This window comes from Lagenorhynchus albirostris, chromosome 13 (genome assembly GCF_949774975.1).
Source record: "Lagenorhynchus albirostris chromosome 13, mLagAlb1.1, whole genome shotgun sequence".
Lineage (NCBI taxonomy): Eukaryota > Metazoa > Chordata > Mammalia > Artiodactyla > Delphinidae > Lagenorhynchus > Lagenorhynchus albirostris.
The window spans coordinates 27,048,196-27,109,600 of NC_083107.1; the positions used below are offsets into that span (position 1 = coordinate 27,048,196).

A 61,405-nucleotide genomic window follows, 5' to 3' on the forward strand; every position below is an offset into this window, starting at 1 on the left:
TCAGTAGGGTGACAATTTAATGAATTATGGAACATTGCTACAATGGAACACTATGGAATAGTTTAAATCAAGAAGAGATGGGGACTTGGCAGTCCAGTGGTTAAGACTTCGGCTTCCAATGCAAGGGGTACGGATTCGATCCCTGGTCGGGGAGCTAAGATCCCACATGCCTCATGGCCAAAACACCAAAGCATAAAGCAGAAGCAATATTGTAACAAATTCAATAAAGACTTTAAAAATGGTCCACATCAAAAAAAATCTTAAAAAAAAATAGAAGAGATGGATCTACCAGCAATTCCACTCCTGGGAATATGTCTGAAGAAAACAAAATTTGAAAAGATATATGCACCCCAGTGTTCATAGCAGCATTATTTACAATAGCCAAGACATGGAAACAACCTAGGTGTCTATCAACTGATGAATGGTTAATGAGATGTGAGATAATATATATATGGAATATTACTCAGCCATAAAAAAAGAATTAAATTTTGCCATTTGCAACAAAATGGATGGACATAAGTCAGAAAGAGAAAGACAAATACTCTTATGTTATCATTTATATATGGAATCTAAAAAATAAAACAGACAAGTGAATATAACAAAACAGAAACAGACTCACAGGTATAGAGAACAAACTAGTGGTTACCAGTGGGGAGAGGGGAGGGGAGAGGGGCAAGATAGGGGTATGGGATTAAGAGGTACAAATTACTATGTACAAAATAAGCTACAAAGATATGTCATTTAGCACAGGGAATATAGCCAATATTTTACAATAACTTTAAACGGAGTATAATCTATAAAAATTTTGAGTCACTATGTTGTACACCTGAAACTTACATAATATTGTAAATCAACTATACCTCAATAAAAAAAGAGATGGATTTATGCATAATGACTGGAAAATCTCTTATGCATGTTGTTAATGAAAAAGCAATGTGGCATTATCCAATTTATATACTAGAAAAAGTCCAAGTCAATCTATATGGAGGTAAATAACTTAAAAAAGCCCTTGCAGAAGCCACAGCAGTCTGTTAATAAAAATTACCTCTGGGGCAAGAAGAGGCAGGGGTGGAGGCTAAGGCTGAATTTTACTCTTTATCTATATCAGTATGGTTTTGATTTCTTTTTTCTTTTGGAATAATAGAACGTACTTACATAGTATTTGTGTAAATTCCCTTTTAAAAAGGAAGTTTTCTGCTGTGTCAATTGCCTCAGAGAGGCCAAGGAAGGACTGCAAAGTATCTACTGAATTTGGCAACTTGGAGGCTACTGGTAACTTCAGGATGAGCTGTGGGTGAGGTGGACTCCAGACGGCAGGGGTGGTGGGTGGGTGGGGTGGGGAGGCAGGAAGCACATCTGTGAAAGAGTGAGACAGGCAAGGAAGCCACCATATAGGAGCAGAGTAAGTAAAGGTTCTAATAGGTTCTAATAGGATGGAGCCTGAGAGGAAAGACAGCAGGCCGAACAGGAGTGAGGGGCAAGGTGTCGTCCTAAACAGGCAAACAAGGAACCAGAAACTGGAAGTCTGAAGGATTAGAAACAGGCTGGGAAGGGTAGATGGCTCAGGATGATTTGTTGTGGAAGCTGTGAATATTATTCAAGGATGTTACTGGCTCGTTTCTCTGAGTGTATGTGCTTATGTGTGATGGTCGGGGACTGATGGTGTTGGTGCCTGATCAAAGGACCCTTTCAGAGCAGGATTGGGTTTTTGGTTTTTTTTTTTTGGCTGTGCTGCGTGGCATGCAGACTCTTGGTTCTCAGACCAGTGATGGAACCCATGCCCCCTGCAGTGGAAGCACAGAGTCCTAACCATTGGACTTCCAGGGAATTCCTTCCTAGCAGGATTGTTGAAGTTGGGTGGTAGACCTTGTTTGGGGCAGGTGCAGTGGAAGTTTGAGGGGTCAGGTTGAGAGTGATGCTCCTTGGAGCATCCAATAGGAGGGAATGAGGAAGGAAAGCACCTAATACTATACCTGGCACATAGTAGATACTCAGTGAATACTGGTTGTCAAGGGATAGAAGCCTCAATAAGATTGAAGAGCAAGCATTGAGAGACTAAGGGTACAAGAGTTGGAGGGGTAGCAGGTTGGTGTCAGAAAGTGGGATATTGAGAGGCTAGGGTTTCAACAGTGGTTTGGTGTTGGCCATGACAATATTTTAGCTATGGCTTGATGGAATGGGGTGGAAGATAAGGTCTTTTGAAGAAATCACAGGATAGTGAGGGTTTTTGAATGCTGGGAGATCTTAAAATTTGGAGTGCCCTCCTTTGCCTACCAGGGTCTCAGATGTCCAGGCTGTGGTCTCCGATCTCCCTACTCACTGGTCTTTGATTGTACATTCTCTGCCTGTGCCTTCACTCAGCCTCTTCAGTTAACTTCCTGGCTGAGTGGGAACCTGCCTGAGCCCCTGGGTACCCCAAGCAATGACAACAGCCCAGTTGTGCTCTTCCATATGCCTCAGGATCTGCTGTCACCTGACTCATGGATCTTCAGCCTGTGCAGGAGCTTGTCCTCAAGTCCTGAGCATGCTGTGAGTATGTGAACACATCTATTTGCCCACTCAGAGAGAAAAGGAACATCACAGTTAGAAAGATTATGTATTTTACAATTGTTCAGACGCTATTGATTTCCAAAACTTTTTTATAAGCACCATTTTTTCTACCCCTCACATTATCCCAGGAAGTTAAACTAATATAGGAAATGTGAGCAGAGGGAGTCTGGTGGTGGGGACAGGGCATGGCACATGACCATGGAGACATAACAGGCCAGGTTCTGAGCCTTAGATTTGCTGAACCAGACACTTGAATTTTGTGAGGTCCCCAAAGTGAGCATTCTCACCAGGACTGATTCACACTGGCCAAATTGATAAGGGATTAATGTACAAACCAGATTTAGAATTTTACTTACAGTAAGGAGTATATTTTTCAAAATATACTCCTGTATCTATACAAAATGCCTCCTCTATTTATATTCCTTCCCCAGAGGATTGCATCCAGACTCATGGCTTGAAAAACCACCTATGCCCTGATGACTCAAATATGTATCTCTAGCCCCAGTCTCTCCCCTTACTTGTCTATCCAACTGTCTAGTTTACCTCTCCTTCGAATTGACTAATAGACATCTCATGGCTGCCCCAGTTCCTGCCAAGATGGGAATTCACTTGAGCAGCTGGCTCCCTCCCTGAGCTGAACACAGGAGGAATTATAGAGAGAAATATGAAATCCTGGAAATAGCAACAAAGAAGAAACCACTGGGGAGCTAAACAGCTACTTAGAATTGGACTGTGTGTTTGTGGTTGTGTGTGTGTGTGTGTGGGTGGAGGGTAGTTACAGTCCAAGGCAAGGGTAGCTGTAACCATAAGGATAAAAGAAAAGTGATTGACTTTTTAAAATTCATTTTTTGCTTTTTTTCCATTATAGTTTATTACAAGATATTGAATCTAGTTCCCTGTGCTATACAGTAAATCCTTGTTTTTAATTTTATTTATGGTAATGTGCGGTTTAATCCCATACTCCCAATTTATCCCTCTCCCCCTTCCCCTTTGGTAACCATAAGTTTGTTTTCTTTCTTTTTAATCTTTTCTTTATTAATTTTTATTGGCGTATAGTTGCTTTACAATGTTGTGTTAGTTTCTGCTGTACAGCAAAGTGAATCAGCTATACGTATACATATATCTCCTCTTTTTTGGATTTCCTTCCCATCTGGGTCACCACAGAGCACTGGGTAGAGCTCCCTGTGCTACACAGTAGGATCTCATTAGTTATCTATTTTACACACAGTGCTGTATCTATGTCAATCCCAATCTCCCAATTCATCCCACCCCCCATAAGTTTGTTTTCTATGTTTGTGAGTCTGTTTCTGTTTTGTAAATAAGTCCATTTGTACTATTTTTTAGATTCCACATATAAGTGGTATGATATTTGTCTTTGTCTGACTTACTTCATTTAATATGATAATCTCTAGGTCCATCCATGTTGCTGCAAATGGCATTATTTCACTCTTTTCCATTGTGTGTGTGTGTATATCTATATCTATATCTATATCTATCTATCTATCTATCTATCTATCACATCTTCTTTACCCATTCATCTGTTGATGGACACTAAGTTTGCTTCCATGTCTCGGCCATTGTAAATAGTGCCGTTATGAACATTGGGGCGCATGTATCTTTTCAAATTAGAGCTTTTGTCTTTTCTGGATATATGCCTAGGAGTGGGATTGCTGGATCATATGGTAACTCTATTCTTAGTTTTTAAAGGAACCTCCATACTGTTTTTCACAGTGGCTGCACCAATTTACATTTCCACCAACAGTGTAGGAGGGCTCCCTTTTCTCCACACCCCCTCCAGCATTTATTATTTGTAGACTTTTTGATGATGCCATTCTGACTGGTGTGAGGTAATACCTCATTGTAGTTTTATGTGCATTTCTCTAATAATTAGTGATGTTGAGCATATGAGTTTTGGCCATCTGTATGTCTTCTTTGGAGAAATGTCTGTTTAGATCTTCTGCCCATTTTTTGATTGGGTTGTTTGGTTTTTTGTTACTGAGTTGTATGAGCTATTTGTATATTTTGGAAATAAAGCCCTTGTTGGTCACATCATTTGCAAATATTTTCTCCTGGTCCGTAGGTTGTCTTTTCATTTTGTTTATGGTTTCCTTTGCTGTGAAAAAGCTTATAAGTTTGATTAGGTCCCATTTGTTTATTTTTGCCTTTATTTCTATTGCCCTGGGAGACTGACCTAAGAAAACATTGCTATGATTTATGTCAGAGAATGTTTTGCCTATGTTCTCTTCTAGGAGTTTTATGGTGTCATGTCTTATATTTAAGTTTTTAAGCCATTCTGAGTTTATTTTTGTATATGGTGTGAGGGAGTGTCCTAACTTCATTGATTTACATGTGGCTGTCCAGCTTTTCCAACACCACTTGCTGAAGAGACTGTCTTTTCTCCATTGTATATTCTTGCCTCCTTTGTCGAAGATTAATTGACCATAGGTGTGGAAAAGTGATTGACTTTTTGCTCTTGCCTCTCCCACACCTTTGCATTGGACGGTCATTGCTTGTCCTTCGCTGCAGAACTGCAGATGCAGTGGCTCAGACCGCTGGTCAGGGTGTCTCTGGGGATGAATTCAGGGCAGCATAAAGCCCTGCCAGTGTCAAGAGTTGATAAACTGGGGGAACAACTGTTTTTGAGTAATCCCTCACTCCTCCACCCTTTGTCCTCCAAACCCCCAGGCTGGCCTTTCCAATCAGTAGAGGCAGCTTCCTTTCAACACAGGGTGGAAAGTGAAAGCAAGAACCCAAGGAGTTTTGGGGCCAAATGCCAACAAGCAGGAGTGATGACCTGTGACTGCGTGATGCCTGGGGTACTCCACTCGAGATCTGAGTCCCTGTCCTCTCCTTGAACTTAACAGGCTAGCAGACACTGAGTGGCCTTCTGTCCTTCCCCCAAAGTCAGTGTAGGACAGAGCAGCCAATACCCCCAGGGAATATGGGCTAACAAGCCAAAATGTTGAGATACTCAAAGAGTAAAATTAAACCAAAAGAAAAATAAAATCACAACATGTAAGATCAGAAACAGCAGGACAGAAGCAGAAATATTCATTAGTACAGATGGGCCAAGAATTTCAAATCAGTTCTATAAATACACAGAAGAGATATTAGCAGTGTAAAACAAAAACAAGAAGAAATTTGAAAGAATCAAAGGAAAAAGATAATAATTGAAATAAAGAAAACAATAATTGAGATATATAACAGATAAAAATAGATTAATTAGTCAGAATATCATATTGAGATGTGAGTCCAAGAAGGACTCATTGAAGAATGAGGAGATAAAAAATAAAAGTTAAGAAATAAGGAGGAAAGAAGTAGAATGCCCACATCCACATAACAAGAATTCAGAAGGAGAAAATGAAACTGAAAAGAAGAATATATTTGAAGAACAATAGATCTACATTCTTCAGATTTAAAAAGGATGAATGACCTCAGATTGAAAGGGCCATAGAGTGGAAAATAAAAGAGAGAAGGGAAAGCCCACATGAGATAATGGATGTCAAAATGTAAAAATGCCAAAGAGAAAATTCTAACAGTGTTAAATTGATATTAGACCTCTCAGTCACAGCATTGGGCACAGAAGACAATGGAGTAATATTTGTTAAGTACTAAAAGAAAATAACTTTGAACCTATAATTTTATATCCAGCCAGCTTGTCTTTCAAATGTGAAAAGACTTAAAAAAAAAGTCTCAGGAAAGGGAACCCTCCTGCACTGTTGGTGGGAATGTAAATTGGTGTAGCCACTATGGAAAACAGTATGGAGGGTACTTAAAAAACCAAAAATAAAGCTACCATATGATCCAGGAATCCCACTCCTGTGCATATATCTAGGAAAAAAGAAAACTCTAATTTGAAAAGACACATGCTCCCTAATGTTCATAGCAGCACTGTTTACAACAACCAAGACATGGAAACAAACCCAGTACCCATCAACAGACAATTGGCTTAAAAAGATGTGGTATACAACATACAATGGCATATTACTAAGCCATAAGAAAGAATGAAGTATTGCCATTTGCAGCAACATGGATGGACCTAGAGAATATTATACTTAGTGAAGTAAGTCAGACAGAGAAAGATAAATATATTATACCACTTACATGTGGAATCTAAAAAAATAATACAAATGAATCTATATATAAAACAGAAACAGACTCACAGACATAGAAAACAAACTTATGGTTACCAAAGGGGAGAAGGAGGGTAGGACAAATTAGGAGTACGGAATTAACAGATACAAACTACTATACATAAAATAGGTAAGCAACAAGGATTTACTGTATAGCACAGGGAATTATATTCAATAACTTGTAATAACCTATAATGGAATATAACCTGAAAAAACCCCCTGAATCACTATGCAGTATGCCTGAAACTAACACAATATTATAAATCAACTATACTTCAAAAAGAAATTCTCAGGCAACAAGGCTTCAAAATGCTTGCTGTACTAAGAGCCACATTAAAAAATGTCTCTAGGGGGGACTTCCCTGGTGGCGCAGTGGCTGAGAATCCGCCTGACAATGCAGGAGACACGGGTTCGATCCCTGGTCTGGGAAGACCCACATGCTGCAGAGCAACTAAGACCCATGTGCTACAACTGCTGAGCCTGCACTCTGGAGCCTGCAAACCACAACTACTGAAGCCTGTGTGCCTGGAGCCCGTGCTCCGCAACAGGAGAAGCCACTGCAATAAGCCCACGCACCACAACAAAGAGTAGCCTCCGCTCACCACAACTAGAGAAAGCCCGCACACAACAACGAAGACCCAATGCAGCCAAAACTAAATAAATAAATAAGCATCTGCCTGCCAGTACAGGGCACGTGGGTTTGATCCCTGGGCCAGGAAGATCCCACATGCGTGGGGCAACTAAGCCTGTGTGTCACAACTACTGAGCCCACATGCCGCAACTACTGAAGCCCATGGGCTCTGGGGCCCTCGTACAGCAACTACTGAGCCCGCATGCTGCAAATACTGAAGCCCGCACACCTAGAGCCTGCGCTCTGCAACAAGATAAGCCACTGCAATGAGAAGCCTGCACATTGCAGCGAAGAGTAACCCCTGCTAGCCGCAACTACAGAAAAGCCCGCACACAGCAACAAAGACTCAGCACAGCCAAAAAAATAAAAGCTCAGCTCCAGAACATTTCACTGGTGAATTCTATTAGATAATTAAAGATGATACAATATTATCTTTCACAAATTCTTTCATAAAGCCGAGGAGAAAGGAACACTCCTCAACTCATTCTATGAAAACAGACCAATATCTCTTATGAACATACTTGCAAAAATCCTTAACACAACATTATCAAGTAAAATCCAGCAACATATAAATAGTTAGTGCAAGGTTGGTTTAACATCTGAAAATCAATGAAGGTAAATCACCATATTAATAAAATAAATGACAAAAACCGTAATGTCATTTTAGTAGATGTGGAAAAAACATTTGACAAAATCCACCATCCATTAATGATAAAAGCTCTTAAGCTAGGAATAAAAGGGGACTTTCTCAACGTGATAAAGTGTATCTAACTAAAATCTACAGTCAATATATATATACTTAATTAATTTTTTGGCTGTGCTGGGTCTTCGCTGCTGCGCACGGGCTTTCTCTAGTTGTGGCGAGTGGGGGCTGCTCTTCATCATGGTGCGCGGGCTTCTCATTGTGGTGGCTTCTCACGTTGTGGAGCACGGGCTCTAGGCGCGTGGGCTTCAGTACTTGTAGTACACAGGCTCAGTAGTTGTGGCTTGTGCGCTCTAGAGCACAGGCTCAGTAGTTGTGGCGCATGGGCTTAGCTGCTCCACAGCACGTGGGATCTTCCCGGACCAGGGCTCAAATCCATGTCCCCCGCATTGACAGGCGGATTCTTAACCACTGAGCCACCAAGGAAGTCCCTATAGTCAATATTAAATGTCGTGGTAAAAGACTGAATGTTTCCCTATAAATTCAGGAACAAGGCAAGGATATTTGCTGTTGCCATTTTTTTTTCTTTTTTTTTTTTTTTGAGGCTGCACCGGGTGGCCTGTGGGATCTTAGTTCCCCAACCAGAGATTGAACCCATGCCCCCTGCAGTGGAAGCACAGAGTCCCAACCACTGGACCTCTAGGGAATTCCCTGTTGCCACTTTTAATCAACATTGTGCTGGAGGTTTTAGTTAGTGTGATAAGGCCAAAAAGTAAAAAATAAAAATGAAGCAATTCACATTGGAAAAGAAGCAAAACTGTCTTTATTCAAAAATGACATGATCCTGCTTATAGAAAATGCTAAGAAATTCACAAAAAAACTACTATTGTTAAGATGATTATACTGCCCCAATTCATCTACAGATTCAAGGCAATCCCTATCAAAATCCCAGCTGTGTTTTTTGCAGAAATTGACAAGCTAATTCTAAAATTAATATGGAAATGCAAAAGATCTAGAATAGCCAAAACAATCTTGAAAGGAAAAAGTTTGGAGGACTCACAATTTCTGATTTCAAAACTTACTACAGAATTACAGTAATCAACACAACATCGTACTGGCATTAAGATGGACATATAGACCAATGAAATAGAATTGAGAGTCCAGAAATTAGCCCTCACACATAAGGTCAATTTAGTTTTGGCAAAGTTTCCAAGGCAATTCAATGGGAAAAAGATATTCTATACAAGTGTTGGCAAGGACGTGGAGAAACTGGATTCCACATACATTCGTGACGGGAGTGTAAAGTGGTGCAGCCACTTTGGAAAACAGTTTGGCAGTTCCTTAAAAAATTAAAAATAAGCTTACAAATGAAAACATATGTCCACACAAAGCATTGTACATGAATATTCGTAGCAGCAATACTCACAATAGCCAAAACTAGGAAATAATCCAAATGTCCATTAACAGCTCAATGGATAAACATAATGTGATTTATTCACGCAATGGAACACTACTCAGTGATAAAAAGGAGTAACTACTGATTACTGACACACACTATGACAGAGATGAACCTCAAAAACATTATACTAAGTGAAAGCCAGACACAAATGACTGTATATGATATGATCCCATTAACACGAAGTATACAGAAAAGGTAAATCTATACAGATAGAAGTAGATTAGTGGATGCCTGGGCCGGATTTAGGGGTGGGGATTGACTGCAAAAAATCTGGATTGTTGTAATAGTTGCATAACTCTGTAAATCTACTAAACATAATTGAATTATGTATGTACTTATATAATTACAATGGGTGGATTTTAGAGCCTATACATTGAACCTCAGTAAAGCTGTTAAAAAAAAGTATCATAGGTTTAGGGCCCAGAGTATTGGGATAATTTAGGGACATTTTATTATTGTAGCTGGGGGAAAATCTGAGATAGGTTCAAATCTGAGGGCTATATTCAACTATATACCTGTGATAAGCTGAATAATGGCCCCAAAGATATTCAGATACTAATCCCTGATACTTGTGAATATAATTTTATACATATAGCAAAAGGGACTCTGAAGATGTGACTAAGTTAAGGATCTTGAAGTGGGAAGATTATTCTGGATTATCCACGTATGTGGGCCCTACATGTAATCACAAGTACCCTTATAAGAAGGAAGCAGGGGTTGATTTGACTACAGAAGTAAGAGATGCGAAGATGGAAACAAGAGGCTGGAGGAAGGGGTCAGGAGCTAAGGAATGCAGGCATTGCCAAAACCTCTGAAATGCAAGGAAGTAGATTCTCCCCTAGAGCCTCCAGAAGGAACACAGTCCTGCTGATGCCTTGATTTTAGACCAGTAAAACTGATTGCAGATATCTGGACCCTAGAACAGCAAGGGAATACATTTGTGCTGTTTTAAGTCACAAAGTTTGTGGTAATTTATTGTACTGGCTACAGGCAACTAATAAAATATCCAACCTCAAATGTATTTGATTTATATTTTATAAATTTTGAAATTGCTGCAAACACTAAAAACTTTAAAATTTCATATTATAATCTGAATTTTTTTTTAATTGGAAAATTAGGCAGCACAATTCCCCATCAATATGGCAGAACTTACTCAAAACTTACCCGTTTCCTGCATCCCATCCCCACCCAAGAACACCATCAGTGTACCTCCCAATGTCTGGATTCATCTGTCTGAATTATAGCTTGTGCACAGCCTCACAAAACAGCCTCAAAAATGTGCTTTGGCACTGCCAGTGGGGGCCCCTCAGGGTCTCCATATTGAAGAGGAGATTCGCCCTGGAGTACTTCTGGCTGCCTTCCTGGCTCTCCTCCCAATTTCCTGTGGGTAACTGTTTTGACTAGTACATACCCACACCCTTGCCCAAAACTCTGGAGACTGCCTGGTCTGAATCATATTTGTTGAAAATAAACATTTTCCTAATCCACAAATAGTTTTGCATTGCCCTTAGTAGAAAATCCCAAATCCTTAAAGTGGCCCACAGGCTCCTGCCTTTCCCTCCTGCCATCCCACTCCATACTCAGGCCACACCAGCCTTTTCTTAATGTCATAAATGTTCCCAGCAATTCCCTACCTTGGGCCTTTGCACAAGCCCTTTCCTTTTTATGCAAACTGTTCTGGGATTCCTTTCTGCCTCTCATTTCTGCCTTCCTTTCTTGGGTCTCACCTAAGGCAATTTCCTCAGGGAAACCTTCCCTGACCAACCAAAATGAAGTCTAGCTATATTCCCTATACTATAGACTCCTACATATAAGCCCCCATAATACAGCCTCCCACATCCTATGCCATCCCTTCCCAGTGCTTACTGAAGTTTTCAGTTTTGTATTTTTGTGGTTAAGTATTTAATAACTGTTCCCTCGCGAGAGTTCCTCCCTCCGTGAAGACAGCTTCTTGAGAGGCTGTCTGACCCTCATTTGTTGAATCAATACATGAATGAAACGGAACCATTTACAAAGACACTTTTCCCCTCCATCCTCGGCAATATAAAATATGCAGAGAGTCTTACTGTTTTAAACCTTTTTTATTTTAAAATAGGATGTTGGATATATCTTTATAATTTGCCTAACTAAAAGGCCTAGGGCTTAAGTGTTTTTCTAAAAATAAATGAGAAGTTAGTCACCAAAGCTGAAGTCCAGCAGTATAAAGAAACTCTGGCACTTGGAGACCACAGCTCATCCTGGATGGGACTGAAGGTCTGAGTAACCCTCAGACTCTCAGCACAGGGCCAGTGAGACTATGGCTCCCCTTTCCTCAGCAGCCTGCAGCGCTCATGGCCTTTTCTCTGACATGCTGTGACTTCATCTCTATTAATGGATATTTAGGCTCCATCCCAAGTGGTTTGCTGTTTTAAAGCAGAAATGAACACCCTTTTACAATGTTCTTTGTGCATTTATGTGAGGATTTCCACAGTGTAAATTCCTTGAAATAGACTTGCCAGATTATAGGGATAACTTGTTTTAAATTATTGATAGATATTGCTGAATTGGTCTCTAAAAAGGCTTTGCCAGTTTATACTCACCCCAAGTGTATCCTTTTGCCCCCCACACTGGGTATCACTTTGTATTCATTTACAATTTTAAGCTACCAGTGAGGTTAAACTTTTTTGCATATGTTAAACTGTCCTTTGTATTTCCCTTGTGAACTGTTTATTCAAATTCTCTGAGCAGTTGAGATGCAACCCCAAATATAAAAGTAAACTCCTATATTTTATTCTATTACTTGAGTGGGGTTTTTAATGTGTAGATCTTTATCTGACATTTTTTTTATGAGCTGGAATTCTACCTTTGTATTTAATATTTATGACTTTTTTTTACAAGTGGGAAGTAAAGTTGTCCTTTTCTTACATATTTGAGATATCATCTTTATCATAGATTAAATCCTATCCACATGTAAGGCTATTTCCGGACTTTCTATTCTGTTCCTTGTGTGGCCTTGCATTCATGGCCATATCCACCTCCTCTGCAAGGGCATATGTGACAAACCCGAAGCCTCTGGAGCGCTTGGTGCTTGGATCCCTCATTACCACACAAACTGTGAGCGCTTCCCATCGCTCAGAATGGCTCCTCAGAATGTCATCGGTTGTTTCAAAGCTCAAACCTCCGATGAAGAGCTTCCGCAGCTGTTCGGGCTCTTTGGGAGACCCTGACTTAGACATGACAGCAGTGGAGGGGGGAGACATCAACGATGCTCACTTGGCGGCATCCATGGGCAGAAAGCCGTCAAGTTATTTTAAAACCCACTGACTTCCAATTCTTTTACTTTCAAACTCCTTGAGCATTTTTATTTTAGGCATATCTTTTATTGATAGCATATATTTTCATTAAGTTTTTAAAAACTGTATCTGAAAGTATTTTCTTTCAGCTGGCAAGTCTCTCCCATTCAATTATTGTTATGCAGATAGATTTAGTTGTGTCATCTTTTATAGATTCAGATTGCTTTTTAATACCCCTTCGTTTTCCCTCATTTTGCTTTCTGGTCTGTGTTTTCTTTGTTGTTTCTCTCCAACCCCAACAATTTGAAAAATGTATAATTTTTAGAAATTAATCTTTATCTTTTTACTTATAAATAAATATCCTTAAGCCTGTGTAACTCCAAAGTCACTCCCCTTAGAAACCTAGATACCAACAGAACAAGACAAAAATTAGAGATACTGATGATCTAAACAATACAATTAATAAATTTGATCTATTAGGTATAATAGAACCCTACACCCAACAGAGAACTCACACTCTTTTTGAGCGCCAGAAGAACATTTAAACTGGCCGTGAAAGAAGCTGTAATAAATTTCATAGAATCAATATCATACAGACCATGTCATCTGCCCCTAATGCACTAAAATTAGAATAACAAAAGTCGTGCTTAAAAACATATGCCTCTTGCATTTTGCTGGTTCTGCTGTCCCCTCTGATCTCTTCTGCCTGCCCCTCCCTCATGGATTGCTAGGTGGCTGTGGGAAACTTGAAATTCTTCTCACTCTACACAGCGATTCAGGTTCTCTAGCCTCTCCTTGAAAACTCAAACCAATGTAGCATTGCCCCTGTGGACAGCAATGAGAGCCTGTGGTAAGGAGATTCTGCACAGCTAGGGAGGCCAGGCAAGGCTGGACTGCATGAGAGATGCTGAAATGATATCAACAGAGGAGTAGGAGTTACCTTGGCAAAGAGGAGGAAAGAGTGTGCCAGGGAGAGGAAATAGCAGGTGCAAAGCCCCTGTGGCAGGAAGGAGCAAGGTAAAATACAAGAGATGGAAAGGAGGCCGGCTTGACTAGGCTACTATGAGTCAGGGAGAGGCTGTACAGGTAGGTTGGCACAAGGTCATTTGGGCCTCACTGGCCAGGCTGAGGCTGGCTGCCCTTACTCTAAGAGCAATGAGAAACCATTATGATTGTTTTTGTTTTTAATTTGTTATTGTTAAATATAACACAAATTCAGAAAATCATATAAAGCAAGTGTATCATTTAATGAATTACTGTCAAGTAAACATCACAGGTGGGAGGCAACTAAGGAGACATGATGACCAAATGCAATGTGTGGGATCCTGGATTGGATCTTGGAAAAGAAAAAATGATGTTAATGGAAAAACTGGTGAAATCGGAATAAAGTCTGTAGTCTAGTTAATGATATTGTACCAAATGTTGGTTTCTTAGTTTGGATGAATGTACCTGTAAAATGTTAACATTAATGGAAGCTGGGTTAAGGATAAATGGGAACTCTCTGTACTAGTTTTGGAGCTTTTCTGTAAACCTAAAATTATCCCCAAAGTTAAAAAAAAAATTAAGTTGACAAATACCAAAAACATCCTCAAATCCAGAAAATAATGTAATTTTAAAAAGCTAACCACCTCACATACTTTTGTAATACTTTTCTCCTGCTGTTTTTTGGTTTCATTTGACCATGTCTTCACATAACAATGATTTTGTAATATTTTCTAAAGATAGAATAAAAGTCTTTTCTCCTTCAGACTGTGCTACAAAGCTACAGTAATCAAAAGAGTATGGTACTGGCACGAAAGCAGAGATGTAGATCAATGGAACAAAATAGAGAGTCCAGAAATAAATTCATGCACTTACGGTCAGTTAATCTACAACAAAGGAGGCAAGAATATACAATGGAGAAAAGAGAGTCTCTTCAATAAATTGTGCTGGGAAAACGGGACAGCTACATGTAAAAGAATGAAATTAGAACATTTTCTCACACCACATATAAAAATAAACTCAAAAGGGATTGAAGATCTAAATGTAAGGTCAGAAACCATAAAACTCCTAGAAGAAAACATGGACAGAACACTATTTGACATAAATTGTAGCAATATTTTCTTTTTGGCTCTGTCTCCTAAGATAAAAGAAATAAAAGCAAAAAATAAATGGGACCTAATTAAGCTTAAAATCTTTTGCACAGCAAAGGAAACCATCCACAAAACAAAAAGACAACTTACTGAATGGGAGAAAATATTTACAAATGATATGACTGATAAGGGGTTAATATCCAAAATACATAGGCAGATCATACAACTCAACATCAAAAACAAACAAACAAACAACCCAATTAAAAAATAAGCAGAAGACCTGAACAGACATTTTTCCAGCGAAGAAATACAGATGGCCAACAGCCACATGAAAAAATGCACAACATTGTTAATCATCAGGGAACTGCAAATCAAAACCACAATGAGATATCACCTCACACCTCTCAGAACGGCTATCATCAAAAAGACCACAAGTAACAAATGTTGGTAAGGATGTGGAGCAAAGAGAACCCTCATGCACTAAATGTACAAGTGAAAAGGTAAGTTGGTGCAGCCACTGTGGAAAATGGTACGGAAGTTCCTCAAAAAACTAAAAACAGAACTACCATATGATTCAGCAATTCCACTCTTTGGTATATATGTGAAGAAAATGAAAACATTAATTTGAAAAGACATATGAACTCCCAGTGTTCACACAGCATGTTTACAATGGCCAAGATATGGAAGCAACCTAAGTGTCCAACAATATACATACAGTGGGTGCTTGCTTCGGCAGCACATATACTAAAATTGGAACGATACAGAGATTAGCATGGCCCCTGCACAAGGATGACACGCAAATTCGTGAAGCGTTTCATAATTTTTAGACATTTCTCCAAAGAAGATATACAGATTGCCAATAAACACATGAAAGAATGCTCAACATCATTAATCATTAGAGAAATGCAAATCAAAACTACAACGAGATATCATCTCACACCAGTCAGAATGGCCATCATCAAAAAATCTACAAACAATAAATGCTGGAGAGGGTGTGGAGAAAAGGGAACCCTCTTGCACTGTTGGTGGGAATGTAAATTGATACAGCCACTATGGAGAACAGTATGGAGGTTCCTTAAAAAACTAAAAATAGAACTACCATACGACCCAGCAATCCCACTACTGGGCATATGCCCTGAGAAAACCATAATTAAAAAAGAGTCATGTACCACAATGCTCATTGTAGCTCTACTTACAATAGCCAGGACATGGAAGCAACCTAAGTGTCCATCGACAGATGAATGGATAAAGAAGATGTGGCACATATATACAATGGAATATTACTCGGCCATAAAAAGGAACGAAACTGAGTTATTTGTAGTGAGGTGGATGGACCTAGAGACCGTCATACAAAGTGAAGTAAGTCAGAAAGAGAAAAACAAATACCGTATGCTAATACATATATATGGAATCTAAAAAAAAAAAAATGGTCAGAAGAACATAGGAGCAAGACGGGAATAATGATGCAGACCTACTAGAGAATGGACTTGAGGATACGGGGAAGGGAAAGGGTAAGCTGGGACAAAGTGAGAGAGTGACATGGACATATATACACTACCAAACGTAAAATAGATAGCTAGTGGGAAGCAGCCGCATAGCACGGGGAGATCAGCTCGGTGCTTTGTGACCACCTAGAGAGGTGGGATAGGGAGGGTGGGAGGGAGGGAGATGCAAAAGGGAAGAGATATGGGGACATATGTATATGTATAACTGATTCACTTTGTTATAAAGCAGAAACTGACACACCATTGTAAAGCAATTATACTCTAATAAAGATGTTAAATATATATATATACACAATGGAATACTACTCAGTTCTAAAAAAGAATGAAATTTTGCCATTTGCAACAACATGGATAGACTTGGAGGATCTTATGCTTAGTGAAATAAGTCAGACAGAGAGAGACAAATACTGTATGTTATCACTTATATGTGGAATCTAAAACATACAGCAAACGAGTGAATATAACAAAAAAGAAACAGACTCACAGATATAGAGATCAAACTAGTGGTTATAAGAGGAGAGGGAAGGGGTAGGTGCAAGATAGGAGTAGGGGATTAAGAGGTACAAACTACTATGTATAAAATAAATAAGCTAAGAGGATAGATTGTACAGCATAAGGAATATAGCCAATATTTTATAATAACTATAAAAGGAGTATAAACTTTAAAAATTGTGAATCACTATGTTGTACACCTGAAACTTATATAATCTTATAAATCAACTATATCTCAATAAAAATAAATAAACGAATTAATTTTTAAAAGGTCTTTTCTTCAAAATAACAGGTAAAACTAAAACCTAGTGTTTAAGGATCGCACTTGGGGGATGTGTTAGGGATGTACACGGCTCAGGTCCCCTCAAGGAAGGACATGTCTCATAAATTTCCTCCCACCTCTGATGGTTATCATGACCTCGACACTTTTGAAGGGTCCTACTCAGGTATTCTGAAGGATGCCCCTCAACTTGGATTTGTCTGTTGTCTTTCTCTTGTTTAGAAAGCAGCTATGAGTTTTTAGAAAGGCACAGAGGTGAAATGCCCTTATAGCGTTGGGAACATGCTAATCAATATGATTTATCACCAGGGGTGTTGATCTAGATCACTTGATTAAGGTGGTGTTTGCCAGGTTTTGTCACTGTAAAATTTCCATTTTTCATACTCTATTCTTTGAAGGTGAGTCTCTGAGTCCAGTCACACACAAGGAGAGGGGAATTAAGTTCCACTTCTTGGAGGGGGCAGTATCTATTAGAATTCTTCTGTAAGGAAGAATTTTCTCTTCTCCTCATTTACTTATTTATTCATTCAATCATTTATTGATATAACTTTAGACTCATGGATATTTATTTTATTTTATGGGTTATAATCCAATACTATTGTGATATATTGTATTACTCAAATTGTTCCAGCTCTGGCCACTGGGAGTTCTTTCATGTTGGTGTCTGTGCTCTTTTGACACTACCCTTCTACTTCCCCTGCTTTTCTTCCTGAGGATTTCCTTGTTTTCTGGCTTTACAAAATCATACAAGCTCATCTTGTATTTTCCCTGCCCTAGTCCTAGAATCAGCCATTTCTCCAAAGAAATCTCCAGGGAAAGTCTGAGGATTGAAAAGAGAAGAGGGCTGAGAAATAAACCAATGTTAAGAAATGGGGGAGGAAGAGAAGCCCCTGAAGGAGACCTAGAAGTAGTGAGTGGAGGAAGAGGCAGGAATAAACGCGTAGAAGAGCCCAGGGACTTCCCTGGTGGTCCAGCGGTTAAGACTCCCTCCGTGCTCCCAATGCAGGGGGCCTGGGTTCGATCCCTGGTCAGGGAACTAGATCCCACATGCTGCAACTAAGAGCCCGCATGCCACAACTAAAAGATCCCGCATGCTGCAACTAAAGATCCCGCATGCTGCAACTAAGACCCGGCACAGCCAAATAAATAAAAATAAATTTAAAAAAAACAAAAAAGAGCAGGCCCAGAGGCAGAGAGTGGGGTTGAGGGAGTTTGGAGAAGGGAGTGATTAATGCCAAAGAGAGGTCAAGCAAGATAAAGCCTGAAGGAGGGGCCTGGAGTTTTGCAATCACAGATGGGGTAGGAGCTTGGAGAGCCTGGCTGCTGTGGTTTGGGGTGTGAATGAGGAAGAAGGGGATAAAGACGAGGAGGGTAAATCATCTTCAGGAAACCTGAAGGAAAGGAGGACATCGTACAGACTGATAGAGAGGGGGAGTTGTTGTTTTCTCTGTTTTTATTGGGAGAGACGAACATATTTATATGATGAGATGAAGAAACCAGTGGAGAAGAAACATAGAAATGAAGGAGGAGATGAAAGCTTAGGCTGCCCCAAGGCACAGAGAGGAAAATGGAGCACACAGGAAAACCTCTTTCTCTGAGATAGGAAAAATGCAGGTGGTCATAGGTTTGTAGGTTTGAGGTAGGAATCTGGGAATGAATATTCATGCACACTTCTTTTTTTTTTTCCGTACGCCGGCCTCTCACTGTTGTGGCCTCTCCCGTTGCGGAGCACAGGCTCCGGACGCGCAGGCTCAGCGTCCATGGCTCACGGGCCCAGCCGCCCCGCGGCGTGTGGGATCTTCCCGGACCGGGGCACGAACCCGTGTCCCCTGCATCGGCAGGCGGACTCTCAACCACTGTGCCACCAGGGAAGCCCTTTGCACACTTTTTATGTAAGACGCATTTTTCATTTCTCTTAGGCATATTTCTAGGAGTGAAATTGCTGGGTCATATGGTAGCTCCTATGTTTAACGATTTGAGTAACTGCCTAAATGTTTTCCAAAGCAGCTGTACCATTTTATATTCCCACCAGCAATGTATGAGGGTTCCAGGGTCTCCACATCCTGACGACACTTGTTATTATCTGTCTAGAGGGAGTGAAGTGGTACTTCATTGTGGTTTTGATTTGTATCTCCTTAATGAATAATGTTTTTGATACCTTTTCATGTATGTATTGGCTATTTGTATATCTTCTTTAGGGAAGTATCTATTCAAATCATTTGCCCATTTTTTAATTGGGTTGTCTTTATTGTTGAATTATGAGTTCTTTAAATATTCTGGATACTAGCCTCTTATCACATATATGATTTAAAAATCTTTTCTCTCATCCCATAGGTTGTCTTTTTACTTTCTTGATGGTGTCTTTTGAAGGACAGGAGTTTTTAATTTTCATGAAGTCTAGTTTATCTATTTTTTTCTTTGGTTGTTTGTGCTTCTGGTGTTGTATCTAAGAAGTCTTTGCCTAACCCAAGGTCATGAATATTTACTTCTGCATTTTCTTCAAAAAGCTTTATAGTTTTAGTGTTTATATTTAGGCCTATGATCTATTTTGAGTTAACTTTTGTGTATGGTGTAGCAAAGGGGTTCAACTTAATTCTTTTGCATGCAAATATTCAGCTGTCCTAACACCATTTGTTGAAAAGACCATTCTTTCCCTATGGAATGGTCTTGGCACCTTTATTGAAAAATCAGTCAGCCGTAAATACAAGGGTTTATTTCTGGAATCTCAATTCTATTCCACTGATCTATGTCTATCCTTATGCCAGTACCTCATTGTCTTGATTTGTAGTAAGTTTTGAAATCGGGAAGTGTGAATCCTCCAACTTTGCTTTTCGTTTCCAAGACTTGTTTGGCTATTCTGGGTCCCTTGCATTTCCATATGATTTCCTGGATCAGCTTGTCAATTTCTGCAAAAACAGCAGCTGGGATATTGATGGGGAATGTGTTGAATCTGCAGGCCAATTTGGGGTGTATTGGCATCGTAACAGGATTAAGTCTTCCAATTCATGAAAGTGAGATATCTTTCCATTTAATTAAGTCTTTGTTAATTTCTTTCAATGATGTTTTGTAGTTTTCTTTTGTTATACTTCTTTTGTTATATTCTATTTATTTCTAAGTACTTTATTCTTTTTTATACTTTTATAAATGGAATTGTTTTAATTTTTCATTGCTAGTGTTTAGAAATACAATTGATTTTAATACATTGATCTTGTATCCTGTAACCTTCCTGTACCCATTTATTAGTTCTAATAATTTCTTAGTGGATTCCTTAGGATTTTCTATTTACAAGGTCATGTAATCTGCAAAGAGATAGTTTTACTCTTCCTTTCCAATCTGGATAGTTTTATTTTGTTTTCTTGCCTAAGTGCACTAGCTAGAACCTCCAGCACAATGTTAAATAGAAGTCGAGAGTATGGCTGTTGTTTGTAAAGATGTCAATTTTTCTCAAAACAATTTCTCTCACAATTCCAAAAAGCATTAGAGCTCATGTGGATGAATACACAGGTGAGAGTAGCTATAAAAATCTCTGAAGAAAAAGAAATAAGTAAAGATTTTCTCTTCTGCTGTATAAAGCATTTAAAAGGCAACAATAATTAAAACAGAATAGCACTGACAAAAAGATATAAATCTCAGTGGACTAGAGTACAAAGTTCAGACTCTCTCTATAGTATGTATATAAAAACTTACATGAGAAAATCAGTGGCAAAGGGATAGGGTTTTTCAATAAGTATTGGGAAACTTGGATAGCTGCTGGGGAGAGAAGGTTAGATTTTCACCTCAAATCATTCACCAAAATAGTTTCTAGAAGAATTTAAAGAGAATGAAAGAACAAAGAAAAAGCCAAACTATTTAAAAACTAGAAAAACTATGAATGGATATTTATTGGACCTGTGAGTGTGGAAGAACCTAAGCTTGAAACAATGGAAGAAATTCAACGACTTGACTACTTAACTTATGTCAAAACATATTTGCAATAAATATAAAAGACAAAGTGTTATTATTAACATAGAAAGGGTTAATATAAGTGAATAAGTTAAGGTTTCAAAGAAAATGGGCATAGAAAATAGACAATTCAGAAAATAGACAACTCACTAAAAGAGGAAATATAAATGACTAATAACTGAAAAAATGTTCAATCTCATTAGCAATCGAAGAAATGCAAATCAAACAATAAGGAGGTACAACCTTTTGCTTTGAGCAAAGATTTCTAAGATGATATTACTCATCACTGCTTACAGTATGTTGAGATAGCTCTCATGCTAACATTATGAAGTGATTTCCCATTATTAGGCCCATTTTATAACGTGGAAACTGAGACTCTGGGGTTCAGTAATTTGCCCAATCTCATACTGCTAGTAAGTCGTGGCACGAGGATTTGAACCTGGGCTGTGTGACTCTATTACAGTGAAGGGCCTAGAAAACAGATGTGGGAGGGAGGGCGAAGGACAGGAGGAAACGTAGCTTGAAGAGTCAGGCAAATATATTTGAAGTGCCTGTCTGGAAGGGTTATGATATTGCAGAGGGAAGCAATGAGTGGAAATTACACAAAGGACCACTCTTTCAAAGCAAGAACTGTCCCTAACGGACTAGAGAGGCCCAGGGAGGCGGTGAACACATCCAGCCCTGGGGAGGAAGAGGAAGTAGGAGGGTCCTCTCTGTAACCCTCACATCAAACTGCAGTGGGTGGGGATGGGTGGTCTCATCTTCCAGAGGAGAAAACACCTCTAGGTAACCAAGACCTCAGTGTCTTCAGAGTTTCTGCTCTTTTCTCAACTGCAGACAGCTAGCAGAGCCCGCCCTTTCTCCTAGGGCCAAGTGACCTGCAGGGGAGCCCTTCCTGGCCTCACTGCCCTCTTGCAACTGCAATCTCAGGTCAGCAGGAAGCCTGACCTTGCCAAACTATGAGGGCCAGGGCAGGAAGAAGGAGAGCGGGAGTAGCCCATCTGAGTTCTCTTTTGCCCGTTCCTGGAGCCTTGCTACTCCATGGGGGAGGCAGAGGGAGGCGGGAGGGAAGAGGCAGTCTGGTCATGTTGAAGAGCTAAGAAACAGATGAAACAGAACCATTAAAGGACAGTGACAAATATGTTAGCTGTGGTTTGGTAAAGATATCTTCATTTGCAAAGCCCCTGGGGAATCCATTCTCAGGGGCTTCATCCTGACTATAATCTTGGGTAAGTCTGTTAACCTTTTTTGTACCTCAATTTCTTCATCTGTAAAATGGGTATGACAACATTTCCCGCTTTATTGACTTCAGATGATGTAGTGCTTAGGTGACCAACAAGCTAGTGTGAGGGCAAATTACCAGAGGCAGTAGAGTCACTCAGACCTGAGTTCAAGTCCACTATCTGCAATTTTCCAGTTAGAAACTTGGGGAAAATCACCCAAACTTTAGCTGCTTTAGCTTCCTCATCCGTGAAGCTGAGAGTAGCAACAGCACCTGCCTTAAATGGTTGTCTTCAGGGGTAAATGAGATAGTACACATAAAGTAGATGCCAGGACCAGGATTCCACAGCCCACAGGTTTAACCATTACAGTACAGTTGCCTCACAACCATAATGCATATAAAACAACAACATATAGTGTAAAGACTGGAAAGCAATACAACAAATTGTTAACAGTGTTTATTTCTGAACAGTGATATTCTAATCTATTTTCATTTCCTTCTTTATATTTTTCTATATTTTCCAAATAACTTATAATCAGAAAAAAAACTATATATGAATTTCAGATGCTTTGAGATCATTTGTGATGGTTTCCACTGTGTTAAAATCTTTGACAATATTTTCTCATGTCATCTTCTCAGCAACTGTTTCAAGTAGGAATCATCATCCCCATTTTCTAGATCAGGAAAGAAGGCTGAGAGGTTAGAGAGCTGACTTAATCTTCAGGTCTTATTGCTGCTAAGTGGCAGAGAGCCAAGATCCTTAGGCAGATCTGGCTGTCTCCAAAGCTAGGTGCTGTCCACAGGGATGCTGGGCTATGGGGCTCAGTGTGGAGAAATCCTCCACCCCATTTTGATCACAGTTAAGGTGGAAGGTTGTTAGGATTGAGCCTTGGTGCATATGCTCCCATGAGTCTCGGGTGCCCGGTGTACAACCATATTCCTGGTAGGGGACATGGCCCGGAAAGTGGGATTTTGGCATCCTCCTTTCACAGCATAAAAAAGTCAAGAGGTACTGTGGAGAGTCTCCCCAAGAAGAAATAAAGGTTTCCACTGTCAAGGTATCCAATAGAGGAACTAAAAAAAAAAAAAAAAGCATAACTACATAGGATTGAGGGAGGGAAGTGGGTGTGAGCTACATCATTATCTATCATAGGAGGAAGACAATAGATAATGGCCAGTCCTGAAAACTCTAGATATAGTTATGTAAGCATTTTATGTAGAAATATGGAGGTAACTACCAGGCCTGAAAACACAAATGGCTTTAAGTGGTTATCCCTGGAATGAGGGGTGGAAAGGGAATTTTTTGCTTTTCATCATAAGCGTTTCTGTCCCATTTGATTTTTTTACTTTATTTTGTTTTTAGCTGTGTGTTACATGTCTTTTTAAAAATACTATTTTTAATACAGGCTCTGAAAGTTAAAAAGAAAAGTACAGACTTTGGGGTCATCTGTGTGGATTCACATCCCACCTCTGCCAGTTACGGATCTTGGGCAGGTTAACCTCCCTAAGCTGCAACTTTACCTTCCTGAAAATAAGGATAAAAACCATACTTACCCCACAGGGTTGTTTTGGGGATAAAATGAGGTAATGCATGTAAAGCACACGGACCAGCATTGACCGAAATTCAGCATCTGTAATTATTAACCATTGTTATCATTATTAATAAACCAAGCGTGCAAGTAATACCCAGGGCTTTGCACATAGTAGGCACTTAATGGGTGTCAGTAATTGTTTAAAACCTCCACCAGAGCCTATAATTTCCCCCAACTCGTGACGCATAAGCCCCAGCGGTCCGAGGGAACACTTAAATACTGATGTGGTTACTCATTTGTTCATCACTCTGTTCTCCGCCGCAGTGTCCGCAGAGGGCGAGCCCTGCTCCCTGGACTCCCGCGCCAGGTTCTGGCTGCACACGTGATTCCTCCCGCGCGCGGAGGAGGGAGACAGCGGCAGCTCACCCGCTTTCAGGTCACTGATGCGGGGCCATCACGTGGCGCAGCGTGAATCACTTCTGGTTTCACGCAGGCATCTTCCCGGGCAGGGGCGGGCTGGAGGAGAGGGAGTGCCGCTCGAGACTGGGGAGCGGCCCTGGTCCGCATCGCTCCCACTGGCCAGCGCCAAGGGGATGGCCATGCCGGGAGGGACGGGGCGGGGCAGTTTTACGGCGACAGCTTTCCGGAGCAGGGACGTCTTGAAGGACGACTTGGGATTGGCCGGGAGACGCGGAGCGGGCATTTCATACCCGGCCGAGGGTGCCGCGCTGCCTGCAGGCGAGGCGGGGTTTCCTGGGGACCAACGCGGGAGCCCCCCCCTACCCCCGCGGAGGCCTTGCGCCCCGCCCACGGTCCTCGGGGCGCTCAGCGACCCTCCAGCTCCAGGCTGGTCTGCAGCAGACGGGGCGAGGGCGTGCGGGCCACCATCCCCAAGCTCTGCCGCACCTCGGCGCGGGTACGGGTTAGGTCGCGAGTCGCGGGACGCCGGCCGCTAGGCGGGGCGGGAGGCGGGGCGCTGACGTCGCGGCGCGGCCGGCAGCCGGGAGGCGGGGAGGCAGCGGCCGGATCGGCCCAGCCCAGCCCGCAGCTGCGGCGGCCGAGCCTGTGGGCGGCGGCGGCGCTCCGAGCCGGATCCTGACCGCCCTCCGCCGCTGCCCAGTTTCTCACTTGGTCCGGGTGTCCACGCCTGGTTCGGCCAGCCCTCATCCGTCGCCGCTTCCCCCGCCATGGCCCTGGTACGGGGCGCCGAGACGGCGGCTGGGCCCTCCCGCTGGCTACCCACGCACGTCCAGGTGACTGTGCTGCGGGCCCGCGGGCTGCGGGGCAAGAGCTCGGGCGCGGGCAGCACCAGCGACGCGTATACGGTGATCCAGGTGGGCCGTGAGAAGTACAGCACGTCGGTGGTAGAGAAGACGCTGGGATGCCCCGAGTGGCGCGAAGAGTGCTCCTTCGAGCTGCCGCCCGGCGCCCTGGACGGCCTGCTACGGGCGCAGGAGACCGACGCGGGCCCGGCGCCCTGGGCCGCGGGCTCCGCCGCCGCCTGCCAGCTAGTGCTTACCACCATGCACCGCTCGCTCATCGGCGTCGACAAGTTCCTGGGCCAGGCCGTGGTGGCGCTGGACGAGGTCTTCGGCGCAGGCCGCGCCCAGCACACACAGTGAGTGAGGGGCGCGCGGGAGCGGAAACGGTTAAGGGCCTCTTGGGGCGTGGCTGGGGAGACGCAGGACCCCGAACCTCGGCCTGGGCGGTGCGACCTTTTGCCTAGCGCTCAAGGGCATAAACCGACAAGTTGGTTCTTCGCATAACGGAATCTCCTTCCGATCCCCAGATGTGCGCTGGGCTGTGCTTGGCCGCTGGTGTGTCCTTGGAAGGCCGGGGGGAGGTGAGAATGGTGGCCTATTGTTAGGAGTAGATTGTCAAGTAAAGTTAGGAGTGGGATCCAGAGGCTCTTGGACTGTGGGAAACTCAAGAAGGAAAATCTTGTGGCCATTCCCAGGGCCTCCGGGCGTGTTTCACTTTCCTCGAAGGGGAGGGAACTGCCTTCGGGCGCCTGTTCCACACCAGGCCCGCAGGGGAATGGGAAGGCCCTGCCTCGCCCTGTGGGGGAAAGAAGGTGCAGTGTTGTCCTCGAGGAGGGCAGAGGATGAACGGAGACGCCCCACCAAATCTAGAGGCTGCAGAGGGCATCTGCTTCTTGCCTGGTACTGGGATGCCCTCTGTTGCTTAGAGACGCCCCCGATTCTTCCCTTCTGTGTCTCTGGTCTGAGAACAGGAGACCCTTTCAGTAAAGGAAGGAAACGCTTTAATCAGGCTTCAAGCATCTTGACTGAGGTGGAGGCAGCACGTGCTTAATGGACAGCAGGAGACAATCTCCCAGTCAGTTAAACCTAGAAGGGCCAGAGGGTTTACCAGTGGGTTTTAAAAAATCATTTATTTTGGCAGCGTTTAACTTTCCCTGTGTTAAGATCAAGGCTTCAGGCTTGGAGCCTCATTTCCTGTTTTGGGCTTGGGCAGGATCCGGAAGCCTGTCCGCAGGGCTAACAACCTGCCCTGGGTCACTCAAGTGTTTAACTGGGGTGACGCCACCCCTAGGCCCATGGGCCCTGGATGGGGAGGGTAAGGGGTTGGTGATAGTTGCTGGAAAGGTTTACCCAAGTGGAATGGCATCCAACTGAGTAAATCTAGGAAGGCTTGCTGGAGAAGGATGAGCCTGGTACAAACCCAAATGAAAGCAGGATTTGGATAGAAAAGGATCTGACCTTGAACATTTCAAAAATGTGGGTAGAGAAGGCCTTCATGGCTCTGCAGCCTGGGGTGGGAAAGGGGTTAGCATAGGGCAGGTTTGGGCAGGGCTGTGACTTAGCTCCATCTCCCCCTCCCCTGGCCTTCTCTCCTTCCCTCATGACTTGCTGTTTGGTTGCTGGGTGTGGATCATGTGGTATAGTTTGGCCCTTGTTTTGTTTTTTTCCTCCCCTTTTCTGTCCTTTCCCTCTTGCCTGGCTCAGGGAGCCCAAGGGGGTGGGGGTGAGGCAGAAAGCTCTCCTCTGGCTCTCGTAGCCCTTTCTTCTTCTGAAGAGGCTCCTGTCCCCAAATTCATTCCACCCCTTTCTTTCCCAGTCCTTCAGTCTCCACCTCTCAGCTAATCTGACCCGACTGGTAGATAACACATCTTGGGCTGGGGGTGGGGGGCACTAGAGGGGAGACTAAGGGGCAGACAGAAAAAGTCTCAGCTTGTGGGGAGTGGCTTCTGTGAGGTCAGTGACTTGCACGGGGTGGGGGAGGGGCTTTGATTTTTTCTTCAGTTCCTGCTCTTGCTTTCTTCTTGGCCTCTGGCTCTTCCTTAACTGAGCTGTCTATGTCTGTCGGCCCATGTGCGCCTGTTAGCAGCCAAGGACAGTCCCCTTGATCTGAATGGGAGCCTTATTTACTTTATAGAAGTCATCTTTTCCACCAGGATCTTTCCACACCCGCCTGGCTGCCTTTCCTCTGATGCATTGACCTGGGTTATTTATAGAACCTGGAGGGGGCAGGAGGAGGGGGACTTGTAGTGGGCAGCAGGAAAGTCTGTGAAATCAGCCTGATCTTTTAGTTTACTGGACCAAACAGCGTGCCCACTGACAGAGGGTGAGGGCTGCTGACGCCACTCCGGTTTGCACCTTCCACCTCTGGCTCTCATGGCCACCCTTGGTGGCCTTTCCTGGAGCATCTTGGCGTGAGCTGCTAAGATAGTGAGTCTGCACATTTTCCATTGGGGAGAGGACTGGGGTGTGCCCTCCTTAGCTTTGGATAATGGTGGCAGAGAACTCCAGGAGAGCACATCATAGCCCTGTGTTGCCCAGACAGAACTCCATTGGGGAAAGGCAGTCTCACGGTTAAGAGGAGGGGCCTGTGGAGTTGCAGATTCCCTTCCAAACCTGCCACCTTGTGGCCAGTCAAGTAAACTCTTGGTGCCTCAGTTTTCTCATCTGTAAAATGGGGCTAATTTATACCTTGACAGGATTGATGTAATGGATGAAATGCGTATGTAATTAGAGCATCTAGTGCAGTTCCTGGATATGCCTGGTGGTCAGTGAACAGCAGTGATGGTGGAGTGAGGTTTTAGTAGCCTGGTAGCTGTGATCTGGGAGATGTCCCCTGTCTCAGAGGAGCCTTTCATGTGATAGGAGGAGGTAATACAGAACTTAGCGTAGTCCTGGAAAGCCCCAGGACTGTGGTGGCAGGGTACTCACAGAAGTATGAGAGCTCCTCATGAAATGAGCTGGCCCTTCACAGCCCTCCACTGCTCTCTTTGCTGCCAGAGGCTTGAGAACTGGGGCTAGTCTTGTGAGGCCTCTGCAGTTCTGAAGCCACACTCAGATCAGCTCGCAGCTCCGCAGCTGTCCTCCATGGCAGGGCAGCATAGTGTTTAAGAACGTGGAGACTGAGGTTTCACTCCCAGTTCTATCACTTACTAGCAGGCAGGCAAGTTACTTAACCCGTTTCCTCGTTTCTGAAAAGGTAACCCATGATAACAATCATAGAGTTGTACAAATTAAATAAGACAGGATCTCTAAAAAACTTTAGTATCATTTTAGACACATAGCAGGCTTTCAAGATATTAGTGTTGGGTTACTCTCAGGGCCCTCGTTATGTGAGGGTGGTGATGATGGGGGCTGGGGTTCTAGGTGCCTCAACAGCCCCCAAAGCTCCTTTGTTAGTGGGGTGCTCTTTGAGGTGAGGGATTTCACTGGAGGCTTCCAACTGATTGAAGAGAAAATTGTCAAAACAACATGTAATGTAATACACAAGGAAACTAGTTATAACCGTCTCCCTCAGTAAAGCCCTAGTGGATCATCATGGGTCTCAGAATCCCAAGAGCTGCTTCTTTATTGATTTGGCCATGCTGTGCTGCTTGCAGGATCTTAGTTCGCCAACCAGGGATCAAACCCGGGCCCCTGCAGTGAAAGCGCCGAGTCCTAACCACTGGACCACCTGGGAATTCCCTCTAGCTTCTTTAGATGCGTCCTTTCTGATTTTTACTTCACCACCATCCATAGTACTCCCCAGTGCGTGCTCGTGTGGAGTGAAGTGGTCCCTTCTGTAAGTAGCCCCCTTCCTGGGCCTGTTGGATGGATGGCTAGAGTCTGGACCCTTGGGAAGGCCAAGTCTGTGGGCTCGGTTTGGGTTAAAACGTGACCATGGGCAGGCTGCAAATGTGGCCCCCTAAGAGGCTCTGTCAGCCCTGGTCAGACCTGTCTCATTGATTTTATAAGGGCCTATGGCAGGCCTGTGGCTGAGGATGACTTAGGTTGGAGACCAGAGCTTTCTGCCTGGCTGATGGTGGTGGCCTGAGACCTCCTCGAGGAGGGCGGGCTTGGGGGCAATGGGAGAGGCAGCTGAGGCAAATGCAGCCTGCTGGCCTAAGGTACACCTAAGGTGGGCATGGTCTTTGAGGGCCTCCATCTGTCCCTTAGCCTCCAGATGGCCTGTGTATTGCTGTTGTAGGTAGATGGTGCGTGACCCACAGCCTTATCATGTTTGCAGCTGTGACTGCTCCCCAGGAAGCAGCTGAGGCCGCGAGGGTCCTTGGCTTTGGCTCCTGCTCCAACCCCCGACCTGGCTGCTGGGCAAGTCTGCTTTGGCTGCGGGAAGGGTGTGGCTGTACTTAAAAGCAGCAGTTAGGGCAGAGGCTGCATCTCCCTGAGTTATGGGGCAGTTTTTATCTGGGGTTGCTTGAGCAGCCGTGTCTGGGGAGTGGGGAGTGACTCTGCCGTCAGACTGAGCGGCTTCCCCTTCCCTCTGCATCTGGCCCCATTCTCCCCTCCCTGCAGGCAGCCAGGGACAGGCGCAACTCAGCAGAGCTCCATCCTAGCGACCTTGAGGGCTGTCCCTTTCTTCTGATGGGGGCTGTCTAAACTCTTTTTATTGCTGCCAACCTGGTGCTGTGACGCGCTCTCCAGCGATGCTAAACGGCTGGTCTGGCCTCGTCCAGATGTTTCCCCTGCCTTTCCCACCCTGTGCTGGGACAGATAATTAACACAATGACAGGAGCTCTGTATGCTCTCTGGGAATCAGTACCCTATTTTTTCCTGTGCAGGGCCGACCTCTGCAAAATAGTGTGGTCATGAAGAAGCTTTGCCCTTCCCCACAGCCAAGTAATAAAAATAAGTCCGCGATGTGGGTCCTTTATGCACCTGGCAGTCCTGTTAAGAAAGAGTCTGATGGCTTTGCCCTTACTGAGTTGGCCTGTGGGGGTGGTCCTGGGCCCAGGTCTCTCCGCAGTGAGCAGAATAAGCAAGTTCAGCTCCCAGGAAGCAGCGCTACAGAGTTGCCGGGAGGGGCTTTGTCACGGGCCACCTTGACCTTCAGCTGACCCTGGGGGTGGCGAGGAGAAGCACAGCCCTTAATCATGGAATTCTGATGTCAGAACTGGAAGAGTGCTTAGAAGTGTGGAAATTGAGGCTGGGGAGGGAGAGTGACAGGCTCTCAGCTACTCTGCAGTTAGGGAGGGTGGGGCTCTGTGTGGTTTCTCTTAGGCCCTGACAGCCTGAAGAGCTGTCAGATTTGGGATAAGGAAGAGACGGCATTTGGGAAGCTGAGTGCATCCCAAGGTTTCTGTGGAAGTGCCTGAGAGGTTTTAGGGAGAGAGGGACATTTCAGCTGGGAGGGGGAGGGAGCCTTGGGGCTTCTCTGAGACCCGGAAGGACGTCTAATCCACAGGCCTTTCTGCCTGGGCAGAGGACGAGGGAGGCCACTGGTTGGGTGGGAAGTTCAAAGGAGGGGAGGACATGGACACAGCAGCCCGCATGCCCAGAGGGTGCAGTCTTATTAGGAGGACAGACCCCCACATTTGGAGGAAGGGCCATAGCCAGCTGCCGTATTTTGGGGCCTAGCCAGGGAGCACTGGAGATGTTCAGAGCAGACGGAAGCCCTGCGCTCAGCTCTGGTCAGGGAAGGCCTCCCTGAGGAGGAGATGTACACCGGGCCTGTCAGGCTGGCCATCAGAGATCCTGGTCTGCCACCCCACCTTCTCTGAGTTCCCATATGGACGGCGTGTGGCGCTCCATGTTGGAGGACTGTCATAGCCTTCTTTGTCCAGTATATCATTTATTAAGCCGTTTTTAGGTGCTGGCACTGACTTACATCAGCTTATAGCAACCCCTTGAGGTGTAGGTACTGTTACTGTGTTTAACGAGTGAAGAAACTGAGGCACATAGAGGTGAAGTGACTTTTTGTTTTAAAGATTGTTTTCTTTTGATGTGGACCATTTTTAAAGTCTTTATTGAATTTGTTACAATATTGCTTCTGTGTTATGTTTTGGTTTCTTGGCCGCAGGGCATGTGGGATCTTAGCTCCTCGACCAGGGATCGAACCCGCACCCCCTTCGTTGGAAGGCAGAGTCTTATCCACTGGACCACCAGGGAAGCCCTAAAGTGGCTTTTCTAAAGGCACACAGTACATGGCAGTCAGGATTTGTACCGAGACAGCCGGGCTCCTGATTCTGTGCTCTTCGCCACCATGCTGTAACACCCATCTTGGTCCTCTCCCATGTCTCCCAGGGTTCAGCTTTGCATGGAAGTTGGTGCTCAGCAGCTGCCCTCCTTAGGGTTCCTCTCTCCTCCCCAAAGCCCATCTCTTTGGTTAGGCTTGGGGGCTCTGGAAGCATGACCTGCTTCTCCTGTGTGAGGCCTTGGCTGGTAGGGGTAAGTGCATTTAGTCTGCAGCTCCGTGTCTGGTTATATCTTTCTCAGGGGATGGGGGTGTTGCCTGGTGCATTGGGAAAGAGGGTATCACTGCCACTAGACTGTCTCATAGGAGCCGGGGGAGGCCTGGAAAGCTCTGCCTTGGCCCCGGGCACCGCCCCCCCCACCCCCCGGGAGGTTTGCTCCCATTGGCTTGTGCAGTAGAGCTGGGCTTGGGACCATCAACAGATATAAGACTTCCTGACCTTTCCCAAGAAATCACATGCTTGTTTTACTGTGACAGAACGCTCTGAGCCATCCATTCCTCCTCCTACAGTCATGCAGTCGTTTGCTTTTTTTTTTCCCCCTTTCTTTTGTTCAACATCTAGGAAGCAATTACTGGGCAACCACTGTGCCTAGGTCAGGGCTTTGGAGGAAACATGAGAAAGAAAATATAAAGCCCTTTCCCTAGAAGGGCAAAAATATGTTTGAGACAAGACTTAACACAGGAAGGATAATTAACCAACAAAGCAGCATATACAAAATATGAGAGAAAGAAAGGGTCAGAAGAAGGACCAACTCACCAGGGTTGGAGTGATCAGGGTGGGCTGCCTATAGGAGGCTGGACCTTGAATGACAGGTGGGGCGTGGTGGTGGCTGGGTGAGTTTCTGGGAGGGAGACCCAGAAGGGAGGGAAGGAAGGGAAGGTGGGTGTGGTGGGGCTGAGCCAAGAGAGGGAGTGGAGGGGAGCCAAGCTTAGTTTCCTATGTGCTCTCTCAGCAAAACAACCTGGCTTTCTTTACTTCTTATTTCTTTTTGAGTAGTTTACCTGGTTCAAAATTCTAAAGATACATAGGGTTCACAGTGAAAAATCTCCCTTGTCCCGACCTTGAGTCACCCAGCTCCTCTCTTCAGAAGCAGTCAACATTACCAGTTCTTATATGCTTTTAAAAGCCAATGCGTTATAGATTTCTTCTCCCTCTCCCATTGTGTTTGCACAAGTGCAGCCTTCTTCACACACACAGGTCTGTACCTATGATAAGTCTGGCTTCCCCACACAGGGGTATTATTGCTTGTCTCCACCTGTTTCAAGTCTGAACTGAGACCCTGGCAGGAAGACAGCCACTACTTAGTTTTGTCCTCCGTGACTCAAGACCCTGTTTGGGGTGAATATGGGGTTAGGAGCAAACTGGGGAGGGGAGTTTGGTTAAGTAGAATTTCTTCCTTATTCCCTTGTCTCCCCTGGGAGAGGTCATCCTGCTGATTTCCTCCTTTCTCTTGGGCAGGGTCATCACTCTTTGGTCCTGGGCCACCTCGCTCCCAAGGGGCTGATGACAGCCTATAAAAGGCCCTGACAGACAATAAACCCAAATCTTTACGTGTGGTTTGGCCTACTTTTCAGAGTGCTTTCCCAGCACCTCACTTCCTTCTTCCCTGAGGGCAGGGAGGGTGACCCCCATTTTTACTGAGGTCAAGACTGGGGTCTCAGGAGTGGAATGACTGATCCAAGGTCACATGATTCATTAGTGGCAGCCAGATTTCTAACCTCTTGAGCCCAGTGCTTTTTCCCTACATCATGCTTTCAACTATACATACTTCTATTGCTGTGTGGTTAGACTTGGCTCCAAGCAGGCGTGGGTCCCTGGCCTCTGTCCGAGGCAAGCTGACAAAGAGATAAACCTTTGGAGCCTACAGCAGCAGGAGGGATGAGGACTGGCTGAGATGTTTGTGCCCAGGAGGGAGGGAGGCTGGTCCTGGCTGGGCTCTGAGGTTGAGCTGAGCAAGCCATGCCCATGGAGCCAGGGGTAGCTAATGAAATGATGGTTCTGGGCTCCAAGGACTGTCGATGCCGGCACAGAGCCAGAGTAGGTGATAAGAGGCCTGATAAGAGGCACTGTCCTCTCCTGCAGTTGTGCCTGGCTTGCAGTTTTACCGTCGATACCAAATCAAAGGCAGGATGAGGTTGTGAGTGTTGGGAGCCATCAAGGATTGGCCCGCGGCCCACGCGTCTCCTCTCTGATCGTGTGTGAGGAGGACTGCCTGAGTGGGGGATTTGGAGAGGAGGGAAGGCATCTAGATGGAGGAGCCTCTGGGGAAAAGGCTTTTCCAGCCGTCTCTTCAAACTCCATGTAATACAGTTTTAGTTGACATTTCTCCCTGCCCCTAACTGGCTTATTTTATCACCCTTCTTTGACAGAGGTGAAGTGGGTGGTTGAAAGCCACTTTGTAAGTCAGATCCAGGACTAGAACCTGGGTCTCCTGTCTTCCAACCCTTGCGTTTTTCCACTATTCCTTTAAAATAATTTTTTTTCCACTTATTTTTGGTACTGAAGCTAAGCTCTGCCAATGCCATCTCATTTATCCAGCAGGTGTTAGAAGGTATTCCATATATCAGGCCCTTTCCCTGGGTTGGGGGGCATAAAAGGTGAGTAACATTTTGTGCAGTCAGTAAGCAGTGAGAGCACAGGTGGAGTGGCTCTGCCTGAGTGCCACTGCAGGGGACGAAGGGGGCACTTGGAGAAGGGCACTCCGGCCCCTCCTACCTTCCCCATTGCTCCTGTCCTAGTTTAGGCAGGTTTTTTTTTTTTTTTAAATCTCCTCTAGACTGTTAGCATAGCTGCTACAGCATTTTTGTAAGCCAGAATGCCAATTTATTAATTTATGATGAGAAATAACTGCTGAGGCACAAGGAGTTGCCTGGGTCAGCCTGGCCGTGGGACCTGTCCTGGGTTGGCCGGCTCTGTGCTGGTTTCTGCTGCCTTGCCCCTCTGCTGCCCCTTTCCCTGCTGTCCTTTGCTCTTCCTACAGCACAGCAGCCATAGGTTTTATCCTTGTTTCCTACCCTGTAGTGCTCTTCCAGGCCCAGAATAAGGCTATAGCTCTTTAGCATGATGTTTGGGGCAGTCTCCTCTGCTCCAAAGCACCTTTTTGCCCATCTTCACCTCTCCAGCCCTGGGCATCTGTGTATTCTTTTCCTCCCACCTGGAATGTCTCTTCACCTGCCTCCTTGCCTCCTGACCCATTGTTCAAGGCCCAGTATAAATGTTACATCTGTCAATGAAAATCATCAATAAGCAACCTATAATAAGGATAGAAAAGAGTTTTCTTTGAGCCAAACTGAGGACTAGCCTGGATGCCCACTTCCCAGATTACTCTGAGAAACTGCTCCAGAGAAGCATGGTTTCCAGCACAGTTTTATATCTTCTCAGAACAAAGAACATTAAATAATGTTCTTATTAAATATAAGAACATTAAATATAATTAACATTAAATATAATTAAATATAAATTATAAATAATAATTTATAATTATAAATAAGTCAGGGATACTGTACATTTCAAGAAATCACACACACGCCCAGAGATCAGCATCATGTACACAGCAAGTCAGCATGACCTTGCACCTGGGAAAGGAGTCTTATCAAAGGAGTACCAGCATTGGTGTCCCAGGAAGATAAGCATTTAATCTTTACTTTTAAAGAATGGACATTCTTTACTTTTGGTCACTGTGTCCTTTTCTCTAATAATTAAAGCAGATGTACAATGTAGGTTTGATAGGCCACAAACAGGCTATTTTAGTTAGCATAAGATTCAAGTTAACTCACAGATAAGCCAGAATGACCTCCCGATATCTCAATATGTGAAAATTTCTTTTATCATGTCCTTCACTACTCCTCCCAAAATTGTCTTCTCTTTAACCTTCCTGTGCATTTTATTTGTGCATTTTTGTGGTGTTAATCACCTTCTTCCTTTATTTATGTAGCTATCTTATTTCCCACCAAGATGTAAGCTTCTCGAGGACACTCCCTTTCTTATTCTGGCAAATACTTGGGAAACGTTTTGAGCCTGGCTGAGGCCTTCTCTGGTTGGTTGGGATTTCAGTGGCGAGTTCCCTGTGCCTCTGAGACTTTGTGAGTGTCAGGATGAGCTGTCAGGATCTCACACGCCACGCCCTGTGCTGAGGCTACTGAGATGAGTAGATAGTTAGCACAAGGCTCAGGGATTCAACCAGGAGCAGGGCTCAGTCATAGGACAGGGAGAAAAAAGCCTGTGTCCTGGCCCAAGGCTACCCGCTGACCTCCACAGGGATCTAATAGAAAGACCCTGTTAGTCTCAAGTGGGACCAGAAGGGGAGTATAGATGAGTCAATAGGTGTTTCTAACCATCTCCAACAGATGCGGGTGCTTATTATTATTATTTTTTAAATAAATTTATTTATTTTATTTTTGGCTGCGTTGGGTGTTCGTTGCTGTGCGCGGGCTTTCTCTAGTTGCGGCGAGCTGGGGCTACTCTTTGTTGCGGTACGCGGCCTTCTCATCGCAGTGGCTTCTCTTGTTGTGGAGCACGGGCTCTAGGCACGCAGGCTTCAGTAGTTGTGGCACATGGGCTCAGTAGTTGTGGCTCACGGGCTCTAGAGCGCAGGCTCAGTAGTTGTGGAGCACGGGCTTAGTTGCTCCGTGGCATGTGGGATCTTCCCGGACCAGGGCTCAAACCCGTGTCCCCTGCATTGGCAGGCGGATTCTTAACCACTGTGCCACCAGGGAAGCCCCACGGGTGCTTTTTAAAAAACATAATCATGATGCTTGTATCACACACACAAAATCAACAGTTCCTTAATAACCGTCCAATCAATATCCAGTCCATATTTAAATTCCCTTAATATCAGAACTGTCTCTTCATAGGTGGTTTGTTGAATCAGGATCCAAACAGGGCTCCCTTCCATACTGTGCCTGGCTGTTAAGTCTCCCAGGGTAACAGTTCCCTCTTGTTTCATACCCTTACCTGATGGAGGAGCTGAATCACTTGTCCTTGAGAACATCCCACATTGTAGCTGATGGGTTTCTGCCAAAGCAGAAATTGCGGGGCCTTGGGAGCCTGGGGAAACGGGGACAGGGTGAACAGTCTCTGAAGGCTTCAGGCCTTTTGAGAGCAAATGATTTCATCAATACAGTGTTGCTTGAAGTGGCTGATGGCTGGCTGGCCTGGATTTTAGGAAATTGGGTTACATTGTTATGTCCATCAGAATGTTATGGACAGATATCTTGGCGTCTTCTCCTAGAGTTTTCCCCAGCATCTACTTTCTGAGTTGCAGTCTCTTCCCCTCTGGAACCCTGCAGCCCCTGTTTGTACTGACTCCCTAGAGAAGCTGGATGGGGAGAGTGAGGCCAGGAAAGGAGAAATGGATCAGTATGTCTTTCCTTCACGTTGGTTCTTCACTTTTCATTCTAGAAGATTCTCCAGCTAGTACACTGGGCAGCACAACTGTCTTCCTAGGGCCTCTTGGCTTCCTTTGTCTTGGGGTGGGGTTCAATTCCTACAACTGTCAGATTTGCAAGCTCCTCATCCCCAGCATGGTGGGAGCTGTTCCCTAGCCTGAGGTAAGACCTGTCTCTGAAGAGGCCAGGGCAGCCACTGCCAGAAGAGAGAAGCTGCAGACCTGGTGGGCTGTAGCCAGAGCAGGTAAGGCTCAGGTGAGCACCAGCCCAGTTACGTTGGAGATTGTGGTATTGGGGACATGAGGAAAACAAGCTACAGGAGCAGCGTGCTCCCTGACTAGCAGGTGCACCCAGCTGTTTTTGTTTCTCCGGAGTCACCTTCATTGGCATGCAGGGTGTTTGAGGGTCAGACCGAGCACTGTGGCATGACGCCCGGGAGCCGCAGGGCCTTTGGCCAGTTCCTCGCCCCTTACCGGCCCCTGCAAGGCCCTCTCATACCCAGTGGGACATGAGGTTCAGTATCTGTCATCTGATTTGGATCTCAGCCTGGGAGCCATGCGTTGGGGCCAGAAGGGGAAGACATGCACTCAAGTGTGTGTTTTGCAGTGAGCCTTACAGAGGCAGCGCATCCCAAGCAGTGAGAGTGGCACCGCCCAGCTCCTTCTCTGGGAACTACATTCAGCACCTCACATCAAGCCCTCGCCTTAGCTTTGAACTGTATCTGTAAGCATCTGTGCTTTATCTTTATTTATTTTGTGCATCCGTTAGCAAGATGTGTCCTAAGGTAACTGCTTCTTCACTTTATGCCGTTTCAGCTTATGAAAGGTTTCATAGGAATGCTCCACTTTTGGATAGCAGGGGAAACCTGTAACTTTAAAGTTCAAAGTAGTGATGAGTATAAACAATATTTTGCGACACCTGCAGCAACTGTAATGTGGCATGAAAATACCGGTTTCTCTTGGTGACATATTCATAGGTACTGCTGCTATACCACTACTGTTGCAAAAATTCATAATTGAAAGAAATACTAAATTTCAGTTAGAGATTAGGGGAAATAAAGATGTAATTTTTCTCCCGTCTAACACAGACCCCCTGTTTTAGAGAAATCCTTTGGTTGGGCAGGGACATGGGGTTTCTGGGCCCGGTGTGTGGTGTATTGCACTTGCAGAGGGAGGCATTCTAGTGCAGTGGTCAAGGCCGGAGGGAGCCTGGGTTCAAATCCTGGTTCCCTGTGTACTAGAAAGAAGCATCTGACTTAACCCTATGCACTTCTCTCTGCCCTAGTGTTTGCATCTGCTAAAATATATAAGAACTAACACTTGTGTGGCGCTTCCTGTGTGCCAGGCCCTGTTCTGAGTGCTTCACCTGTAATCTGTGCAATTGTCAGAGTGGCCTTGTGAGGGGATTGGACACCCATTACCCCCATTTTATAGGCAGGTGTGGAAATGCATAGAGACTGGGTGACCCACTGCAGGTCGCACAGCTGGCGTGTGGTGGGCTGGGGCTTACGCCAGGCAGCCCTGGCTCCAGAGCCCATGCTGGAGCCACTCTGAGGCCTGCTTCCCACCCTGCCTCCTGGGGCTGTTAAGAGGATGACTGGGATCTGATTTGGTGTGTTGAGTGCTTAGTATAGCGCCTGCACACAGTAGGTGCTAAAAGAGAGGTATGGTTGTTAATGGTGATGAGATTAGGGCCATAGTGATGGGCTAGAGTGGGGTCAACACCCGACCTCCATTCAGGAAGTGGGCACTTCCCGAATCTGGTTGGTGTATTCTATCAGGGAAGTTACTGAGATTCTTTGCTCAGGAATGGGGGATGAGGGCTTCAGGGTTAAAGAAGGTGCCCTTTTGGAACTGTCTGTCCCCATGAAGCCTGGCACGTGGCTCCTTCCTCAGGAGGCTCTTGTTGGGGACAGGGGGCACGCTCTTTGCTCTGGGAGCTTCTGGTCTCACGGTTAAGACCTGTGGGTTTGTGATGATAGAAACATTACACAGTTGTTCAGTCGTGAACAGGGACAAACAAGTTCCTAAGTTAATTCATAGATTAATTTGTTAGTTCATTGAAAATATATTTGAGTGACCACTCTTTTAAGTCTGGTGACACACAGATGAGCAGAATAAAGTTCCTGCCTGTAGAGCAGCGGAAGACAGCCATTAAACAGCCGTGTATACATACATCATTTTACTGTGTGGGATACACACACACACACACACACACACACACACACACACACACTGTGTCAGGTAGTATTAATTATGTTAAAGAAATAAACTGGGTAAGGGGCAGCTGTAGTTGGGGTACTCAGGGAAGACTAAGGAGATTCAGATGAACTGAGACCTGATGTGAGTGAGTAAGTGAGTGAACTGTGGCCTGAAGATCTGGGCCTGTGTTTCAGGCAGAGGGAAAAGCAAGAGCAGTGGCCTGGAGATGGGAACACTGAAGGCCAGTGTGGGATGAGAAATGCAGAGAATCAGAAGACCCGGCACCCAAAGGATGAACCCTTTCCGCCATGCTGAGGAGTGGGGTGTGATGTGCTCCAGTTTCACCTGCCTGCTGGGTGAAGCATGGATGGCAGGGAGGCAGGTGAGCAGGGAACTGTAATGTTCAGCAGGGAGATGTTGGTGGACTGTACTGTAGGGTGACAGTGGTGAGAGGGGTTGAATTCTGGGTATAATTGGTTGGTAGAGCTAAGTTTAGATGTGGGGTGTGAGGGGGAAAAAGAGACAAGGATGGTTCCTGGGTTAGGAGTGTGAAATAAATGATGTGTGGAGGCTTAGGAAGGGGCACCATTATTTGGGTCTTAAGCTGAACTTTGCACTGATAATGTTACCGAACCGAACTCAGGTCTGCTTGCCTGACGTGTAGCAAAGCCAATCTACTGACACTGAGTTGTGGTGAAGGAAAGTACAGTGTTTATTTTCAGGGCACCAAGCAAGGAGAATAGCCAGCTCATGCTCAAAAGACCTGAACTCCCTGATGGCTTTCAGGCAAGGATTTTTAAAGACTGTGCTAGGGGAGAGGGTCATAGGATGCCTGATTAGCTCATGGACCTTCTTCTGGTTAGTTGGTGGTGAGGTAACAGGATGATGTTTTGGGAATCTCAGTCATCAACCTTCTGGTTCCAACCAGTCTGGGGTCTACATGCTTGTGGTCAGCAAGTCGTCACCATCCTCTACCAGATTGGGGAGGGGTCTTAGTTTCTGCAGAACATCTCACAGATAGGCATCAGATTGTCATCTACATCCCTTCTGGAGGAACTCCTGAAGTCTTGCAGCTCTGTCGTTCTAATCATTAACTACTTGAGTCTGCTCTTTGGAACTCAGTGAAGGCCTAGGAGACTAAAGCCTTTTTTTCTTCTACAAACAAGAAACAGGGGACACAGAGGGGCTTTTGTGTCCCAGAAGGCCCCGCAGAGTCCTGCTTGGTTTCAGTTTCTCTTTTTCTTTGATACTCCTCAATCCTGAGGGGAGCAGGGGCAGGACAAGGAAGGGAATAAAGTTTTGAATAGAGAGATTAATCATAAACTCAGCAGGTTAACTCAGTTTTAAGGGGACCCATTTCGATAAGAACTGGAGACAGGTCAGGTGTGTGCCTGGGCCTGTGGCTCTCAAGGGCCCAGCACCCCCAGAGTGACAGGAGCCACCCTGGCACTTACATGTGTGTGTTTGACATCTGCCCTAGGTCTGCTTCTCAGAGTGTTGAGATTTTTCAGTTATACTATGTGGCAGCTGTTAGCTAGCCCGGCTCTGTTTACTGAGAAATGGGTGGAGTGCTGGGTATGGTGGGCCTGGGAGCCCCACTAGCAGGAATAACTAGGGCCATAATCTTGGTTAACAGGTGAGGCAACTACCTCCTCCCTTTATCCCCCCTTTGTCTTCTGCCCCTGCAGAGGGTGGGGGTGGGGCTGGTCCCGCAGGGTAGGAGGCTGAGGGCTCCTAAGTCCACACTGGGCCTGCTGAACTTTGTCAGGCAGAGGGAGCCTGGGGGAGGTACGGCGGCTGAGCAAGGGCCCTTTTAGAGCTTTTCTGTGGTTCTGCATCTGCTGGGGGAGGCTTGACTGCTCTCAGACATGGTTTTAGTGGCCTGGGGACAGGACAAAACCCCGAGGTTCCCTTAGTGACCTTTCAGGGCTCCATCCTCCTGGGATTGTGCCAACCCTTTGAAGGGGGTTCCGGCCTTCATACGCCACCTCCTTGCCTCTTTGGGCCTCTGTGGTGTACCTTTTCCAGCCTCTGTCCTCTCAGGGTGTCTGGAGGCCCAACGTTTGCATTCAGCTTGATGACAAATGCTGTCTGTCGAAGGTTAAGAACGTGGGCTGGGAGTCAGGCAATCTTCATGTTCTAGTTCCGACTGTATCACTTACTAGCTGTTTGATCTTGGGCAAGTCACAAACCTTCTCTGTAACTTAGTTTCCTCATCCACATAGTGGGGATAATGGATCTCGTCTCCTGGACTGTGTGGATAGTAAAAGAGGTACAGAGTTTGGCACACAGTGAGCATGCAGTAAGTCTAGCTCTGCTGATTCTATAGCACCAGTCATTTGTCCTGCCTCTCAGGTGTGGTCCACAGGCCAGCAGCCCTGGCATCCCCTGGAAGCTGGGTAGAAATGGAGCCTCTCAGGCCCATCTGCACACTGCATCAGAATCTGCATTTTTACCAGACTCAGCGATCCTTTTGTACTTTGCAGTTTGAGAAGCGCTGTTGTATGTCACTCCTGAAGAGCAGCGTCTGTAGCGGCACATACCTCTTACATGCAAGGAATTTTCCCTTACTGCTCCTTTCCTGATGGAGCATGTCTTGGCTGCAGTCATACCTGGGACAAGTCCCAGATAATGATCATCTTTGTCAAAACCTGTTTCCTGAGCACACGCTTCCTGGGCTTTGGGGAGTTCAGGTGCTCAGACAGTGCAGGGGTTGAGGTGGGTGCCATGTAGGTGGAACAGTTCAGTACCTGCAGTGAAGGATGTGCAGGTTGTTGTTTTACATTCTGTAGGGGCTGAAGAATCTAGGCTTTGAGGGCTGAGTGCGTGTCAGGGAAATTGTACTGGGGCAGAATCACTGTCCTTCTTCCTGTCCTGGTGAGTGCTGTTTCAAAAGCAGCTTTGTGGAATAGAGGCCTTGTTCATTTTAGCACGCTTTATTCATAGAAAGTACTTATTGATGCCTGATCCTCCCCCATGTATGTGTTCCTTTGATAATTTGTCCCGGGTTGGGGGGAGGGGGAGAGAGATGAGGGTTTCTAGGGTCAGTTCTCTCGGAAGAAGTGGGTTCAGTGGACTTTGGAAGGCAAGCCTTGGCTGGGCAGGGGAGAGACACAGGTTTCTTCTGTGTAACAATTGAGTGTCCTTGATGATATACCCAGGTGGAGGGAAAGTTGGCCTCTGATCCATGAAGTGATGTAGAGCAGGCAGGGGACCGTCCTACTGTGGTTCTCACACTGGGTCTGATGAATTCAGTCACCTGAGGAGGTACTCCCTTCCACCTTGAAATGTAGATTTCTAGGCCTGGCCTTTCTAATTCAGTAGGTTTTAGGTTGTATCTTAGTATGAATAGATAAAAAAGAAATCCCGCACTGATAGCCACCATCTAGATATGTGCTGGGGCTGTGGTCAAATCCTAATTGGTTTTGGCCAGGTCTCAGCCACGGATGGGAGTGACAGGCCTTGGTCCACAAGCTGTTGGTTGTGTGGCCTTGCCGTCACCATCTCAGCCTGTCACACTTCTGGGAGAAGCCCTGCTCCAAGTAGCTGGCAGGGTCCAATGAGTCCTGCCCCTGACTGATAGGGAGACAGATGGCAACAGTGACTGAGGGTCCAGAGGCAGGTCCCAGCCATTCTCAGCCTCACTCTGCTCTGGATGGGGGAATCTCAGAAAATGGTGAGGAAAGTCTTCTTTTCCCTCCTGGCCTCCCTGAAAAGCAAGTCCAGAGAAGAACCCCAAAATCCCTGGGGAAGAGCAGGGGAAGCAGAAGTGACCTTATGGGGAGGGGGTTGGGAAGGGCGGGGGACAAGGATCCTTTGGGCCGAGGACCTGAGCCTCAGCTGGGCTAGTAATGTAATGCATCCTCTTTCATCGAGGGGTCGGAGGGAGAGGCGAGGAGCCTATTCTGTCTCAGCCAACTGAGAGGATAAGATAGGAACGGGAATTTTCTTTTGTCTCTTTTTCCTATTACGACAGTAATATATGGCTCTTATAAAAAATTCAAACAGGACAAAAGTAGGCAATGCGGGAAGTGATAGTTCCCTGCAACCTCACCCCGCAGAGATAACCAGTGTTACTGCTGTGGTGTGTGGAGTGTGACCAGCTGGGGCTCAGGACCCGTGACCCTTATGCCCAAGTGAAGGATGTCTGTGCTTGCGGATTCCCGTTGCTCAGGGCTTGGTGGGCCTGCAGCTGGAGTCCATATACTTCTCTTTGCCCCACCTCCCAGAATCTTTCTGTGCTAAATGAGGCCTGGTCCAGATTTGGCCAAGGTGACTTGGCCTTGAAAGAGTTAAGGGGTCAGGCCCAAAGTGGACGTTGGGTTGGGAAAGCAGGGGTGTGAGGATGTTGATGCTAGCTGGTTTGTCTTTCTATTAAATGTCTCCTCGTGCCCCCAGACACATCCTCACACGCATCCCGTCAGTCTGTCTCTCAGCTCTCTTCTCTGCTCCCTGCCCCTCCTCCCCCATCTTTCCTCCCTGTGCCTACTCATCACGAGAGCGGCACGTAAACACCCACACACCCTCTGAGCGTAGCCCTCCGCCGTCCCTGCTTGTGCCACCGTCTGTCCTGACCCAGCCTTAGTGGGAGTGGTCTCTCAGGTTTGGGAGGGAAAACCAACAGCCCAGGTTCCCTTCACTTAGGCCATCCAGTGGTCCCCAAGCAGAGGCTGGATGCATAGCCCGCAGTGGACACCTAAGAGGTTAGTCATGGTGGACTCTTCCAAAGGGATGCAATTGGAAGTGTCTCTGGGAAGACCTTTTCTTTTTTTTTTTTTTTTTTTTTAAAGTCACAGCATTTAAACCCACCACCACCACCAAGCCCTTGCAGTGACTTATTTCTGGACATTTGGATGTGCAGGGACTTTCATACAAAAGACCTCCCGCTTAATGTCCGTGAGAAGCTCAAGGAGCTGGTGTTGTGGGGTGAGCGGATCTTAGGTGGGAGATGACCACCACAGCATGGACTGAGGCGTGTGGGGTGTGGTACAGTGTGTAGTGTTTGTGTGTGGTGTGGTGTGTGTGTCCTCTGAGGGACTCGGAGCCCTTCAGTGACCAATCTGACCGCCTCCACCGAGCTTTATTCCACGTTCATGCCTGGTTGGCTGAGTCCAGAATTCTATGCTGGAAGCTTTTCCTTCAGAATTTTGAAGGCATGACTCCAGATGGTGCCCAGTGTTACTGATGAGGACCTGATGCTATTCTAATTCCTGAATGTACAAACCTGTCTCCCCTCTTTGGAAACCTTCAGGGTCTCCTGAATGTACAAACCTGGTGCTCTGAAACCTTGCAGTGATACCTGCTGGCTGGGTCTTTCCTCGTTCACTATGCTGCCTGCTTGTGGGCCCTTCTGTGCTGGTGCTCATGTCCTTCAGGAGAACTTTCTTGTATTGTTTCTTTCATGATTTCTTGCTCATTGTGTTCTCTGTGTGCTCACTGTGTCTTCTTTTTTTAATTAATAGAGTTTAGTTTTAGTTTTAGGTTTACAGAAAAACAAGTGGAAAGTACAGAGAGCTCCCGTATATATTCCCTCACACCCCCTCCTGCTCTAGTTTCCTCTATTATTAACCTCTTACATTAGTGTGGTACATTTGTTATGAATGATGAGCCAATAGCAATACATTATTATTAATTAGAGTCTCCTTCCTGGCTGCTTGTTCTTGGATAAGTTACTTCACCGCAGAGCTTTGACCTCCTGATCTGTAAAATCCCAGGTTTGTTGTGAGGTGTAAATGGAAGGGAGATGAGCACCCCCGCATTCCTTTGTCACACACGGCAGATGCTTACAGATGAGTGAGTGCTCTTTCCCTTCCCTGGGTCTCTTGCTTAAGGCCCGTTTATGCCTTCTTGTCTGTTCCTCCAGCTTGCAGAGGTGTTCCTGGCAGGGCTTGGGGTGAGTAAATGAGTGGGTGAGGTATGTGTGTGTGTGTGTGTATGTGTACATGCACTAGTGTTCCTGGCCCTGGGCCTCTGGGTGAGCTGTTCTTTCCTGGACTCACTGGTGGCTCAGAGCAGAGCTTAGGCTGGGACTAGCCAAAGGAGATGATGTAAATGGGAAAATGTGGGTAGGTGTGTCTGTACCTGGGGCCTGGAGTTGAAAGGGTTCCTCTCAGACCCGGCCTTGCTGCTCTGGGCCTCAGAGTTTCAGATGTAGGGGGCTGGGGCAGGGGAGGTCTCTGAGCTCCAGGGAAGGTGCCGGGTCAGGAGGGTCACTTGGCTGCCCTGCCTGGTAGTGCCGAAGAGCTTCCCCCACGTGGGATGTGGTTTCCTTCATCACGGAAAAGTTGTGGGTAGTTTCTTAGCTGTTCCTGTGGCCTGGAAGGCGGCAGGGCTTATGTGTTAGAGCAGAAGCCTGTGTGGGGAGGCTGTCGTGGCTCCCAAAGCAGAGAGGGGCTCTGAGACGTACCTGTGACCGGAGCCCCGGCACCCCCTTCTCACAGGTGGTACAAGCTGCACTCGAAGGCAGGCAAGAAGGAGAAGGAGCGTGGAGAGATCCAGGTCAGCATCCAGTTCACGCGCAACAACCTCAGCGCCAGCATGTTTGACCTGTCCGTGAAGGACAAGCCTCGGTCCCCCTTCAGTAGGATCAAGGACAAGATGAAGGGCAAGAAGAAGTTTGATCTGGAATCTGCCTCTGCCATCCTCCCAAGCAGCGCCCTGGAGGACCCCGACCTGGGCAGCCTGAGCAAGATGGGCAAAGCCAAAGGCTTCTTCCTCCGCAACAAGCTGCGGAAGTCTTCCCTGACCCAGTCCAACACCTCGCTAGGTTCGGACAGCACCCTGTCCTCAGCCAGTGGGACCCTGGCCTACCAGGGCCCCGGGGCGGAGCTCCTCACCCGCTCGCCCAGCCGCAGCAGCTGGCTGTCCTCCGAAGGGGGTGAGTGGGGCGGGGGGAGGGGAGGGGAGGGGAGGGGGGCAGTGCGGGCTCTCCCCTCAGGTGTAGGGAAGGCCGGGCCGGGCAGCAGGCTTCTAACTCAGCGTGTGCTTCCTTTCCAGGCAGGGACTCTGCACAGTCCCCCAAGTCGCTCACCCATAAAAGGACCTACAGCGATGAGGCCAGCCAGGTGCGAGCCGCTCCTCCCCGGGCCCTTCTTGACCTTCAGGGCCACCTTGACGGGGCCTCCCGCTCCTCTCTCTGCGTCAACGGGAGCCACATTTACACTGAGGAGCCCCAGGGGCCCCTGCGGCACCGCAGCTCCATCTCTGGCCCCCTGCACACTGTCTCTTCCCGGCCCTCTGAGGAGGGGCCGCGCTCTGCGGATGACTCCTGGGGCAGAGGCAGCCGCCGCACCGGCAGCTCAGAGGCAGGGCCTGGACAGGAGGAGCTGAGCCCGCAGGTGCTGGCCGTTGGGGCCCGCTGCTCTGGAGAGGAGGAGGGAGCCTGGCCCTCAGAGGGGAGGCCGGTGCAGGTCGCCACACCTCTGGTGGCCTCCTCTGAGGCTGTGGCCGAGAAGGAGGGAGCCCGGAAGGAGGAGCGGAAGCCCCGGATGGGCCTTTTCCACCATCACCACCAGGGGCTGAGTCGGAGCGAGATGGGGCGCCGAGGCTCTCTGGGGGAGAAGGGGGTTCCCACTCTGGGGGCCTCCCCACACCACTCGTCCAGTGGGGAGGAAAAGGCCAAAAGTAGCTGGTTTGGCTTGAGAGAAGCCAAGGAACCAACTCAGAAACCCAGGTACGTCCTTGGCAAGACCAGCTTTGATCCCTGGGGTGGATGCTGGGGTATTTGCACCGAACCCCGGGGCAGGGAGAATGGGGCAGGATGGGACCCTTGGGCAGGCTGCTGGGGCTCTGGCTTTGCATGGTTGAGCGGGGAACCCTGTCTCCCTAAGCCGCGGCTTGTTGTCTGCACGTGGACGCAGGTGAGTTGAAGGGCACAGCGCTCTGGGGGTCCCGTGGGCCTCACTTCCTGAGTTGGTACACCCATCCCCTGCGGGAGGGGGAGGAATAGGACAAAAGCAGGAAAGGCCGTTTGTATGAATTCTTTGCTTCCCAACCTCAACCTCTTGCCCCCTGGCCTCAAGGTCACCAAGCTTTGGCAGGTAGAGAGGTGGGGACCAAGGACTCACCTCAGACTTCCCCCACCCTTTCCGAAGCTAGATGGCTTCACACCAGCCGTCCCAGCTGTCTCTGTGCTCTCTTCTCTCTGAGAGATGGGAGTTGAGTAATTGATGTGTCCACCCCCTCCCCTGTACACTCACCCCCGGTTGCTCCCCGGCCTTGGCCGGAGGCTGTGGGCAGCTCCCCTGAAATCTGTGACCTACCCTGTGTCCTTAGAGACTCCTGGGGCTCTGGCCCTCTCTGGTGTCTCTTGGTCTTGGGGTATGGCAAGTGCTGATGGCCGCTGCTCTGTTTTGAATATGCTGAGTCCCACCTGGGAGAGGAATGCAGGAGTCCTTCAGCCTAGGCCTGAGACAGAGTCCCTAGCCCTCACCCTGGCCCTCTGATCTCCTCCTAAGTTGGAGCCAGCGGAGGCTGCTTCACTATCCAGCAGGGCCCAGGGAGGGGCTCCGGGCTTTGGCCAGGAGCAGGTGTTCCCCCCTGCCAAGGGCCCAGGGCCAGCCCTGGACAGGAGCATCTGTGACAACCCCAGCCAGTGTGGCAAGGGCGGCCGTTACTGTCCTGTCAGCAAGCCTGCCTGTCCCCATCAGTGGCTATGTGGGCCGGAGGCGGGGTGGGAAGAGTGGGCGCAGTGGTAAAAGGCCAGGAGATAGGGCAAAGGGAGGGGCCCTAAACCTCTTCCCCAGCAGAGGGGAGAAGACTCCTGAAGTCCTGGTTCTTTTCTTGCCCTGTGAAATTCTGAGTTTGCTCAGAGGACCAGGGAGAGAAACGCAGGGCCTTTGAGGTTTGAGCCCTGGCCGCCTGGCAGCTCTCCGTACAGCCTCATCGATGGGTGTGTGGGGTGGATCAGTCTCTGGGTGATGTCTCCCCTGCTTAGGAGAGCTTCGGTTCCCTACTGCCCAGCCCTCCTCACTGGAGCCCAGGGGAACTGCTGGCTACCTGCAGCCTAGAGGAAGAAGGGGATGCCCAGGCTGAGCTGGTGGCCCTGTGACAACTCAGAGATTGTAGGTGGTGTGGTGGAGGGAGGGACACAGACCGTGGGCTCAGTGCTGTTGTCCATGGGGTGTCTCTGGGCCTCTTCCAGGGTGGGATGGATGTGAGGGACATTTCTCTGTGAGGCTGTTTCTAGGCGAGTGCCAGGCTTTGGGCTCGAGCTCTGCAGGCCATGACAGTGATGTTGCGGTTGCCGTTGCTGGTGCTTACAGCCTCTGTTTTCCTTGTTTCTCCATGTCTCCTAATGGCCTTTCAGAGGCAAGAGAAGTTGGGTGATGGACGAACATAAGGGAGCTGAGGGTTTTGCCCTTCTCGTACTTGAATTCCGAGCTCGTCCTCTGCAGGTTGGAGGGCAGATGGGGCCTCCTGCCCTCCCTGGGACCCATTTGCTTACAGTGGCTGAAGGGGCAGGCTCTGTGGCCTTGCCTCCAGGCAGGGTGGGAGGGACTATTCTTGGGGTGCAGTGACCTGGCCTGCAGAGGTGTGAGACCTGGACATTGAGCCCTGTCAGCATCACGCTGGCCCTGTGTGCCTCGGAGGGAAGGGCTGGCCTGGAAGAAACCACCCTTGGTGCTTGCCCAGAGGTCTTGGGGCCTTTGAGGAGAGAATAAGAGGTGAGCTGACTTGCGGCAGGAAGCCATAAGTTGGACACCTAGAACTGGAGTGACCGAATGTAGCTGCGAGACACCCAAGGGGATCCTGTCCACAGGTCCAGAGGTTTGGGTGCCTCTGCCCCGGGGCTACCATTGCAGATTGCTGGGTGTTCCTCACTAGGCAGGGCAGCGGCGCCCTCTAGTGTTCCCACATTGCACTGAGGCCCCGTGCAGAGGCCAGAAGCAGTATGTGCTGTGCGCAGTATCCAGAGAAAAAACTGTTGCTGTTGGAGAAGGCAGCAGCTGGGAGAGGCCAGGAAGATGGTCCTCCTGTTCCTCCTGACCTGTCCCTTATCTGCCAGGTCCCATGACTGTTGCACTAGCCCCCACCAGCATGTGGGCGGGGGGCTGGGGAATGGCTGGTTGAGGTTTGGGCCACAGATCTCATCCCTGCTCACCAGCCCTGCTGTGAGCCATTCACCCTGAGCTGCAGCACAGGTCACTTTAGTGTGTGTTTAGGACCGTCAAGACCGTGTGTGTTGAAACCACCAGTGCCAAAACGAATTGTCTTTGTGTCTGTCCCTTTCTGACCCTTTTAGGGTACGTATAAGCTTTCTGAGAGCAGGTCATCTCAAGCTCCTGTGTTCCCTCCCCTCACACTAACCACAGAACTTTGTGCACAGTAGGAGATCAAGTGTTAGATACAGACATTTTTTTAAATTGGGGGTAAGCATGGCCCAACACAGAGGCAAGTGTATCGTGGTGGCCTTCAGCAGTCTCTGCATCTGCCCCAGCCCCTCACCAGGTGGTGAGCAGTGAGGTCCTGATGAGCCTGGAGTGTGCGCTGGCTGCCGAGAGAGCTCGGGGCCTCAGCGGCGTTCGCAGTGGTGTAAACGTGTAACTGTGTTGTATGCCAGTGACTTAGAGTTAGTGTGGCCATAAATCCTGTTTGTGCCTGTTTTCCTGGCATAGTTAGTAGTGCCCCTTTACTCTATTAAAAACATTCTGGTTTGGAAGATAAATTATATGGTCTGCCTACTTAGAGCATGCAAGGCCCCACTGTGTCACCTCACTGTGCCCAGATGAAGGGAGAGGATGTGTCCAGTCATGTTTCCTGGACATCGGGGCACATCTCAGGCAGACACCAGGAGATGGAGCCTTAGGAGGGCTGGCTGAAGGCATTTTGGCTGGGGTGGGTATGCCTGAAAGGCTGGCTTTAGCCTTTTCAGGGAGTGCCTGTGGGAGAGTCTTTGCAGATCCACATGCCACTTCTGGGACCAATGCATGGAAATAACAAGGACACATAGCTCATCTCAGTCTAAGGAAGAGCTGTTCACCAGTGAAACCTGGCCCCTCGCTACAGAGGTGTCCTGGTGTAGTGAGTTACCTAGCAACGGCTGTGTTTAAGAAGAAGGGGGGCTGTTGGAGGGAACAGGTGATTGCTGTATTAAGTGGCAGTTTCATCCAATTGCTCTAAGGTTCTTAAGCCACAGTAAGGCCCTGAAGTTTTATTCTGTCAGGTCAAAGGGGCAGAGACATTTGGACTTCTGATTTCTTTCCCCAACTTTTGGTCCTAAAAGAGAAGATAAGTCAGCATATGTTGTAGCCCCTGCTGCTTGGCGGGGGGACAGCAATGTGCTGGGCTAGCATGGTGGGTTCTGTCCTCTGAGCATACCCTGCAAAGATAACCACACATGGGAATGTGTCTCTGATCTGATCTGTGCCAGGTGGAATGGTAGGCAGGGGAATTTTTTTTTTCTTTTGGCTGTGCCGCACAGCTTGTGGGACGGTAGTCCCCTGACCAGGGATTGAACCTGGGCCCTCAGCAGTGAGAGTGTGGAGCCCTAACCACTGGACTGCCAGGGAATTTCCGGGAGGGGACTTTTTAAAGTAAGAACTTTCAGAGTGTGCGCCTGGTGTTGAGCAAGGGTGAGGGAGGCATGGGGACAGGGGGACGTGTTACTGGGTAGGAGGGATGGACAAGAGGCTCTCAGAGGTTGTGCTGGCTCTGGGGAGGCTGCCAGGCCTGGCCCCTGGGGCACACCTTCCTCCAGGGAAAGCCCTTTGCTGGTTCCATACCAACGGGTTTGTGTGCACCTGTGGGTAGCCAGTGCGGGGAGGGTTGCCAGCCGAGCCTGGGGCTCCCAGCCCTTTCCCTGCCCTCTCCTGCCCTGCGGTTCTGACAGTCAGCCAGATTGCTGCAAGACTGTAAGAGTGAGTGGGGCCAGGCTGGGGCTGAGGGGTGTAGAGCTAGGCTTGGTGCTATTTAATGCTGATGGGGCTGCTTCCATCAGACCCCTCTGTCCACTTGTCATACAGGGCACTGGGGAGAGACAGCTCAGAGTCCCCCAGCCCTGTTCCTGGGGGCTGAGTCCTGCCGGCAGGGTTGGGCTGTGTCGGGAGTGGGTGCTCCGATGGTGGGGGTGGGCTGAGGGCAGGGTCTTGACCCACATGGTGGTGGTACGTTGCTCTCCTTGGTCCCCAAGGTAGATATATCTCGATGAAGGGAGAAAAGGGGCCTTTGGAGGTGTTGGGACTCTGGGCTCAGGATCCTCCCTCTTTCGGTGTCTTTACCGTGCCTTGACCGCAGAGGCAGAGCTGTTCTGGGAAGCCCTGGTGGGGTGGGAGAGGACGGGACTTTCTATGCCCGCTCTGGCCAGGAGTTATTGTCGGGCAGAAACAGGATTAGGAGAGTCTCTGGAAGCTAGATTCTTAAGAGAAACCCAGGGGTGGGGACCTGGCTGTGTCTTGCCTGTGAGGCTGGGCTCATAGACTCCAGCCTGTCTGGGTAGCCCACCTGTGCTGCTGGTTGAACTGGACTCCTTCCCATTGCCTGCCCCCGGTGTCTGCGGATGAGCTGGCCCTGCCTCTGCCCAGCTCTGTGTGGGACCTGCTCCGTCTGGCCCCTGGGTTCCTGGAAGAATCCTGGCTCCAGACTTCTGGGCCTCTTTCCATAGGTGCCCCTCCTACCCCAACCATCGTTCCTCGTGGGCTGATTGGTGAGGCCTGGCTTCTGGGACCTCAGGGCTCGCCCCGAGCATTTCCCCGTGGGAAGAAGCAGCTTGAGTGGAGAAGGTGGATGTGTAGGAGTTCTTCAGGATGTTTCCACCTGGGCTGGCAGGGGTCAAGGAATGGGGGTCTTGGGACTTAGAGGGGGGCTGAAGGTGGGGGTCAAATAGCAGGCAAATCCAGGCCACTGACAGGCCCCTGAAGTCTGGGCTCAGCTGCAAGGAGCCTCAAACCATTGTCAGACTGCTGAAAGCAGGGGTGTTGGGTCCCCCTTTCCCCCTGCACTGTCTTTCTGGACTTCTGTCTGTGTCCAGGGGTTGTCCCGGGGAAGCCAAGAGCTCTAATTTTAGAGTCTATTCCTTCCCATTCCCCTCACGTCAGCTGCATGCTGTAGATAAGGTACAAGTGCAGGACATGCCCCCTCCAAGAAGACCCTGGAGGGGACACCTGAAGGCCAGCACGTATCTTGGGGAGTGTGAGTGTATTATCAAGGAGTGGATTTCCCAGGGGGCCCAGGGATCTGTGTGGGGGACCCTGGGAGGCCCCTGGTGACATCCAGAGTTGCTGCTGCTGCCTCTGCTGCCACATCCCAGCCTCTGTCTCCCCAGCAGCGTTGCTTCCAAGGCTGGCCCGTGGGTGCCCTTGGTGAGGGAGGCTGCCTGCCATGTGCCAGGCCAGGTGGATGCCTGACAGCAGACATCCTCAGCAGTGTCTTGTCCTCCTTGGCCGGTTATGGTACCCTTCCCAGAAGCGAAAAGGCCACGTCCTCTCCAGCTGACACCTTGTCCTGCCTGTTAACAGCCCCATCATTACCTCTCATTTGTGCAAGGGTTCAGGAGAACCCAGGCTGTTTCAGGAGTCAGAATGTCGGGCACCGGCTGGGTTCTGTTAGTGCTGGCTTCATCCAGCCAAATACCTGGGCCTTGCTTTTCTCTGGTCTCTTTATCCTGTCCAAGCCAGCTGGTATTTTCTTTCCTCTGTCTCAGTCCATAAAGGGATGTTAGGTGCTTTCTGGTTGGTTCTTCAGGTGTCAGTCTGGCCTCGAGTAGTCGTCAGCATGGGGTAGTAGTTGGGATCACTTCTGTTAAGTGGGATTCTTGCTCCTCGGGTTGGTGTGAGGACCGGATGAGCTCTGCCTAGAATCTTCATCCTTGGGTGATGCCTCGTCATGTACACATCGGGGTCTTCCCTCCGTCCCCTGGCCCACGTGCCCGAGCCCAGCTCGGGGAGCACGGTGGCACCTCTTCCCCAGGCAGGTGGCGGGCAGGGGTGTGGTGTTCAGCAGGGGCGTTTCCAGTCTTGGCATTAACCAGGAGGCTCACGGTTTTGTCTCCCTCCACAGCCTGGACGTGTCTCCTCAGGTAGAATCTGACCCAGCTGCTCTTCCTCACCACGTCCCCTGCTCCCCCTGTGCTCCGGCCCCCCCACTCCTGCCCCCACCTCTGCTCCTATGCTAAGCACTAACCTTTTTGCAGCCACCTCCCCCGCTGTTGCCGCTGCTGCCGCTGCCACCGCCATCCCTGAAGCCACCCATGGGGATTCTTGGGTCTTACCAACCCGTTCCTCTCCTCCCTGCAGAGCAACCCTTTCTTCGAGGAGCTCGTAGCCGACATAGCACTAAACTCTCCTTCACCTGCTCCCTCTCTCCCCAGTGCCTCGAGGGCCAGCCCCACTCCCCTGGCCTCCCCTGGGAAAGCCCCGCCTGAGTGGGACGACACCTTCAACATCTTTGCTGCCAGCAGGCTGCGTCCAGAGGCCAGGAGTGAGATCCTGGCCCCAGCAGGAGTGGGGCTGGAGGTGACTGGGCAGCAAGACCCAGGCCCTGGGGCCGTGACAGTGAAAGCAGCTGAGCCCCAGGGGGACCCTGGGGGAGGAGAAGGAGGTGGGAGCAGCGTGTGGCTGGAGCCCAGAGTTCCTCTGGACTTGGGACTGGACCTTCGGAGCAGGAGTGTGGTTGACCCGGGGCCCCTCGGGGCGGAAGGGGCCTGCCTGCCCTCCGCGTCAGCCCAGCTGCACCCGAGAGCCTCAGACTCTGAAGCAGACAGGGAGTTGCCCGCCCCAGGAGGGGAAGCAGGGCAGAGTCTGGCAGACAGTGCGACGTCTCTGTTTAGCTCCCCAGAAGTGATCAGTCTGTGGGAGAGGCTGCCTGGCCCAGACAGTGCCCCTGAGGGCCAGGACGAGGAGGCGTCCCGAGATGGCAGCCAGCTTTTCCATGAGCTCGACACAGTTGACGATTCCTGGCCGTGGGATGTGGTCACCGTTTCTCCTGCAGCTGAGGCTTCCTCACCAGTCCTGCGGGGAGAGTCCGATGAGCCGCCCACTCCCCAGATGCAGCCAGAGTCGCCAGAACCTGTGAGCCCCAAGAGGAGTGAGGGGCTTCCCCCACTGGAGCCGGAGTCAGAGCCCGAACCTGAGTGGGTGTCGAACGAGGGGCTGCAGCCCAACACAGCACCGCCCAAGCCACCGCGTCTCCTCATACCCTCAGATTCCCAGGAGAAGGAGGCAGCGGTGGAGGAAGAGAAGGAGAAAGCGGCAGGGGGGCTGGGTAGCAGGGGGTCAGAGATGGGAGGAGAAGATGTCTTCCCAAGTGCGTTGATTGCTGGTCCCCAGGCAGCCGAGGAGGAGGAGGAGGGCGGCGAGAAGCCGGAGTCAGAGTCTGACAGCCACTCTGGAGCCATGCTGGGTGGGCCAGGCCTGGAAGATCTAGCAGAGGATGCCAGCCCTCCTGTGTCTGGGCCCTGCCTACCTCGGCCCACCAGCTGTCCTCAGGGTCCTGCCCCTACACCCTCAAAGACCTTGGCTCTTCAGAGTCAGCAGATCTGGGCGGCTCCAGAGAGAGGAGAAGGCCCTGAGGCTCCTGAGGCCCAGAGCCAGGAACCAGTAGGAGAGGCACATGGGTTCCTGTCAGGCAGCTCTCAGCAGGCTGACCTGTGGGTCTCGGAAGAGGATGCCTTGAACCCCTTCTTGCCTCAGGGGAGCCAAGATCCCCCCAGCCTCCCGTCCACATCCCTTCCAGGGTCCAGGGACCCTTCCGTCCACTGTGGTCCCGAAGAGCTGCCCACCCCCGCAGAACCTGCCTGTCCGCGGCCCCCTCTCCCACCCTGGGCCAGCCGCCACCACGGGGGGCCCAGCCCTCCGTGCTCGCCCCTGCCTGGAGCCTGGCCCCTGACCTCTTCCTCCCCGCCCCCCGGGGAGCCAGCCTCCCCCACTGGGAGCTCCCCCCCTCCACTTGGGGAGGACCACGCTGCAGTCACCCCAGCCTCCCCGCTTGCGCTTCTGCCCTTGGAGACACGACCAGCTGAGGAGCCACATCCCAGTGCCAGGTGAGCAGGCGCCCAGAAACCAGTCTCTAGGAGGAAGGGGGGCGCAGAGCAGCTTCAGCTCCTCCAGGGGCCGGTGAGGGGTTCCTTCACCCCAAGGCAGGACGGCGGAAGCTTTGGAGACGTGCGCCTTCCGTGGTACTGTCTCTGAAGCTGCTTCCTCTTGGGACCTTGGACCAGCAGGTGTCCCCATAAGCCGGGGGTTTGGGGGATGATGATGATGAGGTGTAGGGGGTGAGGAATGAGGTGGGGAGAAGTGATATGGGCCAGTAGGGAAAGGGGGATGTGAGCTCGGGTTCTCAGCACAGGAGGGGCTAGGGCAGTGCAGCTTGTCAAATGGCGGCCCTTGGGGGAGCAGACTGTGGAAGGCAGAGAGCCAGAGGGGAGGGACTGGTCCTGAGGTCAGAGAGGAGAGCCAAGATACCTTTAGAGGACAAAAGAAAAGCTAAGATGCTCCCCACATACATGACCCTCAGAAAAATGTTTTTTTCCTGACCCCAGCAGGTGCCTCATCGGTTTGCATTTGTGCCTTTCAGGGGGTGGTCCTGACGTGCTTAGGACTGTGCTGAGTGGACAGAGGATGTCTGTGTGACTGTGGTCACTGTGGCATTGGTCTCTTTTGGAAGAATTATGAGGCCGTGACCTCACCGGGTGGCTGGTGAGGGGTGACCAGAGCTGAGGCCCGGAGAGACAGGTCACTGTGGGGAATGGCGTACGACTTAGACGGGGCAGCAAAGCCCAGAGGGAGTCTAGCACTTCAGGAGACCTGAGTGAAGAAGTGGGGCGTGGGGAGGAGCAGAGGGGCACAGGCTCCAGCACTGGCCGGCCTCTGGGAGGCCCCCAGCCCACCAACTCATACCTTTGGTCATCCGGATTCACTGAGTGTCGACTGTGTGACAGGCACTGAACAGAGATGAAAGACACGGTTCCCACCGTATTCCCAAGGAGTTCCCAATCCAGAGGGGAAGATAAAAGTGAACCGGGGAAGGGAAACCCCAGGGGGCCAGTGCTGATAGGCGAAAAGTGGGTGGGAAGGAGCCTGGGCTGCTCCCGACTGCTGTTCCAGTGGGAGGTGGTGATGCTGATCCCAGAGGTGAGGGAGAGGAGGTGGTTAGGGCTTCCTTGCTCTGATGACAGCATCCTCAGCTGGCCCTGCCACACTCCAGCACCACTTCTAATTATACTCACCACTTTCTGGAAGTTTTATTCTCCTCAGAGTTGGCGTCACATCTGTACTTGGCATGTTCCTTCCATCATGACGTTGATGGGCCAAGTAGAGCTGTCCCCATTTATCAGATGAGGAAATGGAGCCTATGAGAGCTGCAGGGTCCAGGGTCCCTCAGATGTAGTGGGGGGGCAGTCAGACTGAGAGCCCAAGACTCCTGGCCCCCCATTCAGGGGGTTTTTATGCCGCACTGGTATTCCTGCCCTCCCTCAGCACAGCCCAAAGGTGGCATGAGAGCTGCCTTTACATCCTCACCCTTAACATAAACTCCTAGATGGGCAGGAGGGGCTGGGATGTGTTCTTTTCCCTACCGTCTGCTCCCGCCTGGCTCTCTGCCTCTCCTCCCGGGTTGTGACCCTGAACCCACAGCCCTGTCCTCAGTATCAGAGCTGGCTTCTCTGGGTCTGGGTGGGCCTCCCTTCAGTGGTGTTCGGGGGCCTTGGGATAAGCTGTTTTGCTTCCTCCTCCTGAATGGTCCACTTCCTCTGTGAAGTAAGTATAAATTTAGGAGGTCCTCTAGAGGCAGGTTAAGTTGAATTGGAAGCTGATGCTTACAGTTTGGGTACCCGTGACAGGTACAAGGTGCTGGGGGATCCCAGAGGAGAGTCACCTTAGTCAGCGTGGGGGAATCAGGAAGGTTTCCTGGAGGAAGTGGACTTGCACAGCTTTGAAACATGAGTAGGCGTTAGCAGGCCAGCAGGCAGAGGGGCAGTGTTCCAGACAGCAGCAGCTTTGACAAGAACCTAAAGATGAGAGCGAGCACGTCTTCCTCTGGCTGGAGTGAATGAGGGAGTAGGGGGTCAGGAAGAAAGGGCAGGGGCCCAGTTGTGTTAGAGATTGTGTTTTCTTACCTTGATAGGGAGCCACTGGGGAGGCGAGACCCTTGTCCCACACAGAACGGAGGAGTGGTTGGGGGTGGGCAAGATTGCCCCGGAGGAGCTGATTTAGCAGTTGGGTGTGGCTGGAAAAAGGTTTACTCAACGCTGGCTTGGAGAGGGGGGGATAGTGTGAGAGAAGGTGAGAAGGCAGCAGGGCTTGACGTTTGTCAAGGCTGAGGTGGGAGTGGGGGGCGTTCTGAGGGGTTCCTAGGTTTCTGACTAGAGCCGTACGAGGCTAATGGTGCCTGGCGCTCACCATGAGGGAGCGTAGGAAAGGGCAGGCAGGCCGGGGGGGAGTGTGGGTTCCTCTGGAGCCAGCCTGCAACTGTCTGCCTAGGTCTAGAGCTCAGGGGTGAGGTCTGGGCTGAAGATGGAGATCAGAGGTGGAGGGGAGAGGACCCAGGGGCAGACCCTCAGTTGAGCCTGGGAAGGATGTCAGGTGTCAGGAAACCAGACGGAGGTCTTGGGGGAAAACCAGGGAGGAGAGCAGTCCAAAGGAAAGAGTGAGTGAGCAGTCCAAGGGTCAGTTCTGCAGAGAGGTCAGTGAGGTGAGAACTGAGGGGTTGGTGGCCTCAGCAGGAACACTTGTGACGGGCCGGTGGGGGCCACTGTCCTAAAGGGTTGAGGAGTCAACGAAAGGTGGGAACTTGTAGAGACAGAATGTGGTCCACATGCTCTGGAGAGGCTGGGTGAGAAGGAAGAAGAGGTGGGGATGACTGAGGGTGAGGGCTAGGCGAAGACAAGGCCAAGGGAGGGTTTCTCAGGCCTCTGTAAATGCTGATGGCAAGCAGCTGGTAGAGGTGGGCGAGTGACCAAGCACCCCAGTCTGCTCAGGTCTTCCTTGGCTTTAGCAGCACTGGAAGTCCCACATCCTAGGCATCCCCGGTCCTGGGAAAATTAGGAAACTGGGAGGATTGATCATCCCCCTAGAGAAACGTTACAGTAGAGAAGAGGAGGGAGGGGGGCTGGCTGGAGGGGGTGGCTCTGGCAAAGACTGGGATTAGGTACAGAGAAGTCTGCAGGACGGCCTCTGCTGTCCCTGTGAAGGGGGTGCAGCGGGGAGGGGCAGGTGGTGGAGTGAGGAGAGCAGTGAGGGCAGGGGCGTTGGGGGGCAGTCACCACCAGGTGGTGAGACCTGCTGGCCCCACAGAGAAGGTGGCCCCTCTTTTCCTTGTGCCACCCATCCCTCCCCATAACGCATCTCCTTTCTGTCTTTGCAGTCCCCACCCTGTGAAGCCCCTCAGCGCTGCCCCAGTGGAGGGCAGCCCTGACAGGAAGCAGTCCCGCTCTAGTCTGAGTACAGCCCTGAGCAGTGGGCTGGAGAAGCTCAAGACCGTCACATCTGGCAGCATTCAGCCTGTGGCTCCGGCCCCCCAGGTTGGCCAGACTGTGGACGCCAAGAGGCTGAAGGTGAGGCCCAGCAGGGTGCCTGGGGCGTCAGAGCAGACGTTTGGTGCTGTGAAGAGACGTCAGGTGTCTCGAGGTCAGGGGCCGGGTGCTGGGCAGGGTGGAGCAAGGAGCAGGCCTGGCCCCCCTCACCAGAGCCTTGAAGCCAGTTAGGCTGTCCCTGGCATTGGGACAGAGGCAGCTCCTAGGGCCTGTGTGGGGAAACTGGGGTGCAGGTGGGCCTGAGGCTGTCCTGCTCACTCTTACTCCCTCTGGCCTCAGGACTCTGGTGTGCTGGACCAGTCGGCCAAATACTACCACCTGACCCACGACGAGCTCATCGGTCTGCTCCTGCAGCGGGAGCGGGAGCTGAGCCAGCGCGACGAGCACGTGCAGGAGCTAGAGAGCTACATCGACCGGCTGCTGGTGCGGATCATGGAGACCTCGCCCACACTGCTGCAGATTCCCCCTGCTCCCCCCAAGTAGCCCTCTTCACCCCCATCCCCAGAGGCTTGGCGCAGACCCACTACCCAGTAGGGCTCGCACCCTCCCTCCCTCCCTCCCTCCCGCTGAACTCTCACTTGGGTCTGGGTGCAGCGTGTCCTCTGTTGTCACCCCATGTTCCCGCTCTCTCCTGCCTCAACTGGGGCTGCTGGCAGGGGAGCCCTTTGGACTCCCATTGGCGCCATCAAGTTCTGTGTACAACTTGTGTCTTTGGGAGCCCTGAGTCTTTCCCATCTGCCTATTTTCATACCCCTTAGCTTTGGGGGCTCCAGGGAATTGGAGCAAAGAATTTCGCCCTCAAGAGGGAGCAGGGGTGAGCTGCAATGCGATGTGGTGGTATCTGGGACATACTTTATTACCCGCATTTCTTCCACGGCTAAACCCTTGTCTTCTCCACCTCCCTCCAGCCTCTGGAGGTCTCCTGGTAGTACTGGGGCTGTGGCAGGGACCAAGCGCCCAGTTCTCTGTGAGTTATGGGCAACCAGGGCACCTACTCTTCAGCCTCACGTCCAATTTCCCTGGGAGCAGGGAGCCTGTATGGTCTAGTCTGCCGTGTCCCAAGTCTGACTGCTTTCAGCTGTTTGCCGAGCGAGTGCAGCGTAGATGGCGGGAGATGATGGGGGCCGCTCCCCACCCTCGTCTGCTGACTTTTGCATTGAGTGTCATGTGTGAATGCATGGAGAGCTGGGACAGGAGTGGGGAGAGCCCCTTCTCACCCACCTCCAGGCTTTGGGCTGCTTATGTTTGGGGATCAAGCCTCCAGCTCTGTTCTCATTGCCTGTCCAGATGCCAAAACTGTGCTGCTGCAGGGTTTGAACTTTTGGAAACCAATTAAAATGTGCCTTTTGTGGGTAGGGTCAAAAGCCTCCGGATGTAGACCTCTCCCCCTAGTTGGCGTCCCCCTCCCCTCCTGTTGAGCACATGGGGTTGGATCTTTTGGGGCCCTGGGAATGGGACAGGAGGGTGGGGGCAGCCCTGCTGCATGCTCTGCCCCTCCCCTAGAGTTAATTTCAGCTAAGGTTCCGGCCAGGCTGCTGCTGTTCCCTCAGCATCCCTGCCATCCTCTCCTCCTCCCTCAGCACAAATTGAGGAGGGTCCTAGGATAAAAACTACATTCTGGGAGTGGGAGGTCCCCCTCTGCCTACACTTAGGAAAAGCCTTCCTTGCCCTCCCATTCACCCACTAGCTGCTGACCAGACCGAAAGGGTCTGCTCCATGTCCTTGCCTGGCTTGGCTGCAGTGCACTTTGAAACAAAGTGTCTGTCCTTTGGCCCGGCCCCTGGTTTGCTTGCAGAAAACATGACAGACTTGCCCATGGTATCTGCAGGGAATCTTTGGTGGCTGGGGGTACTCTGCCTTAGCATTGTGCGGTGAGGAGGTGCTGAAGGGGGATGCTTTTGGCCCACCGAGAAGGTGAGAGCTCCTCTGTGACTACCTCTTCTTCATGAGACGGCCTGTGGGGTCACTCGGACAGCCGTGGAAAGGGATGTGCTCTCCGGGTCATGTCTTCCTTCTGTCAGGATGAAGCCGAGGAGTCCCACACATGGGGGAAAGCCCCTGTCATGTTATCTACCTTAAGAATCACTCGTCAGAGCTGAGGAGTGTTCACAGGTGCTCAAGACTTTGATCATGTTTTGGGAGGGTCATTGGGGGTTGGATGGGTGTCTCTTCAGGAGGAAGGGGATCACTCCTCCACTAGGTGTTCCTCTGGGCTCTATTCAGTCTCAGTCCTGATCCTGGTCTTCCACTCGCCCTTGATTATGGGCCTCCAAAATGCCCAGGGCAGGGATGTCTTCAGAAGAGTGTTGAGCTGAAGCCCGGGGTTCTTGTGGCTGTTTTTGCTCCTAGCCATAACTTGGAGGAGAGCTGCAGGTGGGGTGGGCAGGGAGCAGGCACAGTTCTGCTTTGCTGTTTGTCTTCCTAGTTGTAACGCCTGTTTATAAAGAGCTTGTTCTTTATGTTTTGAGCACTTTATGAAGAATAAAAAATTAACATACTGCAGGTGGCTCTGTTGTGTTACTGTTTTGATAAGTGTATGAAGGAGGCTTCCGTGGGGGAGAAAGCAGCCTTAAATCAAGATGATGCGGTTCTCGGATGATAACCGCCCCTGCCCTAACCTCGGGCAGCAGCACAGTGTTGCTGAGTGGGCCGGGCTCTGTCTTTTCTCATTCCCGGGAAACCCACATTTACCGAGTGATGTGGGGCATACAGAGGGATTTTAAAAGACGTGATTCCTACTCTCAAGCCACTTAGTCTAGTAGGGAAAGATAAGATACAAATCCAAGATACAAATGGTTTCTTCACGGCCAGCTAGACTTTCTCCAGCTAGGAAAAGTCCATTTCTCGTGGTTCGACATGGAAGAGGAACTGACTGCTACAGATCATGCAGTGTCCAGAAGGCATGAGCCAACCCAGCACTTCACCATAAGCCTAAGGAGATTCACAGTGCGGGCGTGGGGGGAGGGGTGGGGTGGTGGTTAGGTTCCCAAGGTCAAAAACCAAACATTTCTACTGTCCTCTTGGGCAAAACAGGCAGCTGTCCCTCAGTCATTCCCGTGGCCCTTCCCCCCAGTCTGGCTCACTGACCAGATATTTCAGCTAGGAATCTGCTACTCTAATCTGCATGGGTGTTTATTATCCCTGCTAGTGCCTTGCTCTACAATCTGCA

General features: G+C 48.9%; 1 protein-coding gene, 1 long non-coding RNA gene and 1 other non-coding gene across 5 annotated transcripts; 2 read left to right on the forward strand and 1 right to left on the reverse strand.

Annotated features, from left to right (window-relative positions):
* Positions 1-15,480: 15,480 nt before the first annotated feature.
* On the forward strand, positions 15,481-15,584 carry LOC132532018 (U6 spliceosomal RNA). Its single transcript, XR_009544280.1, has one exon. It is a non-coding gene; the product is annotated as a U6 spliceosomal RNA (small nuclear RNA).
* Positions 15,585-22,700: 7,116 nt separating this feature from the next.
* On the reverse strand, positions 22,701-24,654 carry LOC132531020 (uncharacterized). Its single transcript, XR_009543994.1, has 3 exons — positions 24,160-24,654; positions 23,756-23,832; positions 22,701-22,875 (listed from the first exon to the last, which is right to left on the reverse strand). It is a non-coding gene; the product is annotated as an uncharacterized LOC132531020 (long non-coding RNA).
* A 93-nt stretch (positions 24,655-24,747) lies between these two features.
* RAB11FIP5 (RAB11 family interacting protein 5) lies at positions 24,748-60,736 on the forward strand. 3 transcript variants are annotated; one of them, XM_060168482.1, is made up of 6 exons: positions 24,748-25,351; positions 45,212-45,648; positions 45,768-46,443; positions 53,077-54,747; positions 58,068-58,257; positions 58,516-60,736. In XM_060168482.1, the coding sequence occupies exons 1-6, from the start codon at positions 24,921-24,923 to the stop codon at positions 58,717-58,719; spliced, it is 3,609 nt and encodes a 1,202-aa protein (XP_060024465.1). In that variant the 5' UTR covers positions 24,748-24,920; the 3' UTR covers positions 58,720-60,736. The 3 variants fall into 3 exon arrangements, with proteins under 3 accessions (XP_060024465.1, XP_060024467.1, XP_060024466.1); XM_060168483.1 differs by lacking the exon at positions 24,748-25,351 and adding an exon at positions 25,440-25,576; XM_060168484.1 differs by lacking the exon at positions 53,077-54,747.
* Positions 60,737-61,405: the final 669 nt, after the last annotated feature.

Coding starts and splice junctions, on each gene's coding strand:
- RAB11FIP5 (XM_060168482.1), top strand. CDS start 24,921: ATGGCCCTGGTACGGGGCGCCGAGACGGCGGCTGGGCCCTCCCGCTGG. Junction 25,352..45,211: donor GGCCGCGCCCAGCACACACA/GTGAGTGAGGGG, acceptor CCCTTCTCACAG/GTGGTACAAGCTGCACTCGA. Junction 58,258..58,515: donor TGGACGCCAAGAGGCTGAAG/GTGAGGCCCAGC, acceptor CTCTGGCCTCAG/GACTCTGGTGTGCTGGACCA.